Source organism: Dermochelys coriacea, chromosome 4, assembly GCF_009764565.3.
Source record: "Dermochelys coriacea isolate rDerCor1 chromosome 4, rDerCor1.pri.v4, whole genome shotgun sequence".
Classification (NCBI taxonomy): domain Eukaryota; kingdom Metazoa; phylum Chordata; order Testudines; family Dermochelyidae; genus Dermochelys; species Dermochelys coriacea.
The window spans coordinates 2632520-2693467 of record NC_050071.1 but is presented as its reverse complement, the minus strand read 5'-3'; the positions used below and the strand labels follow the sequence as shown (position 1 = coordinate 2693467).

Below are 60948 nucleotides of genomic sequence, written 5' to 3'. Positions count from 1 at the left end.
CCAAGATTACCTCAATGGGGTTTCCCTGAACCTCTATCTCCACTGGGATGGTGGGGAAATGGCTCATGGCCCCATGCACGCATGTCACTGCTATGCGTTTGGCTTGTAGCAGCTGACTATTTTTTACCAGCTTACCCGATATGAGGGTGATAGCACTCCCAGAGTCCACAAGCGCTGTAGTCTCTGCTCCATTTATCCTCACTGGCCTGGTGTAATCATGTGAGGCTAATGCGACCCCGCGAGGTGGATAATGGAGCATGGGACCTCCCAGTCCCCCAAGTTACATTGCATAGGCTCCTCAGTGCTGGGACTCTGCTGCTATGTGTCTCCACTCCCCACATGCATAACATCTATAATTGCTTTTAATCACTTCCCTATCCCAGGGGTTAGGGGTTTAGTCCCGGGGTTCCCCCCACTCAGGCCAATCCCTTCCTTCTCGGGTCCCTGCTGGCTTTCAGCCCCCCCCCCCCCCTTCCACCTAGGACTTCCAGAGGATTTGGCTGCCCGACCTTCCAGGGTTGGGGTCTGGTGCTTGCTTCGAAAGAGGCCTTCCTTGGGTAGTCCGGTCAGTTTCCTGGCTGTCATCCCACTCCTGACACCAGTTATGACAAAGCTCTGTCCTTGCCTCTGTGGGTCCCGCGTTTCCTGGTGGATTTCATTAGCCACAGAAGCTCACTGTGACCCTCCACATAACCCTTCTTTCTCTAGAGACAAGGATCACAGTCTACTGAGCCATTTTCATCATAAGCCAGCGAGGGAGGTGAGGAGAAGTTATCCTTCCTTGCACAGTCTCTGTTGTCTCCCAGTCTCAGTGATTAATCAGGGGGCAAAGGGGTGGGGGGGGGGGGAGCCCGCGCCCACCTTCTACTCCGGGCTCCAGCCCAGGGACCCTAATAGAATCAGCTATGTTAGCTGACCTTTTAGAAACATGACGTGCAATTCCCTGGGCTACTTCCCCCACAGCAGCCCTCACTTCCTCAAGCTCCACTTCACCCTTACCTCAGGGCCTCCTTCCTTGTGCCTGATATGTTGTGTACTACTCAGTCTCTCCAACAGCACAACTTCCTCCCACAGCTCCTGACATGCACACCCACCTGACTAACTGGGAGGCTTTTAACTAGTTTCAGCCAGCCCCTGATTGGCTTCAGGTGTCCCAATCAACCAAGCTTTCTCCCTGCCTTCTGGAAAGTTTTTAATTGGCCCCAGGTATCTTAATTGATACCTTCCATTTCACTTAACCTGGTACCAGGGATTTGTTTAGCCTGGAGCGAATCTCTCTCTCCCTCCCACTGCTCTCCCATAGCCTTCTAGCTTGGAGGGAGGTGGGAAGCTGCTATTCCTGCTGCTAGGCCCTAAGCTCTCCCTGCTGCTCCAGCTGCTCCCCTGGCTCGGCCAGACACCCCCCATTCTCTGCTACCTGGTTGCTGGACCCCCCATTCTTGGGTGCTGCTACTGCTTCAACTGCAGCCCTGGGGGGGGGGGGGCTGCTAGCCCACTCCCCAGAGAGGAGAAGTGAGGGACCCCAGCCACTGCTGTTGTGGATACCACCACCAGCACCACCACCTGAGAGGGGTCCTCTCTGCCTGCCTGGACGACCACCTGGAGTTCCTGGAGCTGCTGCTGCTGCAGAGGCCGCTGCCTGGAGCTGCTGAAGCCCGAGGAGGAGAAGAAGAGGATCATCTGCCAGTGGGGCAGCACCTAGAGACTTTGCAGACCACCGTGGAGGGGGCCCTAAGACTGAGTAATTTTCAAACTGTGCTCTTGTGGTGGGGGTTTTGACTGTGTTTGTAGGGACACAGGGGGTGTGGCGTGGAGCTGCCCCCCGATCCATCTGTGTGTCCCCCCAACCCCCACCACTATAACCACCACCGCTGCCCCTCCACCACCCCTACTGGCTGTATACCATCTGCCTCAGCTCCTGCCTCTGGACTCAGCTGCTTGCTTGGCTTGCCACACCCTATTTCCACCCTTTGGGCCAGAAGCAGCAGCCAGCTAAAAAAGACTTGTGCAAGTGCACATGGGCACATGTGCCCCCCCGGACTGCCTACCCCCCAGCTTTGCCCTTTACTACCTGCCCCATTTGACACTTGCTTTGCCTCCTCTTTTGCTCCAGTCCCCCTTACTAGCTTCAGTTTGTTTGCCTGCCCCGCCCATTTCCTTCTGCAGCCTTTGTTTGTTTACCCCGCCCCAGCCTCTGAAGCTAGCCCCTTGGTTTCCCTGTTCTACCCCCAGACCGCTTAGCCCCTCGCTCCGTGTGCCCATGCCCCCTTCCCATGCGCTTGTGCAATTCCCCATTTTAGTTGCAACTCTCTTCACTGCACCCGCAATGTTGTTGTATCCCCCCCTCCCCTAATGCACCAAGAGGAGCCGGAATTCCACCTTGTGTCGGCGACTGAACCCTAACCCCTGATTACCCCCCGTCCAGCCCACCCCTTTGGCGCCCTCCTCCCCTGCCTGCAGCCTAGCGGGGAGGAGTGGTCGACCTGCTTCCCCTCTCCCCTCCTCCTTCTGGTGTCCCCCCTTCCCTCCTTACTCGTGATGGCGGGGGATGAGACGGGTGGGACCCCTCCAGCAGCCCGAGCTCCCCCTCCCCCGCCTACCCCCGCTGCCGAACCATCTGCCATCGCCCCCGCTGGGGCACCAGCAGCGACGGGCACCGGGGTGACCTCCACTGCTGCCACGTCTTTCACCCCCTCAGATTCGGGGGGAGTCCCCCCAGCCGGCGGGAAGGGCCAGGGGAAGAAGAAGGGGAAGGGCCCCGCTAAAAAGACCAGGCCCTCCATGGCAGGGTCTGCCCCCAATGCCCCGGCCCCATCTCCAGCTGGGGCGCCCCTCCCCGCTGTTCCCTCCACCAGCTCTGCAGGTGTCCCTTCCCCGGCCCCCAGAGCATACGCCCAGGTGGCGGCAGCCCCCCCCGCCTGCCGCTACGTCATTTCTCCAGCCCACCGCCTCCGCTACCATCTATAGCGGCCGGGGCCCCTTTCCCACCATTACCAAGAAGCACCGCGTTCGTTGCCTCCTGGTGCCCACCTCGCCCCACATGGAGACCTATGTACGAGCGTTGGCGAGGGTGGTGGGGCCCACGGCCATTGTGGCGGCCTCCAAAATGTATGGCAAGGTCGTCTTCTTCTTAACATCGGAGGCCACCGCCCAGGAGGCGGTGGAGAAGGGCCTGGCGGTGGGGGGCGTTTTTGTCCCCCTAGAGCCACTAGAGGACCTGGGCGTCCCCCTGGTCCTGACCTCCGTCCCTCCCTTTCTGCCCAATGCCGCCCTGTTACCCGCCCTTTCTGCCTTGGGGAAGCCCATCTCTGTCATCAGCCCTCTCCCGTTGGGCTGCAAAGACCCCGCCCTCCGTCACGTCCTCTCCTTCCGCCGGCAAGTGCAGCTTCAACTGCCGCCGGCAGCGCGTGACGGAGAGGCCTTGGAGGGGTCCTTCCTAGTCCCCTACCAGGGGGCCCGTTACCGGGTGCATTACTCCACGGGGGAGGCCCGGTGCTACCTTTGCCTGGCGATGGGGCACGTCCGGAGGGACTGCCCCCTGGCCCGGGAAGGAGGGGCATCCAGGACCCCCGAGCCCCGGCAGGGCACCGGTCCCGTCATCGCCGACACCCCTGGCTGCCCGATGCCCGAAACCACCCCTCCTCCTTCCCAGTCCACCATTGCTCCCGCTCAGGCCCAAGGGGTACCTCCCCCACTATGCCCAGACGAGCGGGAGAACCCCGCCCCCGCTGTTTGCAATCTGGCGGGGCCTGTGGAGGAGGGTGCGGCAGGGACACCGCCGGGCATGGGAGAGGACCCGCCCCAAGGGGAATCTTCCCTCCCTTGTGCTGCCCCACCGTTACCCCCTCGAGTCCCTGAGCCATCGCCTCTGCCCCCTGACACAACCCCTGCTAGCCAGCCCCCGGATGATGCCATGGAGGGCTGGGCCCTAGTCCAGGGGAAGCGGGGCAAGCGGAAGGCTCGAGCTCCGCTCCTCCCATCTGACGCGGAGGCCCCCCGAAAGACCAGGAAGGGGGGCACCGATGCCGAGCCTTCCGCTCTACCCACGGGTGTGCTCCATCCACCAGAGCCGGCTGGGGAAGACGTGGCAGCACTGGAAGGCGGTATCTCTCCTCCACGGGATTCCCTCCCCTCCAAGACCCCCAAGGCACCATCTGAAACCCCAGTGTGCCCCGAAGTAACCGTCGCGTCAGGTGCCGGCGGGGAGTATCCCGGGGTAGCGGAAAACAATTTCCCGTCTATATATGAGGAGATCGAGGCCCTGGGTCTGACCCCGGTCACCCAGGGGGAAGATGATCCTATGCCAGCGGGCCTCGATCTGGGCGACTTCACTCCAGCCCCCCTTTCCCCATGTTCCCTCCCCCTAACCGTTGCTTCTGCTCCTACCTCCGAGGAGCCCCTGGACTCCTCCATCAACCCGGCTGCAGAGGGCACCCCGCTGAGAGCCGCCGAGCCAGTTGAGGCGACGGCCAGTGCCACGCGGCTGGAACCTGAGCCACCAGGGGCATCCCTCGCTGGTGAGGAGCATTCGACCTCCTTTCCGGGAGAGGACCCTACAGAAGAGAGTCCACCCCCTGATGCCGTGGCTGCCAAATCCACCACAGAGCTTGCGCCCGGCATCACTGAGAGCCCTCTCCCCGCCCAGACTCTCACCTCTAGCCTTGCCCCTGCCCCTGTCCCTATCCCATTCACCTCCCGAGATGTTATTGCCACCCCTGGGGCTGTCTTCTTCCCCTTTCCAACAGATGACTATCAGGGAGTGGCCTTTGTGTTTGCCCGTCCCGACCCACCAGGGGCTGCTATCCTCCCTCCACCACCCCCTATCACCCCAGCATTCAGGTCAACCCATCAGGAGCCCCGTCGGGGGTCCGCACCCTGTCTGCCCGTCTCAGTGGGCCACGGGGCTGTACCAAGGACCCCATCGGGGAGTAACCAGACCGTAACCCCAGCCCCCCATGCGCTGCGAGAGGAGTTGCGGGAGTTTCTAGAAGAAGTCCATGGCTCCCGCAACAAAGTCCAGCTTGCCCTCCAGCGATGGGGGGACTTTAATCAAATCCTCCGGGCTCCAAGGGCCCTCATGGGGGAGGGGAAAAGGACCGGGAGGCAGGGCACCACGGCCTACCAGCGGGTCCGCCACTTCCGTGACTCCTTACTCACCTACGGGGTGGGTCACGGACTGCTGCGCGGCCCGCGAGGAGCCGCGAGCATCCCTACTGGCGAGGATCCCCCCCAGCCCTCCTCATGGCACCCTTTACCATCGCAACATTGAACACCCGTGGCTGTAGGATGGGTCTCCGCAGGTCCCAGGTGCTCTCCTTCCTTTGGGAGGGGAGGTACTCTGTGGTTTTCCTGCAGGAGACCCATATGGATCCGAGCGCCAAAGAGAGTTGGAGGCTGGATTGGGGGGACAGGGTCTACTTTAGCCACCTCACAGTTCGTACGGCTGGAGTGGCGACCCGGTTCTCCCCCGACGTACGGCCCGAGGTGCTGGGGGTCACCGAGGCTGTGCCGGGTCGCCTGCTGCACCTCCGGGTCCGCATGGAGGGCTCGTAGTCAACCTCGTCAACATCTATGCCCCAGCAGCGAGCCCGGAGCGGCTGCAATTCTATCAGCAGGCGTCCGCCTTCCTCGGCACCTTGGATCCTCAGGAGTGCCTGGTCCTGGGAGGGGACTTTAACATCACCCTTGAGGAGCGGGACCGCTCGGGGACCGAGCAAAGCCCGGCCGCCGTCGCCGTCCTCCAGGAGATAGTCGAACACCACTCCCTGGTGGACGTCTGGCGCGACCACCACCCGGATGACACTTCCACGTTCACCTTTGTCCGGGTGGAGCCCCATCGGTCGCGCCACTCCCAGTTGGATCGCATTTATTTATCACGCTTTCATCTTTCACGAGCCCACTCCTCCAGCATCCGGCCGGCCCCATTTTCTGACCATCACATAGCCACCGTGACAGCCTCCCTCTGCGCGGAGAGGCCGGGGCCGGCCTATTGGCATTTTAACAACAGCTTGCTGGAGGATGCGGGCTTCGTGGTGTCCTTCCGGGAGTTCTGGCTGGCCTGGCGAGGGCATCGGCGTGCCTTTCCCTCGGCACGGCGGTGGTGGGACTTAGAGAAGGTGCGCGCCCGGCTCTTCTGCTGTGACTACACCCGGGGTGCCAGCCGACGGAGGGATGCAGCGATAGAGCAGCTGGAACGGGAGGTCTTAGAGCTGGAAAGGCATCTAGCCGCCAGCCCCAAGGATCCACCCCTCTGCGGAGCGTGCCGGGAGAAGCAGGAGGAGCTCCGGACCCTCGAGGACCATCGGGCCCGGGGTGCCTTTGTTCGATCCCGCATCCGTCTCCTTCAGGAGATGGATTGTGGCTCCCGCTTCTTCTACGCCCTGGAGAAAAAGAGGGGGGCTAAGCAACATGTCATCTGCCTACTGGCAGAAGATGGCACTCCCCTCACGGATCCGGTGGAGATGTGCGGGAGGGCGGGAGCCTTCTACACAAGCCTTTTCTCCCCGGATCCGACCGATCCTAACGCTTGCAGAGTGCTTTGGGAGGAGCTCCCGACGGTCAGCGTGGGCGACCGAGACCGGCTAGAGCTGCCTCTCACTCTGGCCGAGTTCTCGGAAGCCCTCCGTCGCATGCCCACCAATAAATCTCCGGGCATGGACGGGCTGACTGTGGAGTTCTACTGCGTGTTCTGGGACGTCCTGGTCCCAGACCTAGTCACCGTCTGGGCCGAGTCTTTGCAGAGCGGGGTCCTCCCTCTTTCGTGCAGGCGAGCCGTGCTGGTCTTATTGCCGAAGAAGGGGGAACTCCGCGATTTACGAAATTGGCGTCCCGTCTCGCTCCTCAGCACGGACTACAAAATCGTGGCAAAAGCCATCTCCCTGAGGCTAGGGTCCGTGCTGGCGGACGTGGTCCACCCAGACCAGACCTACACCATCCCGGGCCGCAGCATCTTCGACAACCTATATCTGGTCCGGGACCTATTGGAACTTGGGTGTAGGGATGGTCTGTCGTTCGCCCTCCTGTCCTTAGATCAGGAGAAGGTGTTCGACAGGGTGGATCATGGGTATCTCCTGAGTACTCTGCAGGCGTTTGGCTTCGGACCCAGGTTTGTAAATTTTCTCCAGGCACTGTACGCCTCCGCAGAGTGTTTGGTCAGGCTCAACTGGACCCTGACCGAACCAGTCAGCTTCGGGCGAGGAGTACGGCAGGGGTGCCCCCTCTTGGGCCAGCTGTACGCTCTGGCGATCGAGCCCTTCCTCTGTCTCCTCCGAAGGAGGTTGACAGGGTTGGTGCTGCGGGAGCCGGAGCTGCGGCTGGTCCTGTCGGCGTACGCTGATGACGTGCTCCTCGTGGTCCAGGATCCGGGCGACTTGGCGCGGGTGGAGGCTTGCCAGGCCATCTATTGGGAAGCCTCCTCCGCGCGGGTCAACTGGGTCAAGAGCTCTGGCTTGGTGGTAGGGGACTGGCGGCAGGCGAGCTCCTTCCCACCCGCACTTCAGGCCATCCCATTGAGCACGGGTCCGCTGCTCTATCTCTGCATTTACCTTTTTGCCACGCATCCCTCTCCACCAGAGAACTGGCAGAATTTAGAGGGCGGGGTGATAGAGCGGCTCCGGAAATGGACAGGACTACTCCGGTGCCTCTCCCTTCGAGGGAGAGCGCTGGTGCTTAATCAACTAGTCCTGTCCATGCTCTGGTACCGGCTCAACACCCTGGTCCCGGCCCCGGGTTTCCTGGCCAACCTCCGGACATCGATTCTGGAGTTCTTTTGTTCAGGACTGCACTGGGCCCCTGCAGGGGTTCTCCATCTACCTCTGGAGGAGGGAGAGCAGGGCCTAAAATGTCTGCTTACTCAGGTCCATGTCTTCCGCCTCCAGAGTTCCCCTGGGTAGTGTCCTCTGACTCCCTTGACGCCTTTGAGGAGCAGTGGGCGCTGTCCGGGGTTCTCTGCTCGGTGTCCCTGTCCAGTTCCCTTCATTTGACCCTTTGACCGCACTCCTGTCCCTGTTATTTCAATAGTTGTGCCCTGTAATTTTTTGGGTCTCTAGGTCCTGTGGATCCCCCTTTTCGGCTGGGGGGGGATCCTTTAGCGGTGTACGGGCTTCGCCCGCCTACTTCCTGGATCCCAATAAGACTACTTTTCTATAGCCATCTGGCCTTGCCTCATCACAATGGGTAAACATAAAGACTGGGCCATGATTTTGGGCTAATCATCTGCATTTTTACAATGTGAAATGAAAAAAAACAACAGCCTTCTTAGTTATATGAAAATATATAGGATATAAATGGAGAGTGGGCCAAAAATATAAATGTAATAACATATAATATTAGAAATGTTTTAATATTTTAACTGGGATATATTTGTGTGTGCTATTACCCTGTGGTATTAGCAGCCCAAGTATTGCAGTGATTGCTAGTTGCTTACTTTCTCATTTTTATCAGATAATTATAAAATAAATGAATTGAAATATAACTCTTGTACTTCTATTTCAGTGTATAGTATGTAGAGCGGTATAAACAAGTCATTGTCTGTTTGAAATTTTAGTTTGTACTGACTTGGATAGTGGTGCCTTATATGTAGCCTATTCTAAAACTAGGCAAATATCTAGATGAGTTGATGTACCCCTGGAAGACCTCTGCGTACCCCCTGGGGTACATGTACCCCTGGTTGAGAACCACTGCTCTAGACCTTTAATCATTTTTGTTCTTCTCTTGACATCCTCCAATTTGTCCGTATCTTTCCTGACATGTGGTGCCCCATGGACAAAATACTCCAGAGGAGGCCTTGTCAGCATGGAGTAGAGTGGAAGAATTACATCTCATGTCTTGCTGACAACACTCCTGCTAACACATCCCAGAATGATGTTTGCTGTTTTTGCAACGGTGTTATACTGTTGACTCATATTTAGCTTGTGATCCACTATGATCCCCAGATCCCTTGCCACAGTACTCCTTCCTAGACAGTCATTTCCCATTTTTTATGTATGCAGAGGTGGTCAGATTTTTGTTGGTGATAATAGTTTGACTGAAAAATGCCATTTTTGTCAGTTGAAATGATTTGGAAAAACGGTGTCTATTTTGATGAAATTTCATTTAAGGGAAAAAAATAAAGAGTTTTAATGTTAAAACATCCCATTTGACATTTTAAAAATGGAACACTTTTGTTTTGAAATGACTTTTTGAAATAATTGTTTATGTATAAAAATATTTTTCAAAAGTTTAAAAGGGTGAAATTGTAACAAAATGTTTCAGTTGACCCAAAATAATTTTTGGGAGGGGGGCGGGGGGGGAAGAGATTTTGAATTTTGGTTTCATTCCTTCTCAAACGATTTTTTTTTTTTAATTGTGGAAATTGAAAATCCAGGCTCTGCCCCTCCCTCCACTACTCCCTTGAGGGAACCAGACAATTTGGCCAATTCATTTAAGTGCCTTTAGGAGAGTCGCTGTGTACTGACTGTTGAAAATGAGGCCCACAATGTTCTTTTTACAGCATCAGCCATGTTTGATTCTGTCTGCCAAGCTACATTGCTGTCCATGGTCTTAAGCAGGGCCGGATTAACTCTCCTGTGGGCCCAGCGCTATTAGATTTTGGTTTCAGAGTAGCAGCCGTGTTAGTCTGTATTCGCAAAAAGAAAAGGAGTACTTGTGGCACCTTAGAGACTAACAAATTTATTAGAGCATAAGCTTTCGTGAGCTACAGCTCACTTCATCGGATGCATTTGGTGGATGCATCCGATGAAGTGAGCTGTAGCTCACGAAAGCTTATGCTCTAATAAATTTGTTAGTCTCTAAGGTGCCACAAGTACTCCTTTTCTTATTAGATTTTGGGAGGCCCCTGTCTTTTTCCTGGGAGGGAGTTTGGTGCAGGAGGGGGCTGGGGTGCAAGAGGGGGTGCAGTGTCTGGCAGGGAGTTTGGGTGCAGAGGGGGATTCTGATCTGGGGCAGGGGGTTGGGGTGCAGGAGGGGGTGTGAGTTGCAGGCTCTGGCTGGGAGGCGCTTACCACAGGCGACTCCCAGGAAGGCTGCCTGTCATAGCCCCACGTGGCTCCCAGAAGCAGCCGGCTGCTAGCACATCTCTGTGGCCCCTGGAGGGAGGGGGACGGTGTATCTCTGTGCGCTGCCCGTGCCTGCAAGTGCCGCCCCACAGCTCCCATTGAGTGATTCCCAGCCAATGGAAGCTGCAGGGATGGGGCTGGGGGCGAGGGGGCGCTCATGGAGCTGCCTCCCCTTGCCCCCCTAGGGGCCACAGAGACATGCTAGCAGCCGGCCGCTTCTGGGGGCCGCCTGGGGCTACGGCAGGCAGGCAGGCTGCGTGCCCCACTGTGCTTTAGTGGCCTGGAGTTGGAGGTCGCTGCCTGTGATTTATTTTTGTGGGGCCCCTCTTGAGCTGGGGCCCTGGGCTGCAGCTCTGAAAGCCCCTGCCTTAATCTGGCCCTGGTCATAGGCGCTGGAAGTGGGGGTGCGGCAGCCCCCCTGGCTTGAAGTGGTTTCGATCCCACACAGGGTTTATAATTGGGTTCAATGGCTCTCAGCACCCCCAGGATCCCCACTGCTCCGGCGCCCCTGTCCCCGGGGTCACGAGAGCGCAGCTCGCGCCGGGGGAAACTGAGGCAAGTTCCAAGCCGCGGCGGGTGCCGGGTGCCGGGTGCCGGGGACCGGGGACCGGGGACCAGGGGGGAAGCTGCTCTGGGCGTTGCTCTTGGGTTAGGCAGGGAGTGAGGATGAAGGAAGCAGCCCCCGGGGCCCCCCTGTAAAACACAAAACAACCCTTCGCGCGGATTGTGGCAGCGGCCCCGGCTGGCGGCTCGGGGTCCGCGGCCGGGTGGCGAGAGGAGGAGGGCGCGGGGCAGGCGGGGGAGGACGTGGGGACGCTGGCGGGGACGCGGTGCCGGACGGGGCGAGGAGGAGGCGGGAGGGGGTGAGAAGGGGGCGGGGGAGGTGGGGACGGGGGGAGGGAGCGGGGTGAGGCGGGGGCGATGGAGCGGGGTGAGGCGGCGGGGGGGCGGGAGCGCGGCGAGGGGGAGGCGGGGACGGGGGCGATGGAGCGGGGGGAGGGAGCGGGGTGAGGCGGGGGCGCGGCGAGGCGGAGGCGGGGGGAGATGGAGCGCGGCGAGACGGGGGCGGGAGTGGGGGCGGGGGAGGCGGAGGCGATGGAGCGGGGGGAAGGGAGCGGGGGAGGCGGGGGCGGGAGCGCGGCGAGGCGGAGGCGGGAGTGGGGGCGGGGGGAGATGGAGCGGGGCGGGGGGGGGAGGCGGGGGCGCGGCGAGGCGGAGGCGGGAGTGGGGGCGGGGGAGGCGGGGGGAGATGGAGGGGGCGGGGACGGGGGGAGGCGGGAGTGGGGGCGGGGAGGCGGAGGCGGGGGGAGATGGAGGGGGCGGGGACGGGAGCGCGGCGAGACGGAGGCGGGAGTGGGGGCGGGGGAGGCGGGGGCGATGGAGCGGGGGGAAGGGAGCGGGGGAGGCGGGGGCGGGAGCGCGGCGAGGCGGAGGCTGGAGTGGGGGCGGGGGAGGCGGGGGAGATGGAGGGGGCGGGGACGGGAGCGCGGCGAGGCGGAGTGTGGGCGGGGGAGGCGGAGGGAGATGGAGGGGACGGGGGCGAGGCGGAGGCGGGAGTGGGGGCGGGGGGAGATGGAGCGGGGCGGGGGAGGCGGAGGCGGGGGGAAGGGAGCGGGGGAGGCGGGGGCGGGAGCGCGGCGAGGCGGAGGCTGGAGTGGGGGCGGGGGAGGCGGAGGCGGGGGGAGATGGAGGGGGCGGGGACGGGGGGAGGCGGGAGTGGGGGCGGGGGAGGCGGAGGCGGGGGGAGATGGAGGGGGCGGGGACGGGGGGAGGCGGGAGTGGGGGCGGGGGAGGCGGAGGCGGGGGGAGATGGAGGGGGCGGGGACGGGGGGGAGGCGAGGCGGAGGCTGGAGTGGGGGCGGGGGAGGCGGAGGCGGGGGGAGATGGAGGGGGCGGGGACGGGGGGAGGCGGGAGTGGGGGCGGGGGAGGCGGAGGCGGGGGGAGATGGAGGGGGCGGGGACGGGGGGAGGCGGGAGTGGGGGCGGGGGAGGCGGAGGCGGGGGGAGATGGAGGGGGCGGGGACGGGGGCGGGGGGAGATGGAGGCGGAGGCGGGGGAGGCGGAGGCCCATCCCCTTCGCGCCTGGCCCCGGCCCGGGATCGCGCCGCCGGGGGCCGTACGCCCAGGCGTGTAGCGGGGAGTCTCGCCCTGCCCGGGGCAGAGCCGCGATGGGCAGCAGCCTGCGGCGGGCAGGGCTGGCGGGCGCGGTCGTGGCGCTCGGCGCGGGCGGGGCCTACGCCGCCTGGCGCTACCTGGCCCGGGACCCTGGGGGCCGAGCGCCGCCGGCGGAGCGGCGGGCGGGCGGAGCCGGCGCGGCGGCCGGGGAGCAGGTAGGGGGCGGGCTGCGAGCTCTGCGGGGGCCCTGGGCGCTCGGCGCCCGCTCGGGCGGCTGCTCCGTGGCGTGGCCGGGCCGGGCCGGGCCGTGCGGGTCCCGCCGGGACCTGCCCTTCTTGCCGGCCCCAGGGCTACGGGCAGGGGCATGGGGGGCAACGGCTCGTTGCTGGGCGGCGCGGAGCGGGGGACCGCGGCCGGGCCTCCCTGCGATCCGGGCGCAAGCGAGCGGAGCCAGCCGGGCCGGGAGCTCCGCCTGCCCCCGCGCTGTGGAGGCCGAGGCCGGATCAGCCCGAACGGCCTTGGGGGAGCGGAAGGGCGGCGCGGAACAGCCGCTGCCTGGGGCAGCCGGTGCCTGCGGCGGGCTCGCTCCCACACGGGGCAGCCCCTTGTCTTGGCTCTCGCTGGGGCAACGCGTGTGTCCCCTTCGTACCGGATTGCGGCGCTGCCCTGCTGCGAAGAACGGGCAACAGACTAAACGCTTATTTTAGTAACTAAGCCGCAGGGGCTTTGTCTAGGCAAGACCCACCGTTCACAGCTTGAGAACTAATCTAATGCAAATCCTTCCGTGCCAAGGTGGCTGCAACTTCACTCTTACGCTCCTGTTAAACCATAAAAAGAACAGGAGGGCTTGTGGCACCTTGGAGACTCACAAATTTATTTGAAAAAAGAAAAGGAGGACTTGTGGCGCCTTAGAGACTAACAAATTTATTAGAGCATAAGCTTTCGTGAGCTACAGCTCACTTCATCGGATGCATTTGGTGGAAAAAACAGAGGGGAGATTGATATACACACACAGAGAACATGAAACATGTTTATCAGATAAGCCATGGGTTTATCATACACACTGTAAGGAGAGTGATCACTTAAGATAAGCCATCACCAGCAGCAGGGGGGGGAAGGAGGAAAACCTTTCATGGTGACAAGCAAGGTAGGCTAATTCCAGCAGTTAACAAGAATATCTGACGTTTCAGAGTAGCAGCCGTGTTAGTCTGTATTTGCAAAAAGAAAAGGAGTACTTGTGGCACCTTAGAGACTAACAAAGAATATCAGAGGAACAGTGGGGGGTGGGGGGAGAAACTCTGAAACCTGCCAAATTTATTTGAGCGTAAGCTTTCGTGAGCTGTAGCTCCCCACTGTATTTTCCACCGAATGCATCCAAGGAAGTGAGCTGTAGCTCACGAAAGCTTGTGCTCTAATAAATTTGTGAGTCTCTAAGGTGCCACAAGTCCTCCTTTTCTTTTTTCATCATTGTGTAGACATAGTTGGAATTATGTTTTCCAGTGTGCATTACTTTGCATTTATCAACACTGAATTTCATTTGTCATTTTGTTGCGCAGTCACCCAGTTTTGTGAGATTCCTTTGTAACTCTTCACAGTCTGCTTTGGACTTCGCTATCTTGAGTAATTTTCTGTCATCTGCAAACTAGTCGCCTGGTACAGAGGCTGATAGAAGTGATAGGTTGCATACCCCTGTTGGTAGTGCTGAAATTTTATATTTGAGTTCGTTCAGAAAGCTTGTGTGATACCATCTGGTCCTAGTGACTTCTTACTGTTTAATTTATCAGTTTGTTCCAAAATCTCTTCTATCGACACCTCAGTCTGGGACAGTTCCTCAGGTTTGGGGATCTCCCTCACATCCTCTGCAGTGAAGACTGAAGCAAGGGATTCATTTCAATTTCTGCACAACAGCCTTTTCCTTCTTGAGTGCTCCTTTAGCATCTCGTTCGCCCATTGATTGTTTGGCAGGCCTCCCAAAACACACCCAAAATAAAACTTCTCCTACATTTATGAACTGCCTGTGCCTCTGTCTATTGATTGCACCGACTACAGAAACTGAGCATAGTTCAAGAGAGCACTTGTTACATTTTCACGGGATTACCTGTAACTCTAGAGCCACAGCTTTGGCTGACCCTGACATCCCAGACGCAATTCTAACTTCTCTTAAACCAGAGGAATTCCAGAGGAGTCAATAGGTTGTTGGTTTGGGTGTGTTGTTTTTTTGTTTCGTTGATGTTAGTCAAATCTTACACTTGTGTAATAGAGATCAAAACTGGCCCACTAACAGTCATGGAGACACTGCTGGTTTCATATTGTGCGGGAACTGAATGTGTTCATATGGATTCCATCGCAGTGGATCTGTGTGTTGTGCAGAAGTTAAACGCAATAATTCAGACAGCCACTTTGGCAATTGAAGGGGAAAGAAAGGAAGAGCTGGTGTTAAAGGGAGCTCCACGGGGGTAAAGATGGGCTGGCTTGAATAGAGGGGCCTGACACTCAGCCTTGAAGGCTGACCGAGAGACTCCAGTGGAAATACTCCAAAAGGTGACCCTGAGCCCAGCACAATTCAGGGGGAGGCTGAGGATAACCAGAGCTTCCCTTTGCAAGGTAGAAATTGTTTCTCCCCCAAATACAAAGGTCTGGTGGCATCACCACTAGCCCAGGACATCCTGTGGACCTGCTCAAAGTGTCTCTGCCTGCTTAGGAAAGTGAATGAAAGGACGGACTGGTGATACAGTGACGTCTGCTGCAGCCCATGTGGTGTCGCTGCTGGGGAACTGGTTTGCTGTCGTATGTAGTTAGCTGGCCAGGGGGCTAGTGAACCGATCAGCCATTTGATAAAAACCATTCTGGGAACATAGATCATGAAGAAATTTCTCCACCCACAAGACTAACGCACGCAGAGCTGAGATGCAATGAAATGAGCAAAGAGCTCCTGTCTTTGGATGATGTTAGAGAGCAACCAGAAATACAAAGTGAGGAGTGGAGATGAGATTGTAGAAGCTGGGGAAGGATTCATGGCTGTGTCTTGTGGCCTGAGGCACTCTTCCATCTACACTCTACCATGTTATGAAACTGTATGCGCCAAAGCTGCAGAGCCTGTAAGTGACTGGCTGACTGGCCCCCGTCTTCTCTCTTGCATGCACTAGCACTTGTTCTGCCCTGTTTTACTGCAAGCTGTCATCCAGCTGTCGTGAGCCAGCAGTAAGAGAGGAGTGTGGGTCATTTTTCTATAAATAATTCTATTTCTGTAATTAATCATCCCAACAGCTTCTAGAGCAGGGATCTCAAACTCAAATCACCACGAGGGCCACGTGAGGGCTAGTATGTTGGCCTGAGGGCCGCATCACTGACTCCTTTTCATATAAAGATGCAAAAGTCCCCCACCCTGCTCCCGGTCCCACCCCCACTCAACCCCTTCCATGAGCCCCTGCCCTGCATCTTCCCATCCATTCCCGGCCCCTATTCCAACCCCTTCCCCAAATCCCCACCCCTTCTCCGCCTCCTCCCCTGAGCACGGGGCTCCCTGCTCCTCCCTCCTGGAAAGCGCTAAGCGCTGCCAAACAGCTGTTTGGCGGCGGGAAGCGCTTGGAGGTAGGCAGAGGAGCGGAGACGCGGTGCACTGGGGAAGAGGGTGGGCGGCAGGTGAGGGGAGCTTGGCGGCTGCAGGAAATAACTGGGGGGGGCGGGGAGCTTGGCAGGCTGCAGCAAATAACCCTGCCAGCTGCGTGTTTGAGACCCCTGTTCTAGAGGTAGCTAGCAGAGCTTTGAGGGCTGTAGATTTCAGCACCTGTGTCCATTCCAGATCTCACACGTGCTTTGGGGTGTCCCCTGAATACACTATAAGATTGAAACTACCATTCACACGAGGTTTGATTGGACAAAGTACCCCACAGCTCTGCGGCTTTACCTGTGTGTGCACGAGTGGCTTTTCTCAGCTCTGTGTCTAATTGATGCTGCCGTGCCTTCTTTCTGCTTCTGCAAGGCCGTGTTTGCATCGCCCTTGCCTGCCTACCTGGCCATCGTAATCCCTTCTAAGGGGCTGTGCAACCTCCGAGCTGTTGCCAGGGTGCATCCTTCCCTCCTCATTTTAGCAGCCCCAGGCTCCATCCACATTAAGATCTCTGGACAGATGCATAGTGACTAATCAAGTGGCAATTGCTATTTCTTGTTTTCTGGATGCAGCTATGTAATAAAGCAGAACCCTCTTGTCCAGAGTTTCTTCAGTCCTAGCCTACTTGGATACATGGTGGAACACTGGTTCACACACCATTGAAAGCTGCAGGCAATCCGGCCACAGAAACCCCGTAAGGCCCATCCTTGTTTAGATCTTGGGCAAAACTCGCACTGAAGCCAATGGGAGACTTGCCGGCATAGGGGCCTCGGCTGGGTGCACACAGAAACACCTTGGCTAATGCCTCAAGAACAAGGCCAGCAGCCATTCCGGGAAGGGCAGGGTTAGTGAATGAAGGCACAGGAGAGGCTGCAGCTCTGATGATTGTGTAGAGGCTGGCATATAGGTGGCACTGTGGGTTAATTTATGCAGGTCGTACAGTAGTAATTGTTCTACTGTGCAGTTCTGGGCCATAATCTGGCCATGATTCCCAGCCAGATGGCTCCTGTGAGCTCAACCAGTGGTCTCTTGTGAATGTATGTGTGTCACCACACAGCTTTGGCAGCACATTTAGGAGGGGCTCAGGATTGTGATGATGCTTCTGAGATGCATGGCTACCCCCAGGGATCAACCTGGACCTGCTAGATGAAGTTGGAAGGTGTTAGTTAACCTGCATCTCTGCGAGGGGAAAGACGGGGATGAGTTAATATACTCTGCCTAAAACCCACCTCCTAGTTCAGACAGACCGGCTGTGGGAGAGCTGGGATAGGGCTGAGCTCTTGCCATTGCTGACTCATCACTTCCAAGAGCGGTAATGGTCATTGAAGTAAAGGCATGAAATGTTTTGTACTGCTGTCTTCAGCAATATCACCCATTTACAAGCAGGCAGAGTTCTGTGATCTCACTACCCCAAAGAGCAGAGCTTAACAAGTTGTTGAAGTGGTTTGGTTTGCCCAGTGTTAGGTAGAACTGGGTCAGAGCCTGGTTTACAGAAATAACCCACACCAAGCTAGTGCTTTAGTTCAGGTTTCTTCTGCCTCCTCTACAACACATCCTATCCCAGTCAGCCACCTGCAAATGCAATAGCTGAACATACAAATGGCCAGACTGGGTCAGACCAATGATCCATCTAGCCCAGTACTCTGTCGTCTTACAACGGCCAATGCCAGGTGCCCCATAGAGAATGAACAGAACAGGTCAATGATTGAGCGATCCATCCTCTGTTGCCTATTCCCAGCTTCCAGCAAACACTCAGAGCATGGGATTGTGTCCCTCACTATCCTGTTTAATAGCCATTGATGGACCTACCCTCTATGAACTTATCTAGCTGCTGTATCAACTTCTGTTCTCACAGTATAACGGGGTGTACAAGTCCAAATGCTCATGTCTGACCTGAGCCGAACAAGCTGTGATTTAGCTTGTTCCCCCCACTGTCAGGCCTCCCTTGAATTGAGTCGGTAATCTGTTAAGAATGCTAACTCTCTGGTGAAATGCTGGCTGTAGGCTGCTCCTTCCTTAGAAACGACAGCGATTATGAATGAGGTACCCATTAAAAGAGAGGAGAGCGAGAGATTGATCTGATATTTAGCCTCACTAAGCCCACAACTTGGCATTGGCTTATTGTAGTTTAGTTCTGAGTTCTGTTAATCAGCAGTGAACTCTGCCACTTCTGTTACCTGGTGGCGATTGTGGAGCCTGCGATGGAGCTGGGAACCTCCAAATGGCACCTGCTCATGTAACAGACAGTGGAGACAAGGAATGAAAAAAGCCAGAGCTGGATTTTAAGAGCTCAGCCCCCAACAACTCCCACTTAGGCACTTAAATAAATAGTCACATTTTCCAAAGAGCTCAGCAGCTCGTCTTGTTCTCAAAGGGGCTGGAGGGGCAGGGTCCGCAATTGCTCTCTGAGAACTGCTGGGGTCCAGACCCTTTTGAAAATCTGACCATTGTGTGTAGGTGCTTAAAGGGGAGCTGAGCCCTGTGGATAACCTGGTTTGAATGACTCTGCTTGAGATTCTCTGGTTTTAACTAGAGAACACCACATCAGCTCTGAAAAGTCATCTCCTAGTTACTGCAAACTCTGAGCGGCATTTCTGGTCTATTTAATCTGTCGTACGGGCTGTTGTGAGCTGGTGCCTCCTGCTGTGTATCTAGATTAACAGACAGCTGCAGCGGCACAGGAGCTAGCAAACAGAGCTGTAAACAGGGGAGATTGAGTGGGAGTTCGGTTGGAGGAGAAGGTAGTTGTACTTGGTTTTGTATGTTTAGTATTTGTATTTGTATTTGTGTGTGTGTGTTTAGGGGCTTTGTGCTGGGAGAGCAGCTGAGCCTGATTAGGGGGTGGGGCTTCTGACTAGGGGTCCTATAAAGGTAGCCAGCCAGTCAGGCAGCGGCACAGACAGCTGCAGCAGTACAGGAGCTAGCAAACAGAGCTGTAAACAGGGGAGTTTGAGTTGTGGTGCTGGTTTGGGGTTTGCTTTTGCTGGGGGTGGTCTTTTTGGTGTGGCTTGTGTTTCCCAGATTAACAGGATTTAGGTGGGAAGGAGATGACAGATACAGAGGAAGCTGTGGGAGGGACTCCTGTAGTGGAAGACACAATGAGGATGACTGGATGTGGAAGCTGTGGTATGTACATGATCCTGGAGGGGGGACCTGGTAAGAGTTTTTTCTGCATGAAATGCCGTCTGATAGAGCTGATGGAGGAAAAGATCCGAGGTTTGGAGATGCAGGTGGAAAGTCTGGTTGAGTTTAGGAAGGGGTTTGAGCAGATGATGGAGCAAAGATATGAGGTATCTGAAGGGAAAAGCTCAGACTCACGGATGGAAGCGGGGCTGGGGAATTTTGAGGGGAGACTGGGTGAGGAAAGTGGTCAGTGGAAGCATGTGACTAAAAGGACCAGGCAGAGGAAAAGACGGGCTAGAGAAGGAGAAATAGAGCTTAGGAACAGGTTTGCAGAGTTGGAAAATGAAGAAGGGGCTCAGCAGGTACTTGTTGAAGGTGGAAGGGTAAGGAAGAAGAGAAGAGAGGCTAGTCCTATAGGAAAAGCGGAAAAGTCAAGAGAGACGACACCAAATATGAGCCCCAGGAGGATACAGGATGGGTTGAAGAGGATTATAAGGGAAAATAGGAATGGAAAGAACTTGCAGCCAGAGGGAACAGGGGAGAGACTGGAGAATAGCACTGTCACCAGGAAAAGGTAGGTCTATGTGATCGGGGACTCTTTATTGAGAAGAATAGACAGGCTTGTAACTAGAGCTGATCCAGAGAATAGAAGGGTGTGCTGTCTTCCGGGTGCTAAGATACAGGATGTAGACCTGAGGTTGAAGAGGATCCTAAAGGGAGCGGGAAAGAATCCCCCAGTTATCCTTCATGTGGGAACAAATGATACGGCTAGATTCTCGCTGGAAAGTATTAAGGGGGACTATGCTAGGCTGGGGAAGACGCTTAAGGAAATTGAGGCTCAGGTGATCTTTAGTGGGATCCTTCCTGTTCCTAGAGAAGGGCAACAAAGGTCTGACAAGATTATGACTGTCAACAGATGGCTTAGGCAGTGGTGCTATAAGGAGGGCTTTGGGATGTATGGCCACTGGGAGGCATTCACGGACAGAGGACAGTTCTCTCGGGATGGACTTCATCTGAGTAGGGAAGGAAATAGACTTCTAGGATCAAGGCTGGCACAACTGATAAAGAGAACTTTAAACTAGGAATTAGGGGGAGATGGTTGGGAGATGTCCAGGTAATCTCCACGCCAGATTTTAGCATTGAGAGGGAAGAAGACGAAGTAAGAAAGGATACAGCCGTGGGTAGGAGAATGTATATAAGGAGCGAGGGCGGTGTGGATACTAGTCTAATAGGTTATACTGGCAGTAGAATGACTGTGCCTAATAGGGTCAAAATGTGAGCGAGGCCAAACAGCAAAAATTAAGATGTTTGTACACCAATGCGAGGAGCCTACGTAACAAAATGGAGGAACTAGAGCTACTGGTGCAGGAAGTGAAACCAGATATTATAGGGATAACAGAAACATGGTGGAATAGTAGTCATGACTGGACTACAGGTATTGAAGGGTATGTGCTCTTTAGGAAAGACAGAAACAAAGGTAAAGGTGGTGGAGTAGCATTGTATATCAATGATGAGGTAGAATGTAAAGAAATAAGAAGCGATGCAATGGATAAGACAGAGTCCGTCTGGGCAAAAATTACATTGGGGAAGAAAACTAGTAAAGCCTCTCCTACGATAGTGCTTGGGGTGTGCTATAGACCTCCGGGATCTAATTTTGGATATGGATAGAGCCCTTTTTAATGTTTTTAATCAAGTAAATACTAATGGAAACTGCGTGATCATGGGAGACTTTAACTTCCCAGATATAGACTGGAGGACCAGTGCTAGTAATAATAATAGGGCTCAGATTTTCCTAGATGCGATAGCTGATGGATTCCTTCATCAAGTAGTTGCTGAACCGACTAGAGGGGATGCCATTTTAGATTTAATTTTGGTGAGTAGCGAGGACCTCATAGAAGAAATGGTTGTAGGGGACAATCTTGGCTCAAGTGATCATGAGCTAATTCAGTTCAAACTAAATGGAAGGATTAACAAAAATAAATCTGCAACTAGGGTTTTTGATTTCAAAAGGGCTGACTTTCAAAAATTAAGGAAATTAGTTAGGGAAGTGGATTGGACTGAAGAACTTACGGATCTAAAGGTAGAGGAGGCCTGGGATTACTTTAAATCAAAGCTGCAGAAGCTATTGGAAGCCTGTATCCCAAGAAAGGGGAAAAAATTCATAGGCAGGAGTTGTAGACCAAGCTGGATGAGCAAGCATCTTAGAGAGGTGATAAAGAAGAAGCAGAAAGCATACAGGGAGTGGAAGATGGGAGAGATCAGCAAGGAAAGCTACCTAATTGAGGTCAGAACATGTAGGGATCAAGTGAGACAGGCTAAAAGTCGAGTAGAGTTGGACCTTGCAAAGGGAATTAAAACCAATAGTAAAAGGTTGTCTAGCCATATAAATAAGAAGAAAACTAAGAAAGAAGAAGTGGGGCCGCTAAACACTGAGGATGGAGTGGAGGTTAAAGATAATCTAGGCATGGCCCAATATCTAAACAAATACTTTGCCTCAATCTTTAATAAGGCTAAAGAGGATCTTAGGGATAATGGTAGCATGACAAATGGGAATGAGGATATAGAGGTAGATATTACCATATCTGAGGTAGAAGCGAACTGAAACAGCTTAATGGGACTAAATCGGGGGGCCCAGATAATCTTCATCCAAGAATATTAAAGGAATTGGCACCTGAAATTGCAAGCCCATTAGCAAGAATTTTTAATGAATCTGTAAACTCGGGAGTAGTACCAAATGATTGGAGAATTGCTAATATAGTTCCTATTTTTAAGAAAAGGAAAAAAAAGTGATCCGGGTAACTACAGGCCAGTTAGTTTGACATCTGTAGTATGCAAGGTCCTGGAAAAAATTTTGAAGGAGAAATTAGTTAAGGACATTGAAGTCAATGGTAAATGGGACAAAATACAACATGGTTTTACAAAAGGTAGATCGTGCCAAACCAGCCTGATCTCCTTCTTTGAGAAAGTAACAGATTTTTTTAGATAAAGGAAATACAGTGGATCTAATTTACCTAGATTTCAGTAAGGCATTTGATACCGTGCCACATGGGGAATTATTAGTTAAATTGGAGAAGATGGGAATCAATATGAACATCAAAAAGGTGAATAAGGAATTGGTTAAAGGGGAGACTGCAATGGGTCCTACTGAAAGGCGAACTGTCAGGTTGGAGGGAGGTTACCAGTGGAGTTCCTCAGGGATCGGTTTTGGGACCAATCTTATTTAATCTTTTTATTACTGACCTTGGCACAAAAAGTGGGAGTGTGCTAATAAAGTTTGCAGATGATACAAAGCTGGGAGGTATTGCCAATTCAGAGAAGGATCGGGATATTATACAGGAGGATCTGGATGACCTTGTAAACTGGAGTAATAGTAATAGGATGAAATTTAATAGTGAGAAGTGTAAGGTTATGCATTTAGGGATTAATAACAAGAATTTTAGTTATAAGTTGGGGACGCATCAATTAGAAGTAACGGAAGAGGAGAAGGACCTTGGAGTATTGGTTGATCATAGGATGACTATGAGCTGCCAATGTGATATGGCTGTAAAAAAAGCTAATGCGGTTTTGGGATGCATCAGGAGAGGCATTTCCAGTAGGGATAAGGAGGTTTTAGTACCATTATACAAGGCACTGGTGAGACCTCACCTAGAATACTGTATGCAGTTCTGGTCTCCCATGTTTAAAAAGGATGAATTCAAACTGGAGCAGGTACAGAGAAGGGCTACTAGGATGATCCGAGGAATGGAAAACTTGTCTTATGAAAGGAGACTTAAGGAGCTTGGCTTGTTTAGCCTAACTAAAAGAAGGTTGAGGGAGATATGATTGCTCTCTATAAATATATCAGAGGGATAAATACAGGAGAGGGAGAGGAATTATTTCAGCTCAGCACCAATGTGGACACAAGAACAAATGGGTATAAACTGGCCACCAGAAAGTTTAGACTTGAAATTAGACGAAGGTTTCTAACCATCAGAGGAGTGAAGTTTTGGAATAGCCTTCCAAGGGAAGCAGTGGGGGCAAAAGATCTATCTGGTTTTAAGATTCTACTCGATAAGTTTATGGAGGAGATGGTATGATGGGATAATGGGATTTTGGTAAGTAATTGATCTTTAAATATTCAGGGTAAATAGGCCTAATCCCCTGAGATGGGATATTAGATGGATGGGATCTGAGTTACCCAGGAAAGAATTTTCTGTAGTATCTGGCTGGTGAATCTTGCCCATATGCTCAGGGTTTAGCTGATCGCCATATTTGGGGTCGGGAAGGAATTTTCCTCCAGGGCAGATTGGAGAGGCCCTGGAGGTTTTTCGCCTTCCTCTGTAGCATGGGGCATGGGTGACTTGAGGGAGGCTTCTCTGCTCCTTGAAGTCTTTAAACCATGATTTAAGGACTTCAATAGCTCAGACATGGGTGAGGTTTTTTGTAGGAGTGGGTGGGTGAGATTCTGTGGCCTGCGCTGTGCAGGAGGTCGGACTAGATGATCAGAATGGTCCCTTCTGACCTTAGTATCTATAAATCTATGAACCTCTTGTCTTACCTGACTGCAAACCCCTGAGCCTGTCTGCCCTATGACTTCAGCCACAACAGGGCACTTAGCTACACCACCAGGTCCGGTCTGTAGCGCAGATGGGACCTGACCTACCTTTTAACCACAGCCCAGAAACTTGCTGAAGTCTTACACACCCAACCCCTTCATGCTGAGACCTCGAGTGAGTTCTACAAAACCAGGCAAGACTGGGCTTGACAATCCTGCTCTCTCTCAGGCAAAGGAAAAACATTTTTTGTTTGACAACACCCTCAAAGCTTCCTTCCCCCATCATTAAGAAGCAAGAAAGAGGATACAGCCCCAATTCCCACCCCCCATGTCCCATTCCTGGCAGATCACCTTAAGTTTTTTCAGGGCTGAATTTTAGCATGCCCTTAGGGTCAGATTTTTAAAGGTATTTAGGTGCCCATTTGCATCTTTAGGCATCTAAATACCTATAAAAATGTGGCCCTTAGGGATGGGGCCATGTAACTGAGTCACCATCAATTTTAATACAAGTCTGGAGAGCAATTAAGTGGCTAATGTACAGTATATCTCTATATCTCAAGCAATTAAATTTTCTAAATTAGTGAACCACAGCCTATACCTGCGTAGGCCCTAATCCTGCAAATATTGAGGGCTGGGTAGTAAGTGCGCTGCTATGTAGTAAGCAGATGTGAGATCAAACTCTTACCACTTTCTTGTATGTTGTGGGTCATGGCAGCAAAATATACACACAAATCTCCAGGATAGCTGATGACTTCAGCTGCTGGCTGGGGGATGGTTCATATGCAAATAGTGTGCGGTTCTTTATTTCGGTGGCCTGAGTATGCTTTTTCTGCATGATATGGATGGCTAATGCCACTGGCTTGCAGAGGATATCATCTACACTTATTTGTAAAGCCCCTGTCACGCTGGGAATCTAGAAGGCAGTTCACATGGCTTGAATTGTTCTCCGTGTTCGCCGAGGGTAAGACAAGAAGTACTCAGCTTAGTTTGTCGCCAGGTTAGGTTAGACACTAGGAAAAACGTTCTCACTCTAAGGATGGTTGAGCGTTGGAACAAGAGGGAGGGTGTGGGATCCCTGCACTGGACGCTGTTACGAACAGGTTAGACAAACGCCTACAGTGTTTATGGTAACACCCATTGTTTCATGTTCTCTGTGTATATAAATCTCCCCACTGTATTTTCCACTGCATGCATCTGATGAATTGAGCTGTAGCTCACGAAAGCTTATGCTCAAATAAATTTGTTAGTCTCTAAGGTGCCACAAGTACTGCTTTTCTTTTTGCGGATTCAGACTAACACAACTGCTACTCTGAAACCTGTCCAGGAATACTCACTCCTGCCTCAGAGTTGGGAGAGGAACTAGACGCCCTTTTGAGGTCCCTTCCAATCCTTTGTTTCTATGACGAGAGCAAAATACCAAGCTGATCTTTCCAGTTCCCAACTCCCTTGCATTTTTATCAGGTCAAGATCCTTTTAAGCACAGATTTCCCAAAATGGCTTTCTGTGCCATGTAGCAGTTAAATAGATAAATCAGGTGTTTAGGACTTACTGCAGTAGCCAGTCATCCAGGCAATCGGTGCCTCTGCTGACAGCAATGAACTCAAGGCTGTTGTGCTGTTGGGAGCAAAGACCAGGGTAGTGTCAAGATCAGTTATTTACTCCCATGCATATAACACTCGGAAGGCTATGAGCCTCATTGGACTGGATAAGTGGACTCAGCTCCCATTGAAATAAATAGGAGCTGTGGCTGTCTCCATTAGAGCTGATACAGTCCTATATTTTCAATGTTTTCATCAATGTTATTAAGTATTTTACTATTTAAAAGGTAGGGAAGCAGCATGGTCTAGTGGGCATAGACTGACCAGGTAGCAAGTGTGAAAAATCGGGGTAGGGATGGTAATAGGGTCCTATATAAAACAAAGCCCCAAATATCCAGAGGTCCCGATAGTATTGGGACATCTGGTCACCCTTAGTGGGCAGGGCAGTGAACTGGGAGTCAGGAGACCTGGCTTCTAGACTCAGCTTTGCCAGACCAACTGTGTTACCAAAAATGAATCATTCATTTCTCTTGTCTGTACAGAACAGGGATAAGGATATGTCCCTTCCTTTGTAAAACGAGTTGAGATCTGTGAATGAAAAGAGCTAAGGTCCAGATAAGTGGGAAAGCAATGGGAGTTAGGTGTCCAATACCTTTCAGGATCTGGGTCTAAGTGTCATTATTATGTTCTTGTGCTTTGGGACAGTTGGTACGAATTTTCCATTCTTTCTGTGTTATTTGCTATGGGATATACACAGAGTTCTGTGGGTCTCCAAAAGCCAACTGAAAAGGAGGACTTGTGGCACCTTAGAGACTAACAAATTTATTTGAACTTAAGCTTTTGTGAGCTACAGCTGTCAAAAGCCAATTGTGGGTGCAAAACACCTACATTAGTAACAAAACAGTGCTAGCGATCATTGGTTTAATATGATGGAGAATCTAGTGACAGAAATTCAGGTGGTAAAGAGAAGTCTTGCGATACAAGGATGATTTTAGAGCTAAAAGCTGTGTGAGTGGCACAGGGAGCTCAGAAAGCTGACACCAAAACAGATTTCATAGGCTCAATGCTAGATTGTAGCCCAATCTGCAAAAAACAAATTACACCAGATAGAGTCCAAGGCCCTTAAGAAACTATATAAATAGGACCCACTTCTGCAGGGGAGGTCTGCAACACACTGTTATGCAGGCAGCATGCTGCACAGCAGTGCAGGGAGGTGCTGTTGTGGCTAAGGACAGTACCTCAAACCCCTGCTTTGAACAAAATCATCATGGAATCTTCAGTGCCTGCATGCCATAGAGACCCCTCATTTCAGAACGAAGCTAGCCAGCTGCTGCAGCACCGGAGAATGAGCATGGCGGGGCGCATGGCACACTGGGCTTTGCAGTGCTGGCCGTAATACACAACAGTGTACCTACACCTCTGGGATGGTGTGATTCCCACATCCAGTGCCACCCGGTGTTGCTCATCCCAGGTGACGCTCACGCACCCACTGGTCCCTCGCCCCTGCTCGACAGGCCCCGGGTGGTGGGTGGCACGGAGCCTCCTGCAGCTGCTCCTCCGGGCCAGCAAAGGGCTGCACTGCCGAGGAATGGCGGGTGACCAAACTGCCTCTCTGGTTTGGCCCTCTATCCCCTGGCCCGAGCTGGGAACAGGCCACATGGCGCAGCTGGAGGGAGGTGGCTGGGTGCCCGGTGCCCTGCCAGAGCAGGAGGTGAGAGGGGTCATGGGGAGCAGCTGGAGGCTGGAACCAGGAGGCTGATGGAGATCAAATCATCCTGGGTAGCCTCCGTCATCCTGTCCTAACCTCCCAACCAGAGCCCCAGGCTTTCCCCCGTCCGCCTGGCTCCCCCCACGTGCCTGGATGTGGGGGATGGGCTCTGCCTACTCTCACCGTGTGCTGGGCGGGTCCGATGTGTTTTTTCTCATCAGTAAGAAATGGGCCATGGGGGGCTGCATGAAATGCGGCGCAACTGGCCTCCAGAATCCTGGGCACTGGTCTTGGCTCTTGCCGAGCCTCACAGGAGCTGCTGGGTTTATTTGGGGGTCCTAGTCTGAGGACCAATTGAGGAAATGCGCCAGCAGGAGAGCAGAAGGGGGAATGGGTATGGCCTCCCCTTCTAAAAATAACCCTATAGCAATAGCCCTAAGCAATGCATAGCGCTCTTGTCCACGCATGCCATCCTTGCCATCTAGTGTAAGGATCAGGATCATATATCCCCCCCCCCCCCCCCCCATCCCATCACTGGTGGTGACCCCCTGGGGAGTTATTCATAACACTGACCAGGGTTTCACATCACGTAAATAGTTTGTGAGGTTGTCACTTGCGTTACAGTGGAAGAAAAATGCTGATGTCCCTCTTTAAAAAAAAAAAAAAAAAAAAAAAAAAAAGGGGGGGGGGGGGAGAGTAGCTAGCGAAAGCCCTGTCCAATTCTGAATAGCTAGTAAAAACAAACTAACTGCCAAGTCAAATAAATCAGATTCTACAAGAACACAATGTACCTTTGTTCTTTCTGCTTATTGCTGCAGTGATGAAGTGACAAACGATATTCCAATAGCTGTGATGGGCTAACTAACAATGCTAGGCCGCAAACAACAAAGTCTTGGCTTGATGATATGAGGTGTGCATTGAAGGTCGTTAATCAGGTGCAAATATATTAATCCAGATACATTCAAAGCTCAGAAGAAACAGGCGTTTGCCAAGGAGAACCTGTTGTTATTGGTAGAGAAACACTTATTTTCAGGCTTCTAAAAGGGTGTCTATAAATAAAGGAAACTAAGATGTTTTTTTCCTGAAAGACATGGCAGTGTTCTGTTAATGGGGGCTGGGAAAACTGTAGGAGCTCCAGTGTGTCCCACTCACATTGCAGGTGGGGAGGTTTCTCTTTTACAGAATGACTGTGATATTGGACAACGGAAGTCGTTCCAAACAAATGGATGATGTCTCTGTAAGGTCCCTGCAACGAGCTAACTTCATACACTTTGAGTAATCCCATTGAAGGCTGTGGGGTTACTCAGTGTATAAAGAAAGTGTATTCATAGCTATTTGCAGGATCAGGCTCTAATTTGATAGATTTCTGAGCCTTTCTATTCCCAGTGCAGGCACAGGCCCCTACTGCATTCATCTTGCTAGAGTTTGACTAATATTTGAGTTTTTTCTCTTATAGCCACACGCAGACAGATCAGTTCTTTTGCTTCCTTGTATGATAGTCCTACAAAACTTCATAGTGTGATTGTTTGCAGACCTGTATGCTAACCAGCCAACTCACCCTCTTCCTGCTGCACTAGTGAACATGTTCATCCTTATTTTACAGGGTAAGCTCCAAAGCAAACAGATATTAGTATTGGGCCTGGATGGAGCGGGGAAGACCAGCGTTCTCCACTCACTGGCCACAAACCATGTGAAGCGAAGTACAGCTCCCACACAGGGCATCAATGCGGTCTGCATCAACACCGAAGAGGCCAAGATGGAATTCTTAGAAAGTAAGTGCGTGCATTTTAATAAGTAACATAAGGAAAATTCCCATTATACTTAATGGGAACTTTGCTTTAGGTAGAACGCTTAGACCCTTCATTTTTTTAACTATTTATTTATTTAGGAAGTTTAAACAAGTTTACAGATCCTTGCCATGTAAGTATCAGAAACAAAATAATCATTACAACAGAGTTTTTGTCTAAAGAGACATTATACAGGAATATAGTCCAGGGCAACTTGTTCTCTCTTACACCTGTCCATGAAGACAGCATTACTAATTGCCATCACCTCAGCTAGGCACATAGGAGAAATCCATCATTCACAGCCTTTTCTTTTTTTAAAAAGACAAATTAACTCTAAGGTCATATCCCAAGTTTCTCCCTACTTTCTCTGCGCTTTCCATATGAATCAACAGATCCATCTCTCCGTTTTTTCCCAAAGCCACATTGTGACAACTGGGAGACAACTGTGCATATGCTAGATATTAGAAGGACATTAGCATTCTACTTGGACAGGACTAAGGACTTCAGGAAATCCCCTAAATGCTTCCTTTTGTCCACAGAAAGATCCAAAGTCTCTGTGATATCAGCTCAAAGACTATCCAAACGGGTCTCTTAAATGCGTTAATCACTTATCAAGGGTGCTGCTTGCTTCTCTCCAGAGTCCATACGCACTCCACGAGGTCAGTTTTTACCTCAGTCACATTCCATAGGGATACCCCAACCTCTGCCCATACTTTCGCAGAACATTATGTGATCACTGAAGATTTGGCTGCTCACACCATCTTCGACTCCACAGTACTCTCTGTAGTAAAAGACTCCACTTCAAAGTCCCAGCCTCCAGTGGTGGGTGCTGCTTGGGAGTCACCTACCGTGGAGCACCCATAGGAACATGACGCGAAGAAGAAGAGGAATTTACTCATCTTGTGCAGTAACGATGGTTCTTTGAGATGTGTATCCCTATGGGTGCTCCACAACTCTCCCTCCGCCCCTCTACTTCGGAGCCCTCTATAGGGCTCTGCAGTAGAGAAGGAAGTGAGAGGGGGTTCGCCCGGGCTCAGCGTGACACTGCTACCAAAAATCTCTGACTAGAGGCGCAGGGGCACTCAGACACCTATAGTGGAGCACCCATAGGGACACACATCTTGAAGAACCATCGTTACTGCACAAGGTCAGTAACTTCCTCATCTGTGTATTACCTCTGAGAGTGATTGTGAGATTCAGTCAGGCCTGCGTTTGCAAATGTGCAAGCTCACTTTAGGTAGCCACCATGAAGCCTGATTTGCAGAGGTGCGAAGCACCCACAACCTCCATTCTAATCAGTTGGAGTTTTGCACCTCTTAAAATCAAGCCCTAGATGTCTTATGTCGGAAGGGCAGGGGCCCAACTCAGTGACCATTTGTGAAGTATTTGGCCTCCATGTTTGCAAAGCATGCTATAAATGCAACATATTTATAGTTGTAATAATCCACAGAGGCGTTCTGTTCAGCACTCTGTTAGTAACTGGTTGAAATTCTATGGCCTGTGTTAAACAGGAGATCAGACTAGATGTTCTAATTGTCCTTTAATATATATACCCCAACCTCCACTAGAGTATTGCACTGACTTTGAAGTTTGCCTAAGAGGAAGCTTGTACCTTCTGATCCTCTGGTCACTTAAGAGTGGATCAGGTGAGCTGCGCAGAGTAGCTGTGCATTATCACACCTCTGCCTTGTACTGGGTAGCTGCTCCCACTGAAATCCACAGGCAATGCAAAGTCCACTTTGCAGATAGGAGCAGGCTGAGCTCAGTTATGTTACTTGTGGGCAACTCAGATGAGTAGTTGGGAAGTACAGTGTTGCAGCCCTTGTATTGCAGACAGCTTTACTCAGGATCCAGAAGGTATTGGGGTCAGTAAAATGTATCCTAAGCAAGGATTTTCACTTGTGTACAGGAATAGTTCTGTGAGTTCATGGGGATTTTCTTCTTAAGCACCTATGGCTATGCATCTTGACTTGAGTAGAGAGGGCTCAGCACTTCTGAAAAAAACAGATCCTGGGTGTCTCAAGTCAGATCCCCAAACCAAGAGACCCCCAGAATTAGAGGTGGTTCTTCGAGTGCTGTCCCTGTGAGTGCTCCACTCCAGGTGATGGTGCGTCCTGGCGCTGTTGATCGGAGATCTTTGGTAGCAGTGCCTGGTTGGGACGCGCTGCTCAGCTGCTGTCTCGTGGTGTCGTTAGAGTCTGCCTGAGCACCCCCCTCAATTCCTTCTCAACCGTCCTCAGCTGAAGACGGGAGTCGGGGCAGTGCTAACCTCTTCCCAGGTCACTGAAGGAAATAAGTAGAAAGAAATAGACATAGTTAGCTAGACATATCCCAGTTCTCTCCCTGCCTTTAGTATAGTTTGTTAGTTTAAAATAAAAAAAAAAACAAAAAACTTTTCTCTCACGTTTGTCTCCTGTTGAGACTCCCCCCAGGCAATCATACTTCCATGATGCCGGAGTCCCCAGGCTTTAAGAAATATGGCTCCCGCAAGGAGCCTATGTTGTGGTCTGACGGGTACTCACTCTGTGTGAAATGTCTCGGCGAGACACACGTCCCTGCCAAGTGTCTCCACTGCACCAACCTGAAAACTAGGAGAAAGCTCTGCAGCTGCCTATGGAGACGGGCAGTAAACCCTCTCCCTCACGCTCCCTGGCTAAGTCAGAAGCGATCGGTAGCGTGGCTTCACCCTCTCAGGTGAAGAGGCAGGAAGCCCCAATGCCTCCGCGCAGAGACCTTCAAAAGGGTAAAGGGTCTCCTCCGAGATCTTTACCCTCGGTGCTGACAGCACCAAGAGCAGGTGCCTCCGACCACCCCAGCACCTCAGCTGCGGCTCACACCGGGCGCAAAAGCAGGGACCCGACTTTCCACAGTGGGAAGCTCTCTTCAGCACTGGTCCCGCCGGCACCGACAATGGACCCGGTGCTGGCAGCACGTTCCACCCCAGTGCCCACAAGAACATTGGTACCAAGTCTGCCCGTCACCCTCACAGCAGACACGGAACCTCTGCAGGCTCCTACAAATGGCCTATGGCTCCCACTAAAGCTAAACAAAAGTCGCTGCAGGCTGCCGCTCGTGCTCCACAGCACCGCAGCCCAGGGAGCAGCAACAATTTCTGCATCGGCAGGATATCTCCGTGGCCCCTAAGCCTCAACATGGAGCACTCACTGTTTGAACACCCGCTCTCACCACCCCGACCTGGCTGTCTTCTCTGATGGCGAGAACAACATGCAGCAGCAGGCAGAGTTCTCCCCGCCTGATTCTCCTCCTCCACCGGAGCCATATCTGTCTCAAGGCACAGCACCTCACAAGAACCAGCCTCAGTTTCCTTACTTTGTCCCCCTGTGGGCGGGGCCCCACTTTTCCTACCCTATGCCCTGGCCTCAGTGGTATGGTATGTCCTTGGTCAGCTCCTGCCACCACTCCTCCTCATGCCCCTTCCACCAGACCGCAAGCCCGTTCTGCACCTCTATCTCCAGCAACATCTACATCTAGAGCTCCTGAACACCTTCTTGAAGATGTGGGCTATGAACTCTTCCTGGATTTACTGGCTCCTGCCTCTCCATCAGCTGCAGATGAAGCCCTCATGCTTCCACCTCCACAAAACGTGGATGATTTTAAGCAATTCCAGGAACTTTTCAATAGGGTGGCACTCAGCCAGGACATTCCTTTGGAGGAAGTCCAGGAGACACAACACAGATGCCTCAAAATTCTCCAACTCTCTGCGCCCTCAAAGATCGCACTATCCATAAACAAATTCCTCCTAGAATCATCTGATATTCTATGGCAGACCCCTGCCTCAATCCCACCAACAGGCAAGAAGGCTGAATGTAAATAATATGTTCCCACTAAGGATGTAGATTTCTTAGTTTCCCACCCACAACCCAACTCTCTTGTGGTGGATGCAGCGATACACAGAACGAAACAGCCACAATACCAGCCCACTCCGCAAGACAAGGATCTCAAACACCTTGACCTCCTGGGCTGCAAGGTTTATACCTCCTCTACTCTACAATTGAAATTGCAAATTATTCCGCCCTCCTCGCAAGCTATGACTACGACAACTACAACAAGCTCTTTGATTTTGCCTTCCATATCCCGAAGGACAGGAGAGCGGACTTTAAGTCAGTCCTTGTCGAAGGTCAGTTGGTGTCCAGGACTGCACTACAAGCATCCCTGAACACGGCAGACACAGCAGCCCGCACTACTGCAACTGCGGTGGTGATGCGCAGATCTTCCTGGCTGTCTGCGTCTGGTACCCCCAAAGATCTACAGACCAACAAAAAAACTAAAAAAAACGCTGAAGTCCTTCACACTATGAAAGACACCCTGCGCACACTGGGGATATACCTGTCCCTCCCCAGGAGACAACGGTATCAACCTTATCAGAGGCCCTGCACACAACAATATCACCGGCCCCCAACCCAGACTGTATGATAATGGGAGAAACCGCAACAGATCTCCTAGGCGCAGACAAAACCACACGCAACCAGCTACCTCCCACCCATCGAAAAATAAACAGCAATTTTGAAGTGCTGGTCGGGGGTCTGCATGACCACCCCTTGACTCCGCCACCTATTTGCCCATTTGGCCACCTCCTCTAGGTTTTCCACCATGCCTGGCAACAGGTCACCCAGGACTGCTGGGTCCTGGAAATAATTGTCAGGTTACTCCATTCCTTTCATATGCTGCCCACCCGCTCACCCTACCCCCTCCCTCTTCAGGGACCCCTCTCACGAGCACCTACTTCGCACAGAAGTGGCTCATCTTCTACAGCTAGGCGCAGTGGAGCCTGTACCAACACGTCTGGGAAAAGACTTTTACGCCCACTACTTTCTGACCCAAAAGAAAGGCGGGGGATGGAGACCTATACTAGACCTACGCCAACTCAACAAATTTATACGTGTACAGAAATTCAAGATGGTCACATTGGGCACAATAATACCCATGCTGGAACAAAGGGACTGGTTCCAGCCCTCGACCTACAAGATGCCTATTTCCACATATCCATTCATCCAGCACACAGACACTTCCTGCGATTCTCACTCGGACACGACCACTTTCAATACAGTACTTCTTCCATTAGGTTTCTCCACAGCACCAAGAGTATTCTCCAAGACCCTAGTTGTAGTCGTGGCCCACCTCTGCAAACACGGGATTATGCTTTTCCTCTACTTAGACAACTGCCTTATCAAAGGTGGCACATACAACGAGGCATTAAAAGCAATGCATTTTACCATCTTCCTCTTGTTATAATAATAAAATAAAAACCAGCAGGATCTTATTAAAGGGGAAAAGGCAAAATGCCACATTTATTGTGAATACAGAAAGAATCATAGTAAGCTGTTAGGTTTCAGAGTAGCAGCCGTGTTAGTCTGTATTCGCAAAAAGAAAAGGAGTACTTGTGGCACCTTAGAGACTAACCAATTTATTTGAGCATAAGCTTTTGTGAGCTACAGCTCACTTCGCCCCCACATAAAATGCTTCTGCACAGGCCTGCAAAATCTCCACCCTGAGATTCATCCACCAGCAGCCTTCTGGAATCTCAGCCTAGTTCTCCAAGGTCTCATGAAACCTCCCTTCGAGCCCCTGGTCCCTGCTCCACATGTCTATGAAAGTAGCTTTCTTGGTTGCCATAATGTCAGTGAGAAGGGTCAGTGAAATAAGTGCCCTGATGGCCTACCCTCCCTACATGATTTTCTCTAAAGACAAGGTTATGTTGCGACCCCACCCCAAATTCCTCCCCAAGGTGGTGTCTACCTTCCACCTTAACCAGCCAATATGTTTACCTGCATTCTATCCCAAACCTCATAAGACTCCACAGGAAGCAGACAATTGCATTCTACCTTGACAGAATAAGCCATTTTGTAAATCCCCTAGGCTATTTGTCTCCACTACCGGAGAGATCAAAGGGTGATGCTATCAGCTACCATAGTCTTCCAAAGGAAGCAGTGGGGGCAAAAGATCTATCTGGCTTTAAGGTTCTACTCGATAAGTTTATGGAGGAGATGGTATGATGGGATAATGGGATTTTGGTAAGTAATTGATCTTTAAATATTCAGGGTAAATAGGCCTAATCCCCTGAGATGGGATATTAGATGGATGGGATCTGAGTTACCCAGGAAAGAATTTTCTGTAGTATCTGGCTGGTGAATCTTGCCCATATGCTCAGGGTTTAGCTGATCGCCATATTTGGGGTCGGGAAGGAATTTTCCTCCAGGGCAGATTGGAGAGGCCCTGGAGGTTTTTCGCCTTCCTCTGTAGCATGGGGCATGGGTGACTTGAGGGAGGCTTCTCTGCTCCTTGAAGTCTTTGAACCATGATTTAAGGACTTCAATAGCTCAGACATAGGTGACGTTTTTCATAGGAGTGGGTGGGTGAGATTCTATGGCCTGCGCTGTGCAGGAGGTCTGACTAGATGATCAGAATGGTCCCTTCTGACCTTAGTATCTATGAATCTAAGCAACGACTCTCCAAGTGGATCTCTGACTGCATCAGATCATGCTACCAGACTCAGAATGCTCAACCACCCGAAGACATCGGAACTCATTCTATTTGGATGATGTCAACATCTGTTGCCTTCCTCCACAACGTACCTATTACTGACATATGCAAGGTGGCCACATGGACATCTGACCACACATTTGCCAAACATTACACTATCACACAGGCTACCACGGCAGATGCCATAGTAGACCACATAGTACTGTCTACCACTATTACAGCCGCAACTCCAAAATCCCACCAACCATAGTGGCTACTGCTTCACATTTACCTGGAGTGGAGCATCCACAGGGACAGCACTTAAAAAAGAAAAGAAGGTTACTCACTTTGCAGTAATTGAGGTTCTTCAAGATGTGTCCCCCTGTGGGTGCTCCATTACCCACCCTCCTCCCCTCTACTTTGGAGTACTAATCAGACAACTCTATGGGTAGAGAAGGAACTGAGTGGGGGTGCAGGACGCGCACCCTCAGGCAGATCCTAACGACGACACGAGACACCAGCTGAGTGCGTTCGTCCCGAGCAGGCACTGCTACCAAAGATCTCTGATCAATGGCGCTGGGACACGCTGTCACCTGGAGTGGAGCGCTCACAGGGACACACATCTTGAAGAACCTCAGTTACTGCAAGGTGAGTAACCTTTTCAAATGTTTGAAAATGTTAGGCCTTAATAGAAAAACAAGCACTTGGATGTAGTCTTTCGTAGGAATGTTTTCAGGGAGAGAATCTGCTATTCTGTAGCATGAAGCTAACTTCCCCCACTCCCCTTCCCCCCCTCCCCAAACAGAGAGAGACTAGGGACAGTTTAACATTTGAAAAATAAGGAGATATTTTGATTAGATGCCTTTAGGAATTGTTAAGGGATATTTAGGAATTGTTAAGGGAAAACAAAAGTACATAAAATCAAATATTCTCTCATCTGAATATCTTGTGTTCACATTGCATATCTTGTAGCTGCATTGCGTGTGTTACTAACAGAGTGCTCTGCCATACTGTTCTCTTCCAGTTGGGGGCAGTGAATCTTTGCGTTCCTATTGGAAGATGTACCTGCCCAGGGTTCTGGTGCTGATATATGTTGTGGATTCAGCAGATCATGAGCGCTTCCCTTTGGCTAAACAGCTTCTTCATCAGCTGATCCAAAATGACTCCACTCTGCCTGTGGTGATCCTAGCCAATAAACAGGTAAAAGGGAAACTTCACCATTCAAAGTGGAAGGGAAAAATAAACCTCTCCAAACACATCTGAATCTTTGAAGGCCAGGTATTTCAGAAATTGGTCTTCAATTTTGTGCTTCCCAATTGCAGATGAAAACAATCCAAGGATTGGTTTTGCACTTAGGTCAGGTGCTTATATATCCATATGACCTAAGTTGGGGTGTAAATAATTGCACATGTGAAATTGTGTGTGCAATTTGCAGGTGCAAAAATGGAGAACTGGCTAATTTTAATTGACAGTTTGGATCTGAAGGCTCAGCCATGTGTCTGTATAGCGTCATGGGAAAATATTATTTAATTTAGGGGCTGGATGGCATTTATCTATATGTTTCACGTTACCTACTAGCATCCACTTAGTGAATCCCAAATGATTCTTTATATTAGGCACTTTGTGTTTCATAGAATGGGTGCATAGCTGAAGGAACGTGGAAACTGCGATATGCTTTCTCTCAACTAGACACATTTTCTCCTACCTAGTGCACTAAAATACAGAAGATAACTTTGTATTCCTTGACTACTCTGTGCCCTGAATTGAATCACATCCATATTATATCAATCTGACAAAGAAAATGCCTTTTCTTTTCTAAAACAAGATGCTTTTATCTTACTAAAACCCTGTTTGTTTGTTCTGCTTTGCCTTAAATTTTCTAATGACTTGACTTTTACTTGGGTCATGTATCTGTCTGATCGGTGTGCACTTCCAGAAATCCATTGGGTCACATTACCAGTGGGGACTCTGAAGTTCAGGGATGGGCCTTGGTGTCAGACATTGGAACAGCATAAAACAGGAGCATGCCCTTGGATTATATGCTAGAGAAAAATTAAAACTGACATAGCCAGGTTTTCAAAAGGCCGAAGGGTTTTGGGAGCACAGAGCTCACTGAGTCAATAGGAATTTATGCTCTGAAATCCATTAGACACTTTTGAAAATCTTCCCCTCAATTCACAGTATTCGCTCTCAATTATCCAAATGTACTGGTCTTTGCCTCAGAGACTGAATGGTGTAATTGGTGCTTATAAGAGATGCAAGTAACAGAGTTGTTTTGTCTTTGTTGGTCAGGATCTCAAAGGTGCATATTGCATCACAGACATTCATGATGCTCTGGCATTGTCTCAAATGGGAGATGAGAGAAAGATGTTCCTGATTGGAACCCACGTGGCAGAGGATGGCTCCGAGATCTCTTCCAGCATGAAGGATGCCAAGGAACTGATTGCGCAGCTGGTTTCAGAAACTCAGTGACAACTGTTCTCCTGGGAGCAGTAATGGGATACTATATTATTGTATTGCCAGCTTGCAGCCACTTTCAAATCAAAATATGTGGCATTATTTTTCCTAATGCATGGAGTTTATATGAAAATGATGTCAATTTGTTACAAACATCTATTTTATTTAGGGTTTGCAGTTTAAAATATCTTTGAAAAGCAGTGTATTTTTTTTTTTTTTAATATTTGTGGGGCAGGGGAAGTTTCAATAAGACAGAGTTAATAGGAGATGCAGTTTAGATACACTGAGCCAGATCCTCAGCTGGTATAAATCAACCTTACTCCATTAACTTCAGTTACATGACACTGATTTATACCAGCTGAGGAGCTAAGTCTGAAATTTAGTTTTTGTTTTTATGTTTTACAAAATCCTAATAGCAATGATTTCTGCACTTAAAAATATGAAAACATTCCCCCACAGTGTTGGGAAGATTAAGATTGTTCAGGAGCGACTAGCGATTTTGGATGTCCCAATTTCTGAGTGTCAGCTTGACACCTTTGAGAAGGGCTGTTTTTCAGAGGGTGGCCATTCGTCACTTTCTGGAAATCGGGCCCTTTTAAGGAGTCTCGAGTTGGGCATCCAAAATCACTAATCCCCTTTGAAAATCTTGGCTTGCAGCCTTTTGTTAGTGTGTGAAAACCAGGAAGTGAAACTGAGAAGGTAGAAACCACTGTCTAAAGGTTTCTTTGCCTATAGAAGATAGTTTCAACAGCATAACTTATGGTGTGAATTTAAATCTGTTTAGTTAAAGTGATGCAAACGGCTGTAGGGACACTTACTTTAGTTTGAGTGGCTTATTTTAATTCAGTTAGGAACCCATTTAAGCTAAACTGAAATTAGCCATTCTTATTACTAGATAAGACTGTCCAGATACCCCCTTTGCATTAGTTTAACTATATTGGTTTTAAAGACAATTAAAGTTATTTCAGGGCAAGTTGACCAGCCCTGAACTAAGTCAAATGCCAAAAGTAAACAAACAGTATCAAAGATGAAAAATAAATCACATTTTAAAAATTACTTTGGTTATTTACAGATGAGGACAACAATTTGTTCATTATGTTCATCTTGTCATTGTCTCTTTAATTTAAAGAATGTACCTCCTTAATAAGAATATTTAGAAAATACTGTAAATACCAAGCAAAGGTTTTGTAACAGCAGATATTGTACAAAGGTTTTGTAGCAGCAGCCTTTCCATTTGTCCACTGAACCAGTTATATAAAGCAGAACGTTTTATCCTAGTCACATGTCTGAGTTTCATTTATCTGACCAGACTGCTCAGCTGATATTCCAGAACCTCATAATGGTCTGGTAGAGTTACTTTGAGGCTTCATTACACTCTGGAATTGCTAATGTCAAAATCAGACCCTTTCACAGCCCTCTAGATTCTAGGCTTCTTCCTTTGTAATTCCTCATTGCAGCCCCAGGTACCGTTCTCTCTCCCCCTCCCTTTCTGCACCCCATCCTGGTCCCAGGCTTCCCACTCTTTCTCCAAAGACTTCCTTTCCTCTGCTTCGAACACATCTCCTGTTCCAGGCTGCTGCTTCACCTCCCACTTCCTGGACTCTGCTCAGGCAGCTAGCACTCTCCCCCTGGGTTAACAGTGACTGCTTGCAACCATTCCTTGGGCCACTCCTGTTAGTTGATTGGCTGGGGAAAGGAAGGGGGTGTATGATCTGACATTCAAACACCCTCCAAAACAAGCAGCATGAGAGAGAAAGTGTGTTCATTTCAAACCTCAGACTGTGTCCAGTTTCCAGCCTCACCATTCCGCCTGTATAGTGCTGAGCCCCTACTCCAGGAGCAGATCTGACCCAAAATATTGGACTTTACTGACTTAAAGAACAGACCAAAACTGATTTTTCTGCCAGATAGACTACTAGAGCAGAACTTTAACCAAATTCGGTGACACCACTACTGCTTTGTTTCCTTGCCCTTTGCTCTAAGCTGAGAAAGAGGTGATGATAGCTCAAAACAGAGGTTATCGACTTAATACAGAAATTACTGGGTAAAATTCTCTGGTAGGTGAGCTATGCAGGTCAGATTGGCTGATCGTAATGGTATCTTCTGGCCTTAGAACATAAGAACGGCGATACTGGGTCAGACAAAAGGTCCATCTAGCCCAGTATCCTGCCTTCCAACAATGGCCAGTGTGTCCCAGAGGGAATGAACAGAACAGGTAATTATCAAGTGATCCATCTCGTGTCGCCCATTTCCAGCTTCTGGCAAACAGAGGTTAGGGACACCATCCCTGTCCATCCTGGCTAATAGCCATTGATGGACCTATCCTCCATGAACTTATCTAGTTCTTTTTTGAACCCTGTTATAGTCTTGGCCTTCACAACATCCTCTGGCAAGAAGTTCCACAGGTTGACTGCGTTGTGTGGAAAAATACTTCCTTTTGTTTGTTTTAAATCTTCTGCCTATTAATTTCATTTGGTGACCTCTAGTTCTTGTGTTATGAGAAGGAGTTAATAACACATCCTTATTTACTTTCTCCACACCAGTCGTGATTTTATAGACCTCTATCCTATCCCCCCTTAGCCGTCTCCTTTCCAAGCTGAAAAGTCCCTGTCTTATTAATCTCTCCTCATATGGAAGCCGTACCATACCCCTAATCATTTTTGTCGCCCTTTTCTGAACCTTTTCCAATTCCAATGTATCTTTTTTGAGATGGGGCGACCACATCTGCACGCAGTATTCAAGATATGGGCGTACCATGGATTTATATAGAGACAATATGATATTTTCTATCTTATTATCTGTCCTTTTCTTAATGATTCCCAACATTCTGTTTGCTTTTTTGACTGCTGCTGCACATTGAATGGATGTTTTCAAAGACCTATCCACAACGACTCCAAGATCTTTCTTCAGTGGTAACAGCTAATTTAGACCCCATCATTTTATATGTATAGTTTGGATTATGTTTTCCAACATGCATTATTTTGCATTTATCAACATTACATTTCATCTGCCATTTTGTTGCCCAGTCACCAGTTTTGTGAGATCCTTTTGTAGCTCTTCGCAGTCTTCCTGGGTCTTAACTGTCTTGAGTAGTTTTGTATCAGCAGATTTTGCTACCTCACTGTTTACCCCTTTTTCCAGATCCTTTATGAATATGTTGAATAGGACTGGGCCCAGTACAGACCCCTGGGAGACACCACTACTTACCTCTCTCCAGTCTGAAAACTGACAATTTATTCCTACCCTTTGTTTCCCATCTTTTAACCAGTTACCAATCCATAAGAGGACCTTCCCTGTTGTTATCCTATGACAGCTTACTTTGCTTAAGAGCCTTTGGTGAGGGACCTTGTCCAAGGCTTTCTGAAAATGTAAGTACACTATATCCACTGGATTTCCTTTGTCCAAGTGCTTGTTGACCCCCTTAAAGAATTCTAGTAAATTGGTGAGGCATGATTTCTTTTACAAATCCATGTTGACTCTTCCCCAACAAATTATGTTCATCTATGTGTCTGACAATTCTGTTCTTTACCATAAGTTCAACCAGTTAGCCCGGTACTGAAGTCAGGTTCACTGGCCAGTATTTGCCAGGATCACCTCTGGAGCCCTTTTTAAAAATGGGTGTCACATTAGCTATCATCCAGTCATTTGGTACAGAAGTTGATTTAAATGATAGGTTATAGACTATAGTTATTAGAGCATAAGCTTTCGTGAGCTACAGCTCACTTCATCGGATGCATTTGGTGGAAAAAACAGAGGAGAGATTTATATATACACACACACACACAGAGAACATGAAACAATGGGTTTATCATACACACTGTAAGGAGAGTGATCACTTAAGATAAGCCATCACCAGCAGCAGGGGGGCGGGAAGGAGGAAAACCTTTCATGGTGACAAGCTGGTAGGCTAATTCCAGCAGTTAACAAGAATATCAGAGGAACAGTGGGGGGTGGGGTGGGGGGGAGAAATACCATGGGGAAATAGTTTTACTTTGTGTAATGACTCATCCATTCCCAGTCTCTATTCAAGCCTAAGTTAATTGTATCCAGTTTGCAAATTAATTCCAATTCAGCAGTCTCTCGTTGGAGTCTGTTTTTGAAGCTTTTTTGTTGAAGTATAGCCACTCTTAGGTCTGTGATATGCTCTAATAAATTTGTTAGTCTCTAAGGTGCCACAAGTACTCCTTTTCTTTTTGCGAATACAGACTAACACGGCCGCTACTCTGAAACCTGAGACTATAGTTAGTAGTTCTGCTATAGTTGGGGACAGTTCTTCAGATTTGTCACCTAAAAGAATGGCTCAGGTTTGGGAATCTCCTCGCATCCTCAGCCATGAAGTCCTATACAAAGAATTCATTTAATTTCTCCGCAATGGCCTTATCATCCTTGAGTGCTCCATTAGCATCTTGATCATCCAGTGGCCCCACTGATTGTTTAGCAGGCTTCCTGCTTCTGATGTACTTAAAACATTTTTTTTGCTATTACTTTTTGAGTCTTTGGCAAGCTGTTCAAATTCTTTTTTGGCCTTCCTAATTATATTTTTACACTTAATTTGCCAGACTTTATGCTCCTTTCTATTTTCCTCACTACGATTTAACTTTCACTTTAACTTTCACTTTTTGTCTCTCACTGCTTCTTTTACTTTATTTATCCACAGTGGCACTTTTTTGGTTCTCTTACTATGTCTTTTAATTTGGGGTGTACATTTAAATTGAGCCTCTATTATGGTGTCTTTAAAAAGTTTCCGTGTAGCTTGCAGGGATTTCATTTTTTTTGTGCTGTACCTTTTAATTTCTAAAATTTCCTCATTTTTGTGTACCCCCCCTTTCTGAAATTAAATGCTACCATATTTGGGCTGCTGTGGTATTTTCCCCATCCCAGGGATGTTAAATTTAATTATATTATGGTCTCTATTACCAAGCGGTCCATCTATATTCACCTCTTGGACCTGATCCTGTGCTCCACATAGGACTAAATCAAGAATTGCCTCTTCTCTTGTGGGTTCCAGGGCTAGCTTCTTCAAGAAGCAGTCATTTAAGGTATCAAGAAACTTTATCTCTGCATCCTGTCCTGAGGTGATATGTACCCAGTCAATATGGGGATAGCTGAAATCCCCATTATTACTGAAAAAAGAAAAGGAGTACTTGTGGCACCTTAGAGACTAACAAATTTATTTGAACATAAGCTTTCGTGAGCTACGGCTCACTTCATTGGATGCATTTGGTGGAAAAAATGCATTTTTTTCCACCAAATGCATCCGATGAAGTGAGCCGTAGCTCACGAAAGCTTATGCTCAAATAAATGTTAGTCTCTAAGGTGCCACAAGTACTCCTTTTCTTTTTGCGAATACAGACTAACATGGCTGCTACTCTGAAACCTGTCATTACTGAGTTTTTTTTTTATTTCAATAGCCTCCCTAATTTCCCTCATTTCACAGTCACTATCACCATCCCAGTCAGGCAGTCAGTAATATATCTCTACTACTATATTATTATTAGAGCATGGAATTACTATCCATAGAGATTCTATGGTACAGTTTTGTTCATTTAAGATTTTTACTTCATTTGATTACATGCTTTCACATATAGTGCCACTCCCCCACCAGCACGATCTCTTCTGCCCTTTTGATATATTTTGTACCCTGCTAACACTGTGTCCCAGTGATTATGCTAATTCCACCAAGTTTCTGTAATGCCTGTTGTATCAATATCCTCATTTAATACGAGCCATTCTAGTTCACCCATCATATTATTTAGATTTCTAGCATTCGTATATAAGTACTTTAAAAACTTGTCACTTTTTAGCTGTCTGTGATTACATGATGTAATTGAATGGGACTTTTTTTCATTTGACTGTTTGTTTTTTATCAGATCCTACCTGTATTTTATCATCTTCCATCCTCTCCTCCTTACTAGGACATAGAGAATTTCCATTAATAGATCCTCCTCTGTCCGAACCATGTGATCCTCCGCACCTGTCGACTTTTCCCAGCCCTTAGTTTAAAAACTGCTCTATGACCTTTTTAATTTTAAGTGCCAGCAATCTGGTTCCATTTTGGTTTAAGTAGAGCCCATCCCTCCAGTATAAGCTCCCCCTTTCCCAAAAGTTTCCTCAGTTTCTAAGAAATCTCTACTGCTTCTCCCTGCACCATCATATCATCCACGCATTGAGATCCTGCAGTTCTACCTGTCTAACTGTCCCTGTGCAAGAAACTGGGAGCATTTCAGAGAATGTTACCATAGAGGTCCTAGACTCCAATCTCTTACCTAGCAGCTTAATTTGGCCTCCAGGACCTCTCTCCTATTCTTCCCTATGTCATTGGTACCTACATGTACCATAATCACAGGCTCCTCCCCAGCACTACACATACATCTATCTAGGTGTCTCGAGAGATCTGCACTTGCCTTCGCACCAGGCAGGCAAGTCACCATGCTGTTCTCCCAGTCATTGCAAATCCAGCTATCTGTTTCTAATCATCGAATCACCCATTATTAATACCTGTCTCTTCCTAATAACTGGAGTTCCCTCCTCTGGAGAGGTATCCTCAGTGCAAGAGGATACCACAAAATTGTCTGGGACTTCCACAACTATGGGATTGTTTCCCTCGGCTCCAGTTGGATGTTCTCCTTACCTGAGACTTTCATCCTCCTCAACAGCACAGAGGCTGTCAGACCGGGGGTGGGACCATTCTATGTCCCAGAAAGTCTCATCTGTGTACCTCTCTGTCTCCCTTAGGTCCTCAAGCTCAGCCACCCTGGTCTCCAAAGCCTGTACACGGTCTCTGAGGGCCAGGAGCTCCTTGCATCGATGCACACATACACCACCTGCCCATAGGGCAGGTAATCGTTCATAGAATCCTAGACTTTAAGGTCAGAATGGACCATTATGATCATCTAGTCTGACCTCCTGCACAAAGCAGGCCACAGAATCTCACCTACCCACTCCTGTAACAAATCCCTAAGCTATGTCTGAGCTATTGAAGTCCTCAAATCGTGGTTTAAAGACTTCAAGGTGCAGCTAATCCTCCAGCAAGTGACCCGTGTCCCACGCTGCAGAGGAAGGCAAAAACCCTTCAGGGCCTCTGCCAATCTGTCCTGGAGGAAATTTCCTTCCTGACCCCAAATATGGCGATCAGCTAAACCCTGAGCATGTGGGCAAGACTCACCAGCCAGACACCCAGGAAAGAATTCTCTGGAGTAACTCAGATCCCATCCCATCTAACTTCCCATCACTGGCCATTGGGCATATCTACCCCTATAGTTGAAGATCAATTAACTGCCAAAATTAGGTTATCCCATCATATCATCCTTTCCATAAACTTATCGAGCTTAGTCTTGAAGCCAGATATGTCTTTTGCCCCCACTGCTTCCCTTGGAAGGCTGTTCCAAAACTTCACTCCACTGATGGTTAGAAACCTTCATCTAATTTCAAGTCTAAACTTCTTGATCGCCAGTTTATATCCATTTGTTCTTGTGTCCACATTGGTACTGAGCTTAAATAATTCTTCTCTCTCTGTGGTATTTATCCTGCTGATATATTTATAGAGAGCTGCATTGGATGCAATAAATTGGATAGCCCCCACTCTGTTGCTTGACTTCTGCCTGCATTCTCTTTTTACTCCTGCAGCTTGTTCCTTTGTTGTTTTGATTTTTGTCAGGGAGTGTTTTGGGCTTTAAATTTAAAGAATGTCAAGTGTATCTAGCCCCCCCCTCACACTCCTCTAAAGTCCTTCACAAAACTCCCCTGTTCACTACCTCCTCTGGTTTTAGGAGTGGGCTTTTTAAAGCCCTGGTGTTCCTGAGAAGCCCCACCCCCTGGTTAAGGGTTGATGGGTGCTAAAGGGCTTAGGGATCAAAGCCTCGTTAAGAAGCTCTCAGCTTTGCCTAGCAGGTTGCTAGGCTCAGCCCATGGTCCCCCAAACAAACAGAACACATGGTATATTTCAGTCCCGCAACAAGCACACCACAACGCACACACACAACAGGCAACAAACTTACCCCAAGGGCCATGTAATCGCTCCTCCTTCACCTGGAGAACTCCCTTGCAACACTCCTGTTAGCCGCTCCTGTGCGCTAGCCTGAGGCCTGGGCTACCCTGGGAGGGGGTTCGAACTAAGATACGCAACGTCCGCTACTCTATTCGCGTAGCTGAAGTCGAAGTATCTCAGTTCGACTTACCTGGCCATCCTCACGGCGGCGAGTCGACCGCAGCGGCTCCCCCATCGACTCCGCTTACTCCTCCTGCCGAGGTGGAGTACAGGCATTGATTCGGGGATCGATTTATAGCATCTAGCTGAAACACGATAAATCGATCCCCGATAGATCAATCACAACCCGCTGAGCCAGTGGGTAGTGAAGACGTACACTTAGGATCTATGAATCGGAGGCTCCGTCTTCTTCCAGCTAGGGCAGGCACAAGGGACAAATGCTACAGCAGCCATAGCCATGACAAATTCATAGACAGCTACAAGAGAATTTTTTAAAATCTTTAAAAAAAAATGCTCAGATTGGAAGCAGTTGAAAGGGAAGACCATGGGGATGTAGTATTATCAATCCCAAGCACTCAGAATTACAAGATTTTAAAAATAACTTTTGGGTTCCTTTTCTTTGCCTTTTGGTGTCATAGGCTTTAGGGGTCACATTTTAAAGCCTTTCTTCACATCCATGAGGGCTATAAACTTATTTTTAAAGTGAATGCTGAGATTCTCAAAGTAATCATGACTCCAGAAGCTGGGTTTTTAAAGAAAGCATTGAATATCATGAGACTCCTGTTGAAGCTGTGAGAGTTGGCAACACTGGGACTGCAATACTGTCAGAAGAAGAAAAAATATGTCATTCCTAAGAGACAGGGCAGAGCCCTAATGCCATCTGCTAATTTAAAATAATATTTGACATTATTTTAATATAAGATCAGAGATGAGAAAGTAGGGAAAAAATGCCAGTGCAAAGAATTCCTTCTCTGTAAATACAGTTTATGATCTATAGACAGGGTGCATAACTGATAGCAAGCTGATGCTATGCTTGATCTTAACTCATTGTCAGTAACGTGGTTTTAAAATTCTCTCCCTGTTAGTAGGTTAATAGACTAGACTTTAAGGCCAGAAGGGACCATCATGATTATCTAGTCTGACCTCCTGCACACTGCAGTCCACAGAACCTGACCTCCTCACTCCTGTAATAGACCCATGACCTCTGGCTGAGTTACTTTAAAGTTCTCAAATCAAGATTTAAAGACTTTCAGCACAACAGATGCTTTACTTTTCCTTAACAAATGATGTTGTAAGAGTGGAGAATCGGCCCAAAATGTTTAACAGCACAGATCTGCACTTCCTGGATTCATTCACCTATAGGCCCAGTCTACGTAGTCAGGGAAACTGGGGGTCTGATTCTGTGTGGTGTTGAGCACCTTTGTTTCCCATAAGCTGAGCAGCACTCTGCAGGAGATGCTCAGTCCTTGGTAAGATCAGGCCCCATGTTAATGCTTCTCTAGCTATTCAGGTTTAAGTACAGTTTCCCTGGCCAGTGCAGACAGGACCTACCTGTGCTGCAGACTGGTTTAAACTGTAGGGGCAATGCACACAGCAGGATCCAGCAGCCTGCACTGGACCTGGCTGCAGGGAGCTGGAAAAGAAGAAATAAGTGCTGGGCAAATAAGGTGTTGGAACCGCCTCCCCCTTTGGTCACAGCCTTGGGCGATGGGTTTACATTGTATGTGGGTGGGCACCTCTGAACTCTACTGGATGTGCCACCCACACCTAGGGCAGCGTCACAGCAGCAGCTACCTGTGCAGCAGGCCAGGTGGCATTTCTAGCCCATGCCTATAGTAAAGGGAGCTAGAGTGTAAGAGCTTGGTGAGCCTTCCCAGGAGCCCCTGTCCAGAGCCAGTGCCTCCATCCCATCCCTGGCCACGGGGGCTCTGGACCCAGCTGGTTCCCGTCCCCAGCCCTGGCCATGGGGGCTCTGGACCAGCCGCTGCCCCCATCCCTGTCCCAGCCCAGGCTGCAGGGCTCAGAACCGGACCAGTGACCCCATCCCTACCCCGGGGCCTTTGTACCAGCCGGTGCCCCATCCCCAGCACTGGCTACAGGGCTCTGAACCTGGCCAGTGACACCCTGGCACCCCCTTACTCACCACTGTCATATAGTTAGGATATATTTTGCACAAAGTATGCCTTGTGAGGTATCATTCTAAAAGTCTTAATCTCTAGAAAGTAATAGCTCATTGGATGGTACGTGCTATCATCGTATGTGAGGTTATGAAGTTTGGCTAAGTATGTGTTACTGAAACCTGTTGTGAGGTTGAAATCACCCACAAGCAGACTGCCAGGTACAACAGTAAAAAGGCCAAACAATATGAATGGCTTATTGAGGATATGCACACAACCACCAAGATTACCCCAGGAACTGTGTATAATACAAACCTCTCAGAGATAGCACTGCACAATGGGAACTGTTTGACCCAGGTCACAGCAAAAGAGCTTTCCAGCAAGTGGGGAGAAGATATAATTAGGGGGTGGGGCTTCTGACTAGAGGTCCTATAAAGGTAGCCAGCCAGTCAGGCAGCAGCACAGGAGCTAGCAAACAGAGCTGTAAACAGGAGAGTTTGAGTTGTGGTGCTGGTTTGGGGTTTGCTTTTGCTGGGAGGGGTGGTCTTTTTGGTATGACTTGTGTTTCCCAGATTAACAGGATTTAGGTGGGAAGGCGATGATAGATACGGAGGCAGCTGTGGGAGTGACTCCTGTAGTGGAAGACACAATGAGGATGACTGGATGTGGAAGCTGTGGTATGTACATGATCCTGGAGAGGGGACCTGGTAAGAGTTTTTTCTGCATGAAATGCCGTCTGATAGAGCTGATGGAGGAAAAGATCCGAGGTTTGGAGATGCAGGTGGAAAGTCTGGTTGAGTTTAGGAAGGGGTTTGAGCAGATGATGGAGCAAAGATATGAGGTATCTGAAGGGAAAAGCTCAGACTCACGGATGGAAGCAGGGCTGGGGAATTTTGAGGGAAGACTGGGTGAGGAAAGTGGTCAGTGGAAGCATGTGACTCAAAGAACCAGGCAGAGGAAAAGACGGGCTAGTGAAGGAGAAATAGAGCTTAGGAACAGGTTTGCAGAGTTGGAAAATGAAGAAGGGGCTCAGCAGGTACTTGTTGAAGGTGGAAGGGTAAGGAAGAAGAGAAGAGAGGCTAGTCCTATAGGAAAAGCGGAAGAGTCAAGGGAGACTAAACCAAATATGAGCCCCAGGATGGGTTGAAGAGGATTATAAAAGAAAATAGGAATGGAAAGAACTTGTAGCCAGAGGGAACAGGGGAGAGACTGGAGAATAGCACTGTCACCAGGAAAAGGCAGGTCTATGTGATCAGGGACTCTTTATTGAGAAGAATAGACAGGCCTGTAACTAGAGCTGATCCAGAGAATAGAAGGGTGTGCTGTCTTCCGGGTGCTAAGATACAGGATGTAGACCTGAGGTTGAAGAGGATCCTAAAGGGAGAGGGAAAGAATCCCCTAATTATCCTTCATGTGGGAACAAATGATACGGCTAGATTCTCGCTGGAAAGTATTAAGGGAGACTATGCTAGGCTGGGGAAGATGCTTAAGGAAATTGAGGCTCAGGTGATCTTTAGCGGGATCCTTCCTGTTCCTAGAGAAGGGCAACAAAGGTGTGACAAGATTATGACTGTCAACAGATGGCTTAGGCAGTGGTGCTATAAGGAGGGCTTTGGGATGTATGGCCACTGGGAGGCATTCACGGACAGAGGACAGTTCTCTCGGGATGGACTTCATCTGAGTAGGGAAGGAAATAGACTTCTAGGATCAAGGCTGGCACAACTGATAAAGAGAACTAAACTAGGAATTAGGGGGAGATGGTTGGGAGATGTCCAGGTAATCTCCACGCCAGATTTTAGCATTGAGAGGGAAGAAGACGAAGTAAGAAATATACATTCTCCTACCCACGGCTGTATCCTAAGGAGCGAGGGCGGTGTGGATACTAGTCTAATAGGTTATACTGGCTGTAGAATGACTGTGCCTAATAGGGTACAAAATGTGAGCGAGGCCAAACAGCAAAAATTAAGATGTTTATACACCAATGCGAGGAGCCTAGGTAACAAAATGGAGGAACTAGAGCTACTGGTGCAGGAAGTGAAACCAGATATTATAGGGATAACAGAAACATGGTGGAATAGTAGTCATGACTGGACTACAGGTATTGAAGGGTATGTGCTCTTTAGGAAAGACAGAAACAAAGGTAAAGGTGGTGGAGTAGCATTGTATATCAATGATGAGGTAGAATGTAAAGAAATAAGAAGCGATGCAATGGATAAGACAGAGTCCGTCTGGGCAAAAATTACATTGGGGAAGAAAACTAGTAAAGCCTCTCCTACGATAGTGCTTGGGGTGAGCTATAGACCTCCGGGATCTAATTTGGATATGGATAGAGCCCTTTTTAATGTTTTTAATCAAGTAAATACTAATGGAAACTGCGTGATCATGGGAGACTTTAACTTCCCAGATATAGACTGGAGGACCAGTGCTAGTAATAATAATAGGGCTCAGATTTTCCTAGATGCGATAGCTGATGGATTCCTTCATCAAGTAGTTGCTGAACCGACTAGAGGGGATGCCATTTTAGATTTAATTTTGGTGAGTAGCGAGGACCTCATAGAAGAAATGGTTGTAGGGGACAATCTTGGCTCCAGTGATCATGAGCTAATTCAGTTCAAACTAAATGGAAGGATTAACAAAAATAAATCTGCAACTAGGGTTTTTGATTTCAAAAGGGCTGACTTTCAAAAATTAAGGAAATTAGTTAGGGAACTGGATTGGACTGAAGAATTTATGGATCTAAAGGTAGAGGAGGCCTGGGATTACTTTAAATCAAAGCTGCAGAAGCTATCGGAAGCCTATATCCCAAGAAAGGGGAAAAAATTCATAGGCAGGAGTTGTAGATCAAGCTGGATGAGCAAGCATCTTAGAGAGGTGATAAAGAAGAAGCAGAAAGCATACAGGGAGTGGAAGATGGGAGGGATCAGCAAAGAAAGCTACCTAATTGAGGTAAGAACATGTAGGGATAAAGTGAGACAGGCTAAAAGTCGAGTAGAGTTGGACCTTGCGAAGGGAATTTAAACAAATAGTAAAAGGTTCTATAGCCGTATATATAAGAAGTAAACTAAGAAAGAAGAAGTGGGGCCACTAAACACTGAGGATGGAGTGGAGGTTAAGGATAATCTAGGCATGGCCCAATATCTAAACAAATACTTTGCCTCAGTCTTTAATAAGGCTAAAGAGGATCTTAGGGATAATGGAAGCATGACAAATGGGAATGAGGATATGGAGGTAAATATTACCATATCTGAGGTAGAAGTGAAACTCGAACAGCTTAATGGGACTAAATCGGGGGGCCCAGATAATCTTCATCCAAGAATATTAAAGGAATTGGCACCTGAAATTGCAAGCCCATTAGCAAGAATTTTTAATGAATCTGTAAACTCGGGAGTAGTACCGAATGATTGGAGAATTGCTAATATAGTTCCTATTTTTAAGAAAGGGAAAAAAAGTGATCCAGGTAACTACAGGCCAGTTAGTTAGACATCTGTAGTATGCAAGGTCCTGGAAAAAATTTTGAAGGAGAAATTAGTTAAGGACATTGAAGTCAATGGTAAATGGGACAAAATACAACATGGTTTTACAAAAGGTAGATCGTGCCAAACCAACCTAATCTCCTTTTTTGAAAAAGTAACAGATTTTTTAGATAAAGGAAATACATTGGATCTAATTTACCTAGATTTCAGTAAGGCATTTGATACCGTGCCACATGGGGAATTATTAGTTAAATTGGAGAAGATGGGGATCAATATGAACATCAAAAGGTGGATAAGGAATTGGTTAAAGGGGAGACTGCAACGGGTCCTACTGAAAGGCGAACTGTCAGGTTGGAGGGAGGTTACCAGTGGAGTTCCTCAGGGATCGGTTTTGGGACCAATCTTATTTAATCTTTTTATTACTGACCTTGGCACAAAAAGTGGGAGTGTGCTAATAAAGTTTGCAGATGATACAAAGCTGGGAGGTATTGCCAATTCAGAGAAGGATCGGGATATTATACAGGAGGATCTGGATGACCTTGTAAACTGGAGTAATAGTAATAGGATGAAATTTAATAGTGAGAAGTGTAAGGTTATGCATTTAGGGATTAATAACAAGAATTTTAGTTATAAGTTGGGGACGCATCAATTAGAAGTAACGGAAGAGGAGAAGGACCTTGGAGTATTGGTTGATCATAGGATGACTATGAGCTGCCAATGTGATATGGCTGTAAAAAAAGCTAATGCGGTTTTGGGATGCATCAGGAGAGGCATTTCCAGTAGGGATAAGGAGGATACCATTATACAAGGCACTGGTGAGACCTCCCAGAGAATACTGTGTGCAGTTCTGGTCTCCCATGTTTAAAAAGGATGAATTCAGACTGGAGCAAGTACAGAGAAGGGCTACTAGGATGATCCGAGGAATGGAAAACTTGTCTTATGAAAGGAGACTTAAGGAGCTTGGCTTGCTTAGCCTAACCAAAAGAAGGTTGAGGGAGATATGATTGCTCTCTATAAATATATCAGAGGGATAAATACAGGAGAGGGAGAGGAATTATTTCAGCTCAGCACCAATGTGGACACAAGAACAAATGGGTATAAACTGGCCACCAGGAAGTTTAGACTTGAAATTAGACGAAGGTTTCTAACCATCAGAGGAGTGAAGTTTTGGAATAGCCTTCCAAGGGAAGCAGTGGGGGCAAAAGATCTATCTGGTTTTAAGATTCTACTCGATAAGTTTATGGAGGAGATGGTATGATGGGATAATGGGATTTTGGTAAGTAATTGATCTTTAAATAGTCATGGTAAATAGGACTAATCCCCTGAGATGGGATATTAGATGGATGGGATCTGAGTTACCCAGGAAAGAATTTTCTGTAGTATCTGGCTGGTGAATCTTGCCCATATGCTCAGGGTTTAGCTGATTGCCATATTTGGGGTCGGGAAGGAATTTTCCTCCAGGGCAGATTGGAGAGGCCCTGGAGGTTTTTCGCCTTCCTCTGTCGCATGGGGCATGGTTGACTTGAGGGAGGCTTCTCTGCTCCTTGAAGTCTTTAAACCATGATTTAAGGACTTCAATAGCTCAGACATGGGTGAGGTTTTTCATAGGAGTGGGTGGGTGAGATTCTGTGGCCTGCGCTGTGCAGGAGGTCGGACTAGATGATCAGAATGGTCCCTTCTGACCTTAGTATCTATGAATCTAAAAGGGGGAAAATGGCATTGTGATGGGACCTCACTCTCCCTACAACAACACACCTGGAAACATCTAAGGAACAAATATTGAACTGGGGGAAGTGATGGTCCAGACTAAGGTATTTCTAGTAGGGCTGTCGATTAATTGCAGCTAACTCACACGATTAACTCAAAAAAATTAATCATGATTAGTTGCAGTCTTAAACAATAGAATACCAATTGAAATTTATTAAATATTTTTGGATGGTTTTCTGCATTTTCAATTAATAATTAATTAATTAATATTGATTTCAATTAAAACACAGAATACAAAGTGTACAATTCTGACTTTATATTATTATTTTTATTAGCAATATTTGCATTGTAAAAATGATAAACAAAAGAAATAGTATTTTTAAATTCACCTCATACAAGTATTGTAGTGCAATCTTTGTCCTGAAAGTGCTACCTCCAATTTTTTTGTTACATAACTGCACTCAAAAACAAAACAATGTAAAACTTCAGAGGCTACAAGTCCACTCAGTCCTACTTCTTGTTCAGCCAATCGCTAAGACAAACAAGGTTATTTACATTTACAGGAGGTAATGCTGCCCTCTTCTTATTTACAATGTCACCAGAAAGTGAGAACAGACATTTGCATGGCATTTTGTAGCTAGCATTGCAAGGTACTTATGTGCCAGATACACTAAACATTCATATGCCCCTTCATGTTTCAGCCACCATTCCAGAGGACATGCTTCCATGCTGATGACACTCATTAAAAAAATAATTAAATTTGTGACTGAACTCCTTGGGGGAGAATTGTATGTCTTCCGCTCTCTTTTACCCACATTCTGCCATATATTTCATGTTACAGCAGTCTTGGATGATGACCTAGCACATGTTATTGTTCGTTTTAAGAACACTTTCATTGCAGATTTGACAAAATGCAAAGAAGGTACCAATGTGAGATTTCTAAAAATAGTTACAGCACTCGACCCAAGATTTAAGACTCTGAAGTGCCATCCAAAATCTGAGAGGGACGAGGTGGGGAGCATGCTTTCAGAAGTTTTAAAAGAACAACACTCAGATGCAGAAACTGAAGAACCCAAACCACCAAAAAAGAAAATCAACTTTCTGCTGGTGGCATCTGACTCAGATAATGAAAATGAACGTGCGTCGGTGCGCACTGCTTTGGACGGTTTTGAGCAGAACCCGTCATCAACATGGACGCATGTCCCCTGGAATGGTGGTTGAAGCACGAAGGGACATATGAATCTTTAGTGCATCTGGCACGAAAATATCTTGCTACGTCGGCTACAACAGTGCCATGAGAACGCCTGTTCTCACTTTCAGGTGACATTGTAAACAAGAATCAGGCAGCATTATCTCCTGTAAATTGTAACCAAACTTGTTTGTCTGAGAAATTGGCTGAAGTAGGACTGAGTGGTTTTGTAGGCTCTAAAGTTTTACATTGTTTTATTTTTGAATTCAGTTTTTTTGTACAGAATTCTATATTTGTGATTTCAACTTTCACGATAAAGAAATTGCATTAGAGTACTTGTATTAGGTGAATTGAAAAATACTATTTCTTTTGTCTTTTTAAAGTGCAAACACTTGTAATAAAAATAAATATAAAGTGAGCACTGTGCACTTTGTATTCTGTATTGTAATTGAAATAGATATATTTGAAAATGTAGAAAACATTCACAAATATGTAAATAAATGATATTCTATTGTTTAATAGCGCGATTAATCATGATTAATTTTTTTAAATTGTGCGATTAATCATGATTAATTTTTTAATCGCTTTAAAAGCCCTAATTTCTAGCCTGTGTATGAAAACCTGGGAAACCCAAGCTGCAAAGCAAAGGTAGCTTGTGCCTTAAGACTCTGCCAGCCTGTTTATCACTCAGGGTGAAAATTTGCTAATTCATATCCAATCTATTTAGGATATAAAGCTTAGTTGGTGTTTTTTGTTTATTTGCTAGGTAATCTGCTTTGATCTGTTTGCTATAATCACTTAAAATCTGTCTTTTGTAGTTAATAAACTTATTTTTGTTTTAATCTAAACCAGTGAGTTTTGACTGGAGTGCTTGGGGAAAAGCTCTGCTTGGTTACCACAAATGTGCGTTGTTTTCTTCACATTGAGGGAGAGGCAAATGGGGTATTTAAACCCATATACTGGCCAGATTTGATCAGGGCAGGACAGTACTGCTCTGGGGTCCTAGGCTGGGAAGCTGGCGGTTAGAGAGACCGCATGTAACTGCAGCTGGGTGTGTCCCTTCCTGTGTGATGCTGGTGAAAGTGCAGGATGGAGGGCTTTGCAGCTTCTCAGAGCAATACAGTGTGAGAGGAAGCACAGGCTGGTGGGTCAGAGGACTCAGTAGTACCCCAGTTCCAGGTGGCACCCCAGGGGGAACCCTTCACAACTTAGTCCATAGCCCTGGCCGCAGGACTCTGAACCCAGTCAGTGCCCCTGGCTCCAGCCATGGTCAGGGGGCTCTGAACCCCACCGGTTCTCCTGGCCCCAGCTGTGGGGTTCTGAACCCATCCCAGCCGGTGCCCCTGGCCCCAGCGCTGGCCGCGAGGCTCTGAACCCAGACAGTGTCCCTGGCCCCAGGGCTCTGAACCCAGCCAGTGTCCCTGGCCCCGGCCCTGGCCGTGGGGCTCTAACCCAGCCAGTGTCCCTGGCCCCAGGGCTCTGAACCCAGTCGGTGTCCCTGGCCCCAGCTCTCGCCGCGAGGCTCTGAACCCAGCCAATGGCCCTGGCCCCAGCCCTGGCCCCGGGGCTCTGAACCCAGCCAGTGTCCCTGGCCCCGGGGCTCTAAACCCAGCCAGTGTCCCTGGCCCCAACCCTGGCCCCGGGGCTCTGAACCCAGCCAGTGTCCCTGGCCCCAGCCCTGGCCCCGGGGCTCTGAACCCAGCCTGTGTCCCTGGCCCCAGGGCTCTGAACCCAGCCTGTGTCCCTGGCCCCAGGGCTCTGAACCCAGCCAGTGTCCCTGGCCCCAGCCCTAGCCAGGGGGCTCTAAACCCAGCCAGTGGCCCCGGCCCCAGGGCTCTGAACCCAGCCAATGTCCCTGGCCCCAGCCCTGGCCGCGGGGCTCTGAACCCAGTCGGTGGCCCTGGCCCCAGCCCTGGCTGGGGGCTCTGAACCCAGCCAGTGTCCCTTGCCCCAGCCCTGGCCGCGGGGCTCTGAAACCAGTCGGTGGCCCTGGCCCCAGCCCTGGCCAGGGGCTCTGAACCCAGCCAGTGTCCCTTGCCCCAGCCCTGGCCGCGGGGCTCTGAAACCAGTCGGTGGCCCTGGCCCCAGCCCTGCCCAGGGGCTCTGAACCCAGCCAGTGTCCCTGGCCCCAGCCCTGGCCGCGGGGATCTGAACCCAGCCAGTGTCCTTGGCCCCAGGGCTCTGACCCCAGGGCTCTGAACCCAGCCAGTGTCCCCGGCCCCAGGGCTCTGAACCCAGCCAGTGTCCCCGGCCCCAGGGCTCTGAACCCAGCCAGTGGCCCCGGCCCCAGGGCTCTGAACCCAGCCAGTGGCCCTGGCCCCGGCTCCACGGCTCTGAACCCAGCCAGTGGCCCTGGCCCCAGCCCTGGCCGCGGGGCTCTGAACCCAGTCGGTGGCCCTGGCCCCAGCCCTGGCCGGGGGCTCTGAACCCAGTCGGTGGCCCTGGCCCCAGCCCTGGCCGGGGGCTCTGAACCCAGCCAGTGTCCCTTGCCCCAGCCCTGGCCGCGGGGCTCTGAAACCAGTCGGTGACCCTGGCCCCAGCCCTGGCCGGGGGCTCTGAACCCAGCCAGTGTCCCTGGCCCCAGCCCTAGCCGCGGGGATCTGAACCCAGCCAGTGTCCCTGGCCCCAGCCCTGGCCGTGAGGCTCTGAACCCAGCCAGTGTCCTTGGCCCCAGGGCTCTGACCCAACGCCTCTAAACCCAGCCAGTGTCCCCAGCCCCAGGGCTCTGAACCCAGCCAGTGTCCCTGGCCCCAGCCCTGGGCGCAGGGCTCTGAACCCAGTCGGTGCCCCCAGCCCCAGGACTTTCAACCAGCCAGTGTCCCTGGCCCCAGCCCTGGCCGCGGGGCTCTGAACCCAGTGGATGCCCGCAGCCCCAGGGCTCTGAACCCAGCCAGTGTCCCTGGCCCCAGCCCTGGCCCCAGGGCTCTGAACCCAGCCAGTGTCCCTGGCCCCAGCCCGGGCCACGAGGCTCTGAACCCAGCCAGTATCCCCGGTCCCAGGGCTCTGAACCCAGGGCACTGAACCCAGCCAGTGGCCCTGGCCCCAGGGCTCTGAACCCAGCCACTGGCCCTAGCCCCAGCACTGGCCGCGGGGCTCTGAACCCAGCCGGTGGCCCTGGTCTCAGCCCTGGCCGGGGGCTCTGAACCCAGTCGATGCCCCCAGCCCCAGGGCTCTGACCCCAGCCAGTGTCCCTGGCCCCAGCCCTGGCCGTGAGGCTCTGAACCCAGCAAGTGTCCTTGGCCCCAGGGATCTGAACCCAGCCAGTGGCCCTGGCCCCAGCCCTGGCCACGAGGCTCTGAACCCAGCCAGTCGCCCCGGGCCCAGGGCTCTGAACCCAGCCAGTGGCCCTGGCCCCAGCTCTGGCCACGAGGCTCTGAACCCAGCCAGTCGCCCCAAACCCAGAGCTCTGTACCCAGCCAGTGGCCCCGGCCCCAGGGCTCTGAAACCAGCCAGTGGCCCTGGCCCCAGCCCTGGCCGCGGGGCTCTGAACCCACTCGGAAGCCCTGGCCCCAGCCCTGGCCGGGGGCTCTAAACCCAGCCAGTGTCCCTTGCCCCAGCAATGGCCGCGGGACTCTGAACCCAGTCGGTGGCCCTGGACCCAGGGCTCTGACCCCAGGGATGTGAACCCAGCCAGTGTCCCCAGCCCCAGGGCCCTGAACCCAGCTAGTGGCCCTGGCCCTAGCCCTGGCCGCGAGGCTCTGAACCCAGCCAGTGTCCCCGGCTCCAGGGGTCTGAACCGAGCCAGTGGCCCTGGCCCCAGCCCTGGCCACGAGGCTCTGAACCCAGCCAGTCGCCCCGGCCCCAGGACTCTAAACCCAGCCAGTGGCCTTGGCCCCAGCCCTGGCCGCGGGGCTCTGAACCCAGTGCGTGCCCCCAGCCCCAGGGCTCTGAACCCAGCCAGTGTCCCTGGCCCCGGCCCCAGGGTTCTGAACCCAGCCAGTGTCCCTGGCCCCGGCCCCAGGGCTCTGAACCCAGCCAGTCGCCCCGGCCCCAGGGCTCTGAACCCAGCCAGTGTCCCCGACCCCAGGGCTCTGAACCCAGCCAGTCGCCCCGGCCCCAGCCCTGGCCTCGGGGCTCTGAATCTAGCCAGTGTCCCTGGCCCCAGCCCTGGCCGCGAGGCTTTGAACCCAGCCAGTGTCCTTGGCCCCAGGGCTCTGACCCCAGGGCTCTGATCTCAGCCAGTGTCCCCAGCCCCAGGGCTCTGGCCCCAGGGCTCTGAACCCAGCCAGTGCCTCTGGCCCCAGGGCTCTGAACCCAGCCAGTGGCCCCAGCCCCAGGTCTCTGACCCCAGTCGGTGGCCCTGGCCCCAGCCCTGGCCGCGGGACTCTGAACCCAGCCAGTGTCCCAGGCCCCAGGGCTCTGAACCCAACCAGTGGCCCTGGCCCCACGGCTCTGAAACCAGCCAGTGGCCCTGGCCCCAGCCCTGGCCGCGAGGCTCTGAATCCAGCCAGTGTCCCCGGCCCCAGGGCTCTGACCCCAGGGCTCTGAACCCAGCCAGTGGCCCCGGCCCCAGGGCTCTGACCCCAGTCGGTGGCCCTGGCCCCAGCACTGGCCGCGGGGCTCTGAACCCAGTCGTTGGCCCTGGCCCCAGCCCTGGCCGGGGGCTCTGAACCCAGCCAGTATCCCTTGCCCCAGCCCTGGCCGCGGGGCTCTGAACCCAGCCAGTGTCCCAGGCCCCAGGGCTCTGAACCCAACCAGTGGCCCTGGCCCCACGGCTCTGAAACCAGCCAGTGGCCCTGGCCCCAGCCCTGGCCGCGAGGCTCTGAATCCAGCCAGTGTCCCCGGCCCCAGGGCTCTGACCCCAGGGCTCTGAACCCAGCCAGTGCCCCGGCCCCAGAGCTCTGAACCCAGCCAGTGGCCCCGGCCCCAGGGCTCTGACCCGAGCCAGTGGCCCCGGCCCCAGGGCTCTGACCCCAGTCGGTGGCCCTGGCCCCAGTCCTGGCCTTGAGGCTCTGAACCCAGCCAGTGTCCCTGGCCCGAGCCCTGGCCGGGAGGCTCTGAACCTAGCCAGTGTCCTTGGCCCCAGGGCTCTGACCCCAGGTCTCTGAACCCAGCCAGTGTCCCCGGCCCCAGGGCTCTGAACCCAGCCAGTGTCCCTGGCCCCGGCCCCAGGGCTCTGACCCCAGTGCTCTGAACTCAGCCAGTGGCCCCGGCCCCAGGGCTCTGAACCCAGCCACTGTCCGTGGCCCCAGCCCTGGCTGCTAGGCTCTGAACCCAGCCAGTATCCCCGGCCCCAGGGCTCTGACCCCAGGGCTCTGAACCCAGCCAGTGACCCCCGCCCCAGGGCTCTTACCCCAGGGCTCTAAACCCAGCCAGTGTCCCCGGCCCCAGGGCTCTGAACCTAGCCAGTAACCCCCGCCCCAGGGCTCTGACCCCAGGGCTCTGAACCCAGCCAGTGACCCCGGCCCCAGGGCTCTGAACCCAGCCAGTGGCCCTGGCCCCAGCCCTGACCGGGGGCTCTGAACCCAGTCGGTGGCCCTGGTCTCAGCCCTGGCCGGGGGCTCTGAACCCAGCCAGTGTCCCTGGCCCCAGGCCTGGCCGCGGGGCTTTGAACCCAGTCGGTGGCCCTGGTACCAGCCCTGGCCGCGGGGCTCTGAACCCAGTCAGTGGCCCTGGTCTCAGCCCTGGGCGCGAGGCTCTGAACCCAGCCAGTGTCCCCGGCCCCAGGGCTCCGAACCAAGCCAGTGGCCTTGGCCCCAGCCCTGGCCGCCGGGATCTGAACCCAACCAGTGGCCCCGGCCCCAGTGGTCTGAATCCAGCCAGTGGCCCCGGCCCCAGAGCTCTGAACCCAGCCAATGTCCCTGGCCCCAGGACTCTGACCCCAGGGCTCTGAACCCAGCCAGTGTCCCCCGCCCCAGGGCTCTGACCCCAGGACTTTGAACCCAGCCAGTGGCCCCGTCCCCAGGGCTCTGAACCCAGCCAGTGGCCCTGGCCCCAGCCCTGGCTGCGGGGCTCTGAACCCAGTCGGTGCCCCCAGCCCCAGGGTTCTGAACCCAGCCAGTGTCCTTGGCCCCAGGGCTCTGACCCCAGGGCTTTGATCTCAGCCAGTGTCTTCGGCCCCAGGGCTCTGAACCCAGCCAGTGGCCACGGCCCCAGGGCTCTAAACCCAGCCAGTGGCCCTGGCCCCAGCCCTGGCCGCGGGGCTCTGAACCCAGTCGGTGACCCTGGCACCAGCCCTGGCCGGGGGCTCTGAACCCAGCCAGTGTCCCTTGCCCCAGCCCTGGCCGCGGGGCTCTGAACCCAGTCGGTGCCCCCAGCCCCAGGGCTCTGAACCCAGCCAGTGTCCAGGGCCCCAGCCCTGGCCGCGAGGCTCTGAACCCAGCCAGTGTCCCCGGCCCCAGGGCTCTGAACCCATCCCGTGGCCCCGGCCCCAGGGCTCTGAACCCAGACAGTGGCCCCGGCCCCAGGGCTATGAACCCAGACAGTGTCCCTGGCCCCAGCCCTGGCCGCGAGGCTCTGAATCCAGCCCGTGTCCCTGGCCCCAGCCCTGGCCGCGAGGCTCTGAACCCAGCCAGTGTCCTTGGCCCCAGGGCTCTGACCCCAGGGCTTTGATCTCAGCCAGTGTCCCCGGCCCCAGGGCTCTAAACCCAGCCAGTGGCCCCGTCCCCACGGCTCTGAACCCAGCCAGTCGCCTCGGCACCAGGGCTCTGAACCCAGCCAGTGTCCCTGGCCCCAGCCCTGGCCACGAGTCTCTGAACCCAGCCAGTTGCCCCGGCCCCAGGGCTCTGACCCCAGGGCTCTGAACCCAGCCAGTGGCCCCGGCCCCAGGGCTCTGAACCCAGCCAGTGGCCCTAGCCCCAGCCCTGGCCGCGGGGCTCTGAACCCAGTCGGTGGCCCTGGCCCCAGCCCTGGCCGGGGGCTCTGAACCCAGCCAGTGTCCCTTGCCCCAGCCCTGGTCGCGGGGCTCTGAACCCAGTCGTTGGCCCAGGTCTCAGCCCTGGCCGGGGGCTCTGAACCCAGCCAGTGGCCCTGGCCCCAGCCCTGGCCGCGAGGCTCTGAACCCAGCCAGTGTCCGTGACCCCAGGGCTGTGAACCCAGCCAGTGTCCCTTGTCCCAGCCCTGGCCGCT

General features: G+C 50.8%; 1 protein-coding gene across 1 annotated transcript; it reads left to right on the top strand.

The window, feature by feature from the left end:
• The first annotated feature begins 12129 nt into the window (after positions 1-12129).
• ARL9 (ADP ribosylation factor like GTPase 9) lies at positions 12130-38684 on the top strand. Its single transcript, XM_038400857.1, has 4 exons — positions 12130-12385; positions 28287-28455; positions 35975-36150; positions 37243-38684. Exons 1-4 carry the CDS (start codon positions 12224-12226, stop codon positions 37420-37422), a joined length of 687 nt encoding a protein of 228 aa, XP_038256785.1. The 5' UTR covers positions 12130-12223; the 3' UTR covers positions 37423-38684.
• Positions 38685-60948: the final 22264 nt, after the last annotated feature.

Bases quoted from the DNA above. Each gene is read 5' to 3' on its own strand.
- ARL9 (XM_038400857.1), top strand. From the start codon at position 12,224: ATGGGCAGCAGCCTGCGGCGGGCAGGGCTGGCGGGCGCGGTCGTGGCG. The intron at 12,386-28,286 runs GTAGGGGGCGGG...CTTATTTTACAG, and splicing joins GCGCGGCGGCCGGGGAGCAG to GGTAAGCTCCAAAGCAAACA. The intron at 36,151-37,242 runs GTAAAAGGGAAA...TTTGTTGGTCAG, and splicing joins TGATCCTAGCCAATAAACAG to GATCTCAAAGGTGCATATTG.